The 72,089-nt window shown below is 38.7% G+C and overlaps 2 protein-coding genes and 1 long non-coding RNA gene across 3 annotated transcripts in view; 1 reads left to right on the top strand and 2 right to left on the bottom strand.

The window, feature by feature from the left end:
• LOC140321830 (uncharacterized) overlaps positions 1-11,518 on the bottom strand; it is a 20,295-nt gene extending 8,777 nt beyond the window's left edge. Inside the window, exons 1-2 of the long non-coding RNA XR_011919015.1 lie at positions 11,293-11,518; positions 4,472-4,557 (exon numbers count right to left, since the gene is read on the bottom strand). This is a non-coding gene — a long non-coding RNA (uncharacterized lncRNA). The remainder of the gene's footprint in view (positions 1-4,471; positions 4,558-11,292) is intronic.
• Positions 11,519-21,032: 9,514 nt separating this feature from the next.
• On the bottom strand, positions 21,033-28,865 carry ZIC5 (Zic family member 5). The gene is made up of 2 exons (XM_072411669.1): positions 27,749-28,865; positions 21,033-23,236 (listed from the first exon to the last, which is right to left on the bottom strand). Exons 1-2 carry the CDS (start codon positions 28,863-28,865, stop codon positions 22,800-22,802), a joined length of 1,554 nt encoding a protein of 517 aa, XP_072267770.1. The 3' UTR covers positions 21,033-22,799.
• A 6,524-nt stretch (positions 28,866-35,389) lies between these two features.
• On the top strand, positions 35,390-39,761 carry ZIC2 (Zic family member 2). Its single transcript, XM_072411656.1, has 3 exons — positions 35,390-37,121; positions 38,286-38,449; positions 38,603-39,761. Exons 1-3 carry the CDS (start codon positions 36,002-36,004, stop codon positions 38,810-38,812), a joined length of 1,494 nt encoding a protein of 497 aa, XP_072267757.1. The 5' UTR covers positions 35,390-36,001; the 3' UTR covers positions 38,813-39,761.
• The last annotated feature ends 32,328 nt before the right edge of the window (positions 39,762-72,089 follow it).

Genomic DNA, 72,089 nt, shown 5'->3' with positions numbered 1-72,089 from the left:
CATTGAATTTTGAGGATATGCAGTAACATGCATTTTACTGTAATGCATAAATAACGTAAAACGGGGCCTTATTGATATCTGGGGACAAGTTAGAGGAACTTTGTCCCAGGCTTCTCTTTTCATTTATTTTCTTTACTGGTTTACTGGTAAAAAGACAATGTTGAAATGTAAAGAATAAAATAATGCATATGACTTTCAAAAATTTGTAGCCAAAACTAATCCAAACGAAAGGAGATATGGTTTCCTAATAGAAAAACGTCCTGTCTGTCATTGATGAGAACTGTCCAATTCATAAAGTAGAGCATGATACACAGAACAACAGCTGTGGTTTCATTGTCCCAAGTTACCAGTGTTTCATTGTAAGGCAGCGGACCTTGAAATAGAGTCAGTGCAACACAACCGAAATGTTGGTGATTTGGGACAATAAAGGCAGACCATGCTGAATATTCCATGTGTGCTCTTCTTGGTCCTCTCCCAAAGCCAGACACCCCATGAACCCACATACCACTGTCCTACAGCTCCAATGACTTGCTTGAGTTTAATGCTCCCTCAACACAACCAAACAGCTAGTATGAGCCAAGGGCCAGCCTACAAGTCACTGAGTTTTCTTAAAGCTTATATATGAAAAGCTTTTATAGCACCTTGGAGAGTCTGCATTTTTTGTGGGATTTAAATATTCCCTAATTAGGTGTTGGCTTTCAGCAGAAAGAAAGTGAAGCCCCTGTTTCATTTAACGCTGCCTTTTTTAATTCACTTCTCTCTGTGTAAAAGAAGTAAGTAATGAAATGTTAAACAGCTGCTGTTTAAGATTAAATGGCTGGCTCATTGCTGTGGTGTATGATCTCACTATAGTTTTTCAGCTTCTCCAGGGTATATATATATATATATATATATATATATATATATATATATATATATATATATATATAAATAGCTGGTCATACACAGTGTAATCTAAATGTGCAATCTTCTTCAGTCAAACAGATCTACTGTATATATTGAATATATAGTTTTACCAGGTTAGACTGGCCCTCACTTTGTACAGTTGTTGGAAACTGGAAAATTAGGTTGTATGGAATATGCAGCTCTTAATACCCATTATATTATACTAGCATTATTTGAGAAGGTCCTCATTTTCTTTTGACTAATTGCAAACCAAGCTCTGGATAATTTGGCAGGGATAGTTACTGTGAAAATTCCCCTAGTTTAGACGGATTAGTTAGGTATTACACTGTTAGCATATTAATTAATGTGTGTTATCAGTAATTAGAAATTAGGATGATATTATTGCTAATAGCATTGAATTATTATTTGTTTCTTGTTATTATTCAGCACTAGACTGCAGCCAGGAATAAAAGCATTTATATCTATAGTGGGGAGTAGGGTTAGGACATCAATAAAACATATCATATTTTTTCCCTCTGGATTAAGTTAGTGTAACAAAGTGGCTGGTGTGCATTTTTCTATAAAAAAAAAGAAAATATCATTTTCTTCTTAATTATGGTCAGTAATTATCCTGTTTATGACTATCTTTATAAAAAGTGAAAATATCAGAGGAACAAGATAATCCGTGTCAGTGGGTGCTGCGGCAATATTTATTTCAATTACAAGTTGTTTGTTCTCATTGTTAATAAAGGCTGGCCAATTCCCCACTCAGACTCCGGAATACAATTTGCTTATATGGGACTCTTGAGTATATAAACTGTTAGTTCAATCATTTTTGGTGCTTTTTTTCTGCCAAACAAACTGGCAATAAAAAGTAATACGGAGTGTTAAACAAATCAGAGCTATTAAACTACTTGCTTCTGATGCTTTCATAAAATGTTAATGACACATGCTGGAACAACCTGTTTTACAGCCACAGTTTATTAAAGCATGAAAAGGGCCGGAGATAATCTGTCTCCTCCCCATGCCTCTGTCACCCCCTCCTGCTTCTGTCTTCTCAGCTCTGTCTCCATTTCCCTCTGTCAGTCTGTCTGCACCTCCTCCTCCAACCTTGCAGTCTTTTTCCTTCTTTAGTCCCTCTACTCTGCTCCCTCTTTCCCGCCTCCCATCCTTAGTACTCTCTTGCTGAGCTTAGTTTTCTTCACTGCTCATTTATATCACCATCCTTCTTTCTACATTTTTTTCTTCTCTCTTTCCTTTTTTCTCAAACGCCAATCTCATATTTGTTACCCTATTACCTTGCACTATTTTATTTTTGTATTTGTTGCTTTATTTTTAGAATTTTTGATATTTATTCAGAAGTAATTGGCTGTACTTCTTAAAAGATTACTTGATGTAAAATTCTGTGTATAGACATCCTTCCTTCTATCTCAGAAGTGTTATTATGGTGCTCCAAAGCAGGGAAATGAACAAGCCATTTGCAACCATTTACTAGTGTACTTTGGATTGTGTTACAGGATTTTATACCCTGTGACAAGTTTACAGGGGCAGATGTCTAGCAGTGAATAAGAATTGCAACACTTTGTGCCATTTAACGCTTTTAGGGCTGGAGTCAGGCAATTTTGACTGCTACATAAAGACTTTCAAAGGTATAACAAGGTAATGGCTTCTCAGCTATATTTAAGATATTACTGGCTGGCAAATCAATCTGTTGCATTGAGGACATATTTACCAAAATGTGATTCTGTTTTACTTGTTCCATCATCATTAGGCATTGATCAGTGCTAAAGCCAGATAATCCACAGGGCAACCTGGTCAGGAGCCTAAAGCCTGACCACAATGAACATGCTTGGACAGTAGCCCAGGCGGTAGAAAAGAGTGTGCCTATCTGTAACCTATCTGTTGGCTGCTGTTTAATGGGAAGGGCTGTGCCAATACAAAAATACATCTAGTTTTTTAAATCCAATGCAAAACTTGCCAATGTTATGGGGCATGTAAAAGGGAAAGCCAGAAATCTTATGATTGAAAATGGAAGGGGGTGGGCATGAAAAGGACACTGGTTCGGCACTGAAGAATGAGAGCCATAAATCTTTTCAGTTTCAGTACAATCTAGGTGTTAGGCGTGTTAAGGATTTAATTTGTGCTAATAATTTTTTTTTGCAAGGTCAGGCATAGGGGTGAATTTGTTTGTTTGTAAGGAAAACTTAAGTGTACAGGTGAGACAGTAAAAGATTTTTGTTTTATTAGGTAAATTTAACATTTAGAAAACATTCTCTGATAGTGAAATTTTCATGTGCATGTGTTTTTTAAATATCAGTAATAAATTTCCATTAGAGAATGTTTGCTAAAATCAGATTCATTGCTTTATAATATTATATATGTGTTTGGTGATTTGTGTGTAAGAAGTTGGAAATTTAGCATTGTCTATAGGTACAGAAAAAAACTACACACACAAATATCTGTTAACAAGTTTCAGGCACTGATAGGTTGATAGATAAGATAAGTACAACTTACAGTAAATAATGGGGCTTTTTGTAATTTAATTTATTGAGTACATGTAGTAAGCTATATGTCATTTAAGCCACTGTATGACACCTAATATTTCCCTCTGCTAAAATTGTATGTATGTCATTAAAATCATCAACCTGAACAATACTTTGCTGTACGTGAACATTTCTTTGTTGTTGTGAATAGTTAACTGGTAGAGCTTACAACAAACTGTCTGTTCAAATATTCTTTACATAGATTTTGACTTCTGTTTGACAGTTTAACAATAGTAAATTACTAAACAGCAAATTGTGAAATTCTTTACACCGCTATTATTAGTATATTGATGCTTTTTTACAATACCTTGAATAAAAAGTTTAAATGAATGCATGTAATCTGTGAGATGTAACAATATAAATTTTACATGAGCAGAATTATGCAAAGGAAAAAGATGTTAAGCTGTTGTTTTTTCCCTGAAAACAATTTACAGTTTCTACAAATGATTTTGAGCAAAATCTATGCATGTTTTTTTAGAATTGTCTTCACTATGTAAAATAATTCCTGTGACACAAAAGCATATGTACAGAAAAATAGGTGTAAATTTTAATTACAATTAAAAAGTCCTTTACAGGATATTACAATCTAATAATGAAATAATCTAATGAAATTAATAATGAATTATTATTCCTATCATTATCTTACTATTTCATGTGTTATATTCCATATATCTCATGCCATCAACACAGAAAATAATGTATTCTGTTCAATTAAATGTAATAAATACCACACTGTTCACTAATATTATATGTTTTCTCTAGATATGTTATCTAGAGATTTATGTATTGTAGGTCAGTGACCATTATTGCTGCCTTACACACTAGTTAGTAGCTGTTATAATCATTGAGGATGGCTATTCTATGGGGCATCTTTATAAAGTACCTAGGAAATATGGTATGTCATTTCAACAGACTGTCAGATTTTTGACATTTTGGCTGTTGATTTCTACCAGCCTATGAATTTGTGATATGGTAAGCAAGGAAAATAAAATACTGTTAAAGTGGTGAAATAAGAGTAAAAATTGGTGAAAACTGGCACATACCAAGTGAAAGATAGGAATCATGCCATACTGAGGAACGTTCCTTCTTCAACTTCCTTCTAATGTAAAATATTAAAAATGGATTACACCTGGTGGAAAATGGTAAAAAAAATGGATTACATTGTGGTAATGCAATATATAAAATTAAACTGATTAAATGGTATTGAAGAGACACTTATGCATAGACTTTTTCAACATCTTCTTTGGAAATTATTATTATTATTATTAATAATAATAAACTGTATTTATATATCACCAACATATTATGCAGTGCTGTACATTTAATGGGGGTTGCAAATGACACACAAACAGTGACACAGGAGGAGAAGAGGACTCAAGGATTGAGAATTGCCTTAAGGAGCTTACAATCTAAGAGATGGGAAAGCACAAGAAATACAAAAATATAAAATCATCATGGAGAAAAAAGCAAACTGCATAATTATTTCTGTGCAAGCATGACTATAAAGATGTAAATGCCATATTCTATAATAACAAAATATGTATTCCAATGCATTGCATTTGTCTTTTAACGGAATCACTGATGAATAGACGCATTTCAGTTAGCAGAATATTAGTCCTGTGCACAGCACTGTTTGACAGGACCAATGTATTTCAAATTTCTTATAATTGCACATTAGCCTTCACTGGTAAAGTATCCAGAACAGGAAGACGATCACCAAATCCTGACAATTACGCGGGACAGAAATATTAATTAGATTATTTTACCTATCAAGAATCCTTAGCATCGACGTATATATAAGGACGTATATAAAAAAAATCTATTGTCTTAACTGAATCTTTCTCTTTCAAGGTAACAGTGATGCTTGTGGTATATATGGGGTTTCATGTGTATCATATGTATCATATGGGGTTTGCATATGTGCAACAAAATGTGTATAGCTTTGTAAACATGCTGTATCATTTGCCTTAAGAATGAAATATTCTATCCAAACAGAAGCAATCCGCTTGTTCACTGTTGTCTACAGAGAACTGTGATGACTAAAGTTCCCCAACAGCTGACTTCCAGATAAGCTTGTAAGCTTTATGCATGATTGTTCACTGAACACCATCTCTGTACTGAAAAATTAGTAATAATTGCACAAACTAATTTAATTCTTCATTATTTTTTCTGGTTCTGAAATAGGCTCATTACAGTCAAGTCTTTATGGCCATTCGTTTGTTATATCAAGCAGGTTCCACGCTCCCTGGAAAAAAGCTCCTATGTACTCATGGGAAGAATGTGCTTTTTAAAAAGGTCAGTGATAAAGTATTAAGGGATTTTTTAAAGTTTTTAGTAGTAGTTTAATTATGTGTGTAAAAGAGATTCATTTATTATAAATTATGGTAACATTATATGTTAAAGTAAAGCTTAATATTTCATGGTAAAGTAAAGAGAGAAATATTGTGCTGTATTTGATGACCTTTCCTGAAAATGTTGGTTACCTAACTTTCATGCTGACCTGTTGACTTTTTTACCGAGTCATTGACTAACTCCTATGCAGAACAACCAGCAAGTCCATATTTGTATATTAGATATTGGTCTGCATTTCACACATTAAAGCAAAGGGGCCAGCTAATATTTTATATCAATGGTTGCTATATTAAAAGGTAGAATAAAGCTTAATCCATCACTGAGATCCCTCCAGTGGTAATCTACAAATCTCCACATTAAAAGCAAGACTTGTAAACATTAGCGTGCACCTCCCCATTGGCCACTAATTAAAGGGGGTACTATATCACAGGTCACTAACATAAGGAGTCACTTAACCCCTGACCACCAATGTAAAGCACTTTATCAATGCCCACAAACAGGTAACTACAATGAACACTAATGTGAGCGGGTACTTCTCTAGTCGCCAGGGTAAGGGTGCATTTGTGTACCACTAACATTTGTACAAGAAAATTGGACCAATGTCATAGACACTTTATTGGCAATCAAAGTAAAGGGGCCTTTCTGTACTGATCCACTGACCATTAACTGCTTCAACAATTGATGGCTGATCCTTTTTCTTGGTTCTTGAGTACAAGAATTGCCCTTGTGTGCAGTGAAGACAGCAAGTCAGTTCATGTGTTATTTACCATTCTTCCTTTAAACCACTCCCATTGCTTGGTGACATATACCAGCCGCTTTGTTTTCTCTTCAGTGTGCCTAAGAGTGCTCCAGATTTTATAATCCTAGCAATGTTCCTGTAATGCACATCTGTATGTATATTTTATATACCTATCACTATATTGAAATATTAGCCCCATGCACATGTCACTTTTACTAGCATTGCGCATTTTAATACACACTTATGTTAATCTGCACTACAAGCAGACCATGCAATTATTCGTTCCCAAGCCTACATGGTTCAGGCACACAAACAGTACATGTAGTCTACAGAAGGTTGCAACTCCTAATGAGGAGCTGCTTCAATGGTCTGGCTCAAAACTTTGGCCGCAGATTTTCTTGGCTAGGAGAAGTCATAAGAGAACAGCTGTGACTTCACCTATTAGCCCTGATGTCTTTCTGAGGAGACGGCTGGAGTTAAACATCCCACAATGTGCTCTCTGGGGCGTCTCCAGCCTGACCTATACTCGCCTTTAATAGTTTCATAGGAACTTCATTAAATCAATTACTTAGTGAGCACATCATGATTTATCTGTAATTAGCACTGAAGTGCCTGATTTAGGCATCACACAGGACTCAGTCCATAGGGATAGATCATGCACTTAGAGTATTTTGCATGTGTCCATATTGTTAAGGGTAGGTATAATGACAGCACTGTAGAAGTGTGGATATGGAGACAGAGACAGCCATCATCCTCAATGCCCCATAATACCAAACTGTGAGATAAGGTTCCCATAAGCCTTTGTGGTAAATGAAATTGTAATGGTAATTAGAAAGGCCAGAAGGGGACACAGAGAGTGTTATTTCAAGCTGGAATAGTAAAAGACCAGTTGTAGATTATTAAACACACAGAGGGTTCCTAGCTGTAAACTCTTCACAGTTGTAAAGTATAAGGCTTCCTGGGTGAATAAATGCAACCATACTGGGACTTGGTAAAAGCAGTTTGGGTCAGTGCTGGCTAAACGGCTATTGATGTTGAGGAGAGAATGAGAGAACAACATTACCGTTCATGCTACTGGTAATAAACTGCATTTTACTTGGCTCTGTCTGGGAAACCGTGTAAACCGTAGTAAACTATTCATGGACGGGCAGCAAGTGCAGCAGACCATGGAACCAAAATGACATGCGGGAAGAAGAGGAGTTTTGTAAGAAGCTGATATATATTAGAAATCCAAGGGTAGATTCAGATCCACTGTGAGCCACATGGTTCTTCTATGGGCTCAAGTGCAATCTTAACTTCTCCCATTCAAGTGAAGGGTAGGATTTTTTTCATGCATCTGTGGCAGATGATGGCGTGGTTCCCAAAAGTCGCTTATGAGCATACAGTTGTTGCTTGAAGATTTGCAGCAAATATGGTTACCTGCAGTTCAGTTTGCCAGTTCTGGATGTATAGCAACAGTTTGCTGTGCACCCAGGAGCTGCCAGCAGTGATGTTTCACTGTATGGGTCTGATTTATCAAAGCTCTCCAAGACTGGAGAAATCAGAAAATTATGTGTGAACCTGGGTGATTCAGTAAAAACCTGGAACAGATTTAGTCCAGGATTGAAAACATTTGACAAAAGCAAATGATTTTATGAAATCCATTCCAGGTTTGCTGGATCCACCCAGATTCTCCCATATGTCTATCTTCTCTATCCCTGGAAAATCAGAAAATTTTGGTAGACCGCAGCTCCCGCCAGTGAACCCCCGAGCGGGGTCAAGAGAAGGACCCCACTGGGGGGACACACCAACCAGAGCCACAGACCATGTCCCTTGTACGGATCGCAGGCTCTGGGAAGTTGGTAGGTTCTGACTCTGGACACAACCCGCCCACTCTCCCAGCGCAGGCTCAGACTTGCGATGGGAGAGTTGGCGGGTTCTGGCATCATGACTTCACTAAAGGGGAAGTTTCCTCCCACTTTGAGTGACACCAGGCTTCCCGCGTATGCACGGTCTGGAGCCGGTAAATTTAGTAGTATGTTGGTCGGAAAAGTTTGGCGACCCCTGGTCTAAACTATTGTCTGTGTTACTAAATGCAACAACTTTCCTACTTATATTCTGGTGTTTAGTTATACATGTAGTATACAGTAGAGACACTAATTTATTAAAGATATACAGAAACAGCTATTGTTGCAGTTGACTGGTGTAAATATACTGACTGGTGGTCAGTGAAAAAATCTCTCCTTACACTGGCTGACTCATTAACTTGGTAACTGGAAATGTTTCCCTGTTACATTTGTAGTCTGTGAAGATTTGTCTTACAAATATGGGTAATAAATTAACCCATTACAGTGAAATGATTAGTGAAGCGCTCACTTTGAAATGAGTAAAAAGTGCCACCTACATTGGGAATGGGTGGAGAAGTGCACCTTCTGGTGCTCAGTGTCCTCTTACATTGATAGTCAGTAAAAATGTGATCCCTAACATTGGAGGTCAGTAGAGATATTCCCCTTACCTTGGTGATAAGTGAAGAAAATTGATACGTTTTAAAGTACACAGTTATACTTGCTGTCAGTCTCTTTACATTGGTAGTCAATGTAATGCCGCCTTACCTTAATGTGGTGGTCAGTTAAAAGTGCACCCCTAACATTGGTGGTACAAGAACTCCTCTCTTCTATTGGTGGTCACTTGGAATCCTCATTACACTGGTAATGGGTAAAAATATATACCCTTTAATTTTTTAATGGGGTAAAAGTCTCCCACACAATAATGGTGAATAGAGAGGTAAAATCTCACATAGATAGTCAGTAATGACGTGCCCCCTACATTTTTGAACAATGTACTACCCCCTTGCATTTGTGTTCAGAACAGAATTGTCCCTTACATGGGTTATCAGTTTAGATCACCATGATATTTGTTGACAGTAATAAAGTGTCTCTTACATTATGGTCAGTATAAAGGGCCCTCTTACATATGGTCAGTATAAAGGGCCAGTATTAAGCCCCTCCTTTAGGGGAAAGTAATGACGTGTTTTCTTTTGTTGGTGTAAAATGATTATTATATCATCTTAGGATGACAGGACTGGTAGGACAAGGTCCTTTAACACTCAAAGCAAAAAGGCAAACATGTACATGCCCCCATGAGCTGTGAAGTACTTGGACAGCATAGGTTGCAGGTCCTGCTCTTTGTACGCCCCTAATCCTCTGAAGTGCTCACCTCATCCCTTAAGCTGCGTACACACCTGCAATTTTTCTCGTTGGAAAGGATCTTTCACGATCCTTTCCAACGAGAAAAGACTGCATGATGCATGAACGATGCTGTACATACAGCACCGTTCATGCTCTATGGAGAGGGGAGGGGGAGAGCGACAGAGCGGCACCCTGCTGCGCGCTCTCCCCTTCCCTTTCATTAGGATCGGTCGTCGTCCATCGTCCATGGATCCGCCAGGACGGTCGTCGGACGATGGACGACGACCGACTGTACACACGGCAGATTTTCGCCCGATAATTGGCCGATACCGATTATCGGGCGAGAAAAATTTGCCGTGTGTACGCAGCTTTAGTAAAGAAGATCGATCTACCCTAACAACCTACACATGTAAAATACACTCCCTAATTACCTGAATCCAAGGCATGACCACTACCTCCTCTCTATATTTGGTATATCACTGAATTCAGGTATCATTATCTTATCTTAGAGAACTGCAGGAAACAAAACCAAACCCACTATAAAATATGAAAGGAACATATGGTAAATAATAAGTGTAACATTATTAAACACTTTCTTTGACTAAATATCCAAAAAAATGTCAATTAGAGCAGGTAGTTACTTCAATACAACCACTTGGGTAATAATAGAATAGGCATTTTGATATAAACATTTTTTGTTTTCTTTTCAAAGGTTTTGACTTTGATGGTAAGCCTAATAGAATGCAGGCTAGCTGTTTCCCTGTTCCAAAGTAGAAATTAGCTATGGACCTGTGGGTAGATGTTTGCATATTGTGAGTGGTAGAAGTATCTTTAAAAAATTATATTTTCAATGGTTGGTAGAAATGGGTATAAGGAGAAGGTAAGTTGTACCTTTTTTTCTTTTTCCTTTTTTTTCATAAAGGATATTTATATTTAGTGAGAAATATGTAATGACCAAATGGTTGTTGAATGTAGAATATATTTGTTTGTATGGAGTTGGATTGATGACCTGCTCATCTCTAATTCCCTTTGTATAGGGGCTCATATTTTGGGAACAGAATCTTATGTACTATATTCTTTAAATGTCTCTAAATTTTCTTCTCTATGTACATCTTTAACTGCTATTCATGATAATAGTTCTGTAAATATTTACCACATTTTCTGACCTACTGCCAGATCTATTCCTCTGATATTTTTTACATAACATTGTAGGCTTTTGTATATTGTAACGGGATTTGCTGAAGTATATAGACTGAATATATAACTGATTTTTATATTAATAACCATATCCTTTATACCCAATCCAACAAAGAGGACATTTTCAATACAAACAAGGTAAGTATGTATAGATGTTTAAATGTACTGTAGTAAGGATGATGTACAACTGGAGGAAGTGACCTAGAAGAAAACTACATGCATGTAGCTGAGAGTATATAAAGCAGAATGTATTGCTATAAGGGAATAAAAAGATGTATTTTTTTCACAAAGGGATTAGAGACACACTGATAGTGAACAGAGAAGGGTGTTGGACAGCATGGAGGTAATGGAGAAAGTAATGAAGAAAGGTTAATTTCTATATATTGACTAAAACACCATGCTTGCTCACTCATCCATATGATGCAGTCCTACTGATCACTTCTTTCTCAAACTATATATCTCCTTCTCTGCAGGTCTTCTCCACAGTATGTACCCTGTAGGCAAGTCTCCGGTTTTGCACTAAGAAGTTGATGATGTACGCACTCAAACCTCAAGCCTTATTGCTCTGAATTGGGCATCTCTCCATACAAATCCTCAGGCTATAATTACATGCAAGTTCAGGACTCCTTTCTGCTCCTTCAAGCCGTCTGCATTTCCCACTTAGCCAAGGAAGTTAAGCTAGTGTGCAAGGTAGGGTGCTGAGCGGATTTTTGGCAACATGCCTAGAATTAGCATGTATCCACTCTGGATTCTGCAAAGAGCACATGTGCAATTTTCTTCTTAGAGCCCAATTACATGTAAAGAAAAGATTTAGTTACTGGGTCAATGTTTAAACTTACACATACAAACATGTATATGTTTTTTTTTATTTTTTATGATTATACACAGAAAAAGAAGTCACACCTGCATACCATTAGCATGCTTAGACAATCAAAATAATATTTATTTCTGCATTCTGCTTTTTGTGGCCGTGATATAATAAGGCAATATGGAATTGCTTGAATCAAGAGATTTCTGTAGAATAGCGTAAAGAAGGGCATGGTTGGAGATGCTGAAGAGTTAAACATACCACCAGTAAAATTACCCTTTTGCTTGATGAGAATGTCATAAAAGGTTGGATAGAAGGTCATTAGGACTACATGATGAAAATCACCTTTGGACACCTATTTATATGGGAGGTTTTATTTCATGGGTTCATTCACATATTTCTGTATATCCTTCCTTGGGAAACAATGTTGAAACATAGGGTTAGTGTGTGCATTCCAACCTTTTGTTGTAGAAGGCCGCAATCAAAATTTTCTTACTACCTTGTGTCAGAAAAACAACAATGCAAATTCTTTTCACTTGGATCGGAAATGTGCACATATGATCTCATAACACACTTCACAATGGTTTGTGCACATTAATAGGCACAAAACACACAAACGTTTTTTTATAATTTGGCATATAATGTTTTATATATATTATAATATTTTTTTTACATCAATATATATATATATATATATATATATGTAAAAATGTTTTGAAAATCGGATGCTGACCAGAACTCCAAATACAGCTAGGCAATAGGAAAAAGGATTTATACATTTCTGCATAAGTACTAATGTAGTAATGTCATAAAAAAAAAGATTATTTACAACAAATATAATGACAATCACAAAACTGTTGTGTAGCCCCTCTTTAATGTATAAGTCAATATTTCTCACTAGTGATTTTAAAGAGCTGTGGCACTAAACTTGAGTTAAGGAAAATATTTAAATATATATAGCACACATCATGTCCTTTGCATCTTCCCTTACATTAAAATGTTTTACTTTTTTGTGTTACATGAACCATACATATATGAAATTGTATCTGTGCAAAGGTTCATATAACACTTAGGAAATGCATTAGCACATATATAAGGCAATGAAAAAGTAGTATTTGTATTTTAAAATACACTTAGAATACCCAAGCACATGCTGTCAGCATGTGAGAATACACACAGATTGTAATAGGTAAGCCTGCTGAAATAATTGGCATAGTGTTATCAGGAGCCTTCCGTACCCCACTATAGAATGTTTATTTTAAATCTTTTGTTACTTACGGCAGATGCTATCCGGAGGGAGGTGACATTGTTTATTATATATCTTTGTGCATACATGTATTTTGCACTAAACAGAAAGCTGCTGTTAGATGTTTCTGCAGCATTGTGATGCCCAGTATGGTACTTTAGAATACTGTTGTTATCTTTCATATGTATTCCTTTTTTAATGCATGTATGATCACTACATGACTACTATATAGAATCACACAAGTATTTTATCTGCATAGCCACAATATTTATTTTCTATAGCATTACACTGCTGCCACTACATGGTGAAGACAGCACACCCTCACATGCAGTGTATATTTTATTTTATTATCTGCACCTTTGCATTGCTCTGATATACTGGAGATCAGAATTAGATCTGAATTTGGTGTGATACCAAAGGAAAACAATGTTTGGTATTAAATTACATTGAAGCTGGTGATACTAGACAATAGAGGAAGCTAGTGAAATCACAGACTGACTTCATTAACACTAACATTTCAACAAGCACTGCAGACAAGTTGAAGAAAGACTTTGAGGTTGAGTGCTCAGCAACAAGCTTCTTTTTATCTCCTGCATTCAATATTTAATGCACTCTTCTTGTATTGTTGCTGCTGGCCTCCTGTCTTCATCTGCATTATTTTTTTAACATTGTCCTCACCCAGGCAAAGCCCTTTAGGCAAAGAAAATCCAAATGTTTGTTGGAAGGAATGACATAAAATGTTTATTCAACCCATGTACTTTGAAACCTTGTCATAGAACATATGAGAAAATTACATCCCTTCAAAGGATACAGTGAATTTTTAAACCAGATTCTTAAATAGGATCATTTAGAAAGTTCCCTTGTTAATAATGAAAAAAGAAAGTTTTCATGTTTTCGTCTGTGTGTAGTTAGTAAATTGAAAATCATTTAGTCAGTAAATGTTAAAGTAAAAAAAAAACCTGTTTGTAGTGCTTAGAATTAAAACATATATTTGCCAGGATATCCATATTTGCTCATCGGTTATGCAGGCTCTATGTTATGCCTGTTGTTCTTTACACAGGTTATAAATGCAAGTCTGTCAGTCATGTATGATCATTCAATTACACATTTAAAAAGTATCCTAAATTTATTAGAACCCTTGCCAGGTATTTGCTGCTGCCTGTGATCCACATACTTAAGATTTACTGCTGTCACCAAGATTTAAAGTGAGAGATAAACTAAAATTTTAAGTTGTAAAAGGTGGGGGGCCCTCAGGAGAGATGTCTTCTCACTCTTGTGTCTACAAGACAGGAAGTAAAAGAAAATTTTGCCAGTTTGACACAATTGACAAAAAATATTATAATAATTTTAACCATTCCCTACCCATTCCATGAAAAAAAGATTTAGATTTAGATACCATGAAATAAAATGAATATAGAAAAAGTTTTGACACAACAACCATGGCACATCTACTCACACAAATACAATTACAACAAAAAAAAGTTTATTATAGAGTGAGTTTTTGTGTTGTCATTGTTTATGATATATTTAATAAAATATACAAACTTTTACATCTTTACAATATACAGTGATTAGTCCATTGCAGATCTATTTATAGCCTGCAACACAGAATACTTTGCATTGTTTAAAGACCTTTTTATATATCAGTCAATGCTTTTTATATGGCACACAAAACTGTTAATTAACTTTTCAATGGTTAATTCAACATGACATCCCTTAAGTAAAAATAACATCATTCTAAGGGTATTTTCATAGTGAATGCTTCTACAATAGAAGTATATTGAGTTGATCAAATGTAGGTCAAACAAACAGCTGATATATATCAAAAAAAGTGTTTGGTGTGTATATAAAACAATTGTTCGCAAATAGAAAGTCACTCTTACAGAGAAAAAAATAATATAATAATTATCTATATAAATCACTTGTTTATAATATGCATATACCTATGTCACATCTGCAACCAGGAAATGTATATCCAAAGCTATGCACTTCTGACCCAGGGGAGACTGAATGTCTATAAATAATGTTCTATGAGGTCTGGTGAGCGAACAAACTTCTCCACTGCTGCTGGAGGGGAGATCAAACATTTGTATTGATGATAATAGATAAACATAGATCTGTAATTACTACATGGTATGGCAATGTCACTCCAAAATATCCATCCCAGCTCAACATGAGTTAACCTACCCAGCAAAGATCCTCAAACAATGACCTTTTCAAGTCCACAAGTAAGTAGAATCCTTATTGTAGTGACTTCCAAAATCATTCAGCAAAAGTTGAAAAGTATTTGGAATGGCCCACACTAACAGTGATGGTAGTCAAACAGCCAGATAATTCTACTAAAATGGTATGAACTTACCTGTATCTGTGGTCTTCTCCCATGTGCCAAAGGTGCTGCTGTATGCTGTGGCCATTCGTCTGGGGAACAATGTCTAGACATGGTGGAAGAAGAAACGGGAATGGAAGGACCATGGCTAGGTGTTCCTCAAAGGGTAGACCCATGCATGTTTTTACGCATTTCACTTCAGCTTCATCAGAGCACTTTAGGGAAATAATGATGTATTTGTGACTGAATTGCTGATGGACTAACAGTATTGTGTGCCATATAAGGAGCACTAGCTGATCATTTATAAGGATTCATGACTAAACCTTTACAAAAATTCTGTGTTGAAGGCTATAAATAGATCTGCAAGGGGCCCTTTATTGTGTGTTTTGTAAAAGCTAATGTTTAAATTGTTTATTACTTTTATATCAATGTCTAGGGACACGTGAAACTCATTGATCGAACCATTTGTTTAGCTATTACAATACCAAACAGGAATATATATCATCAAAAATATGTCCCTTTCCAGGTACCAAGGATTTTGCTGTCCTTGGATAAGAATGTGCTTTATAAATGCCAAATATGGTATTAGCAAACATAGATGGCCATACATACATAGATGGCCATACATGCTAGCAAATTTAATATTAGGAAGCAAATGATCAGATGATCCTTCGTTCCCTCCGTAAATGCATAGCAGCTGTTCAGTAGTTCCAAGATGATCTTTCATTGCTTCCTGTGAAGCAGATGAAAAAAATGGACAAAAACGTTTTAGAGCACTCTGTCCCTATACACAGCACCACTGTTTGCAATGTATGATTGATGTTATTAGAAAATGCCAGCTTTATACCAGCAGACTGTTATAGCGGACAAAATCAGATATCCCAAAATACTGCACACACATACAAAATTCTGCCATTCCCATTGTTTTTCTCAAATAGAATAGGAACAAAAATCAGAATGGATTTGATAATTTCATTGTACATAAAACTTGATTTGTGTCATTTCAAAACCTATTTACAGTTTAACCAAAAACCCGTAATGATGGGTTGGCTGCTGATTCACTTTCAAGTTCATGTCATATTGAGTCGTTTGTTTGGAACAGCAATTGGAAGTGGAAATCTGCCTGTGTGTACTAGGCTTAAGGCAACAGCTGCTTCTTGCTTGTCCCTTCTTGCTTACATCATCATTTCTTCCTACTAGCATTCATTCAAAAAGCTCTGGTCTAAAGTTCAGGTAATTAAATCATTTTTTTTTTTACTTGGATTCCTGCTGCATCACCAGGAAAGGAAAATAAGAGAAATTTAATTACCAGGACAGAGACAGCAAAAAAAAAAACAGATAAGGGTTTTAGCTGTAATTCATCCAAAAATAAAAGAGCAAAAGAAAAAAGTTTTGCATTTGGGGGTCACAGTTAAAAATGTAGGGTATGCTTGGACATTTGATTATTTGCATTGTAATATTGTATCCCATGATAATTGTATTATGTTTTTTCAGTTCATAGCGATTGACACACTTTGTATGAATTTTATGAATTTAGAGTGGTCATTTACTTGCTCTGCAAAAGGCTTACAATGATGAGCTGCCTGTATTGCCCTGAATAGACCAAAAATCACACATTTATAATACTGATAGTTTTTTGTGATTTTTGTACCATCCTTTTGGATACCCTGCAAGATTTCAGCATTTTCTGAACTGTTTGTATTTGCTGAAAGCCTAACCATGGACAAATTAAGCACAGATCATAGAAAGGTCCATAAATGACAGAATATACCGGTTCTCAGGCAGACAGTGCTGTAGCAGGTGCAATTGTGTAAATTGATCATTTATATCTGGAGATAGAGGCAATGCCCAGATAGCTTTGTCTAAGCACCACTGAACAAGGGACTCAATAAGATTGTGAAAATGTATTTTCGTTAGTAAATCCCCCATGATGTCAGAAATATGATTACTTTTTAGGGTCAGCATAATATTTTTTTTTATTTTTTTATTTTTTTTTTGGCAATACACATAAAACCAACAAACCATAAATGCCCAGTGTAATATTTTGGCATGGGCAAAATCTTCATCTCTAAATACTGAGCGTACAAACATAAATCCTATAGTTAGATTATTAAAAGACCCAAAACATCAATGGGCTGATTTACTAAAGAATGAAATAATAAAGTGTGTGAATTTTCACTGTACTAATCATGTGCATATTTAATAAGTGATCATTAATTTGCTTTTTCCTAACTATTTAATTGAAGTTAACACATGCATTTTGTGAAGATTCTCAACTCCTTTAGTATATCAGCCAGCATGTATATGGATATGTATTGTGTCTCATTCTATTTCCTAGTGTTTGCAATACTGATGTGCAGGTGTGTGTGTGTGTGTGTGTGTGTGTGTGTGTGTATATATATATATATATACATATAAATAATATATACATTGCAACCATTTTTTGTGTTTTTTTTAGTTTGTTCTACTGTGTATAGATTTGTATTATCTGTTTCGCCACCATTGTTTGTGTAATCTATTGTACAGCGTAATGTAAAACGATGACACCATAATAATATTTTTTATTATTTGTATATATACTATTATTACTTATATTACAATTAATATTAATGAATGATAATAAATATAATGTTGAATTGGGTAAATAACATAGGTAAAGTATATGAAAGTAAACAAAACACATATTCATGTTCACAGAAAAAAAACCTTTGTAAAGTGTTCAGTCTTTGTCATATGTTTTTGGATAAACACATAAAATGAATTAGCTTGTCATAAAAAGATTCTTTTTAACATTTGTTAGTGGTTAAATAAAGTTTAAATACTTGGGATAATTTACTAAGGGAGTTGAGATTCTTTACACAATAAATTGCCTAAATATTTACTTCAATTATCTAATTATGTGAAAAGCAAATCACCTTTTTCTTTGAATACCCGATTTCCTTTTCACATGTTTTGGCTAATTGAGATTCATATTCAAACAATTCCCTATGTGAACATTCCCAGCTCCTTTAGTAAACTGGTCTTGCTGTATGTCCATGAGGAAAGCCATGTTTGTACAATAAATATGCAGGCCCTGCTTTCTTTTTAGGCCATGGATGTACTTTACAGCCCATCCTTACTATGAGGATGTGTAAGAGTCACTCCCTGTGTTAGTGTGATTTTATATCCGCAGTTATTAAAGCCCATCATCAGTTTTACTAACATCAGCATTGTGCCTAATACAAATATACAATATTTAATGAGAAATCATTTCCTTTGAACCCCAAGTGGGTAATTGGGAAAAGACTGGAAAAATGTTGCAATATATAGTTTTAGAAATGTAGGTAAGCCATTATGTTCGGAATTCTTAAGGTTTGTCCATTTCTTGTATTTTGGGGATTATTTTGTACCTCTGTTATATAGTTATAGTATAGTCATATAACCATAATCCTATCAGAGAATGATGACCAGACAGGCAGGAAAATGTTTAGTCCATTCATGAAATCCTTGCTGGTTATACATAAATAGAGTATTGTTGGTGCTGGATGGAGACATACTTGAGAATGTTTTTGGAGAGGGGGGGATATAGTGACTATCATAAATCTGATGTCAATTATCCCTCCAAACCTGCAGATATGTGTTTCCATGAATACAATGTATACCAATATGTTTCCTTTATCACCAGTTGTATACTTTGTATTCAGTGTAGGATGACCCACCATAAAATAGGGATGAGTATTACATGGCCTTCTCTATCCAGAGATGTATTGATGAATGTACTAAACTCATCAAATCTACATCTTTATTTCCAGGTTTAACCCTTTCCTCTTGAAGTGGCACCTTTCATGTATGTCAGCCCCCAATGATGATCAATATGGAAGAGAATAGGTGTGAATCAGGTGGATTTATGTGTAATAAATAAATAATAGGCCCTGTTAGGTGACCATACAATGCTTCTCCTGACACAATAGGTTGGGGCCCTGGGTGAAAGTGATGGTGGGGTCAGGTGTAAACCTTTACCAAGGGGTTATGGTGTGAGTGACAAGACTTAAGGGATACATGGGTCCAGCCCTGAGCTGCTTCTGTCCCCTGACTTGCTTTTTGTCCTGCAGACAGAGGCGTCTGTGAGTCTGGCCAGCCATGTCAGTCATTTGTGCGGCCATCCCAGCGAGAGGAGAACAAATCGCTGATAAAGGAAGGAGATTTCAATTCAGTGCCGTCGTTAGGGTAACCAGCAAGTATTCGTGCTGTAATAAGTTCCACTTCAAAAGCTTTCTCATTCACCGCTGACTGCCTCTCACTTTTATTAAGTCCGGCCTTTTCACTGGCAGGATTCATCTGTTTGCTTATTTTTCATGCTGTTTATTTTTCACCATTCACCCGGTCCTTGTATTAAATAAACAAAGGACAATCACCCTGCAAATAACCCGGGGGAGGGGGCAGCTGGCTTGTGGGGGACGTCGGGGTCCAAATGGGATGGGAGCCGGGCCAAACATTATGAGTGGTTCTGATGAAGAGAAAATTGAGTGCGCTAATATGGCGCTAATACGGCGCTAATACGGCATGAAAGCAAAGGTCAAGGCAACTGTATCCTAATAGAGTGTCTCGAATCGGGGTGCTCGGTGCAGATTGCAGCCTGTCTGTGCTGAGCTCATTGCCATAGCAATGCTTACGCTTCATATTGATGATAATAAAAGCAGGATTTTGAATTTCAAAGAAGCAGCCTTTCACCCTTTCCCTGCCTGATTACACACTTGTGTCGCGGAGTGAGCAGGAGCTGCGCATGTGCAATACGACCCGCCGCGCATGCTGCACCGTGCTCTGGGTCTCTGTATCCTACAGTACTTCGGTGTAACCCCCTGTGTGCCATTACAGATCGGCGGCTGTAACCCCCTGTGTGCCACTACAGATCGGCGGCTGTAACCCCCTGTGTTCCACTACAGATCGGCGGTGTAACCCCCTGTGTGCCACTGCAAATCGCCGGGTGTAACCCCGTGTGCCACTGCAGATCGCCGGGTGTAACCCCGTGTGCCACTGCAGATCGCCGGGTGTAACCCCTGTGCCACTTACTACAGATCGGCGGGTGTGTACCTGCATTGTACATTTACACAATTCAGCAGAAAAATCTGTACATATTGATCTTCTGATCAGCTGTACGATTTCCCTCCACTTTATGGATCCCCCTTTAGGACACTTTGATGAACACCTGGCACCTATTGAAGGGTCTGAGGCTAATCGGAGCCTTTATTTGCTGTGAAATTGCCATAGAGATCCCAAGGCACAGAGAAGACTGTCCAGGCGCCGAGCCTTCTTCCATTGACTTTGCTGTGGCCGTGGAGCTTCTATAGGCTGGGCAGATATCAGTGGGGGAAAGTTGTATTACTCTGCTCTATACATTCATCCTTTATATTCGCCCTGGATGGCTCATCCTTAGTCCAGGGCACTCAGCACACCCCAGACCTCTCATTCTCCCGGCGTTAAGTGCCGCCATAAATAACACTCTGCGGATTATTCGCTGAGTAAATATTACATTAGGCTGAGCTGGATTTACAAATATTTTTTTTAGCTCGTTCTAGCCTTTGCATGTGCAGCCAATTCATGGCCAGATCTGTTCTGTCTTTATTCCCAGAGCTGCTTCACATTACTTGCAGAACATGTAATATTTGTAATAAATCAGCGGCTATAATGTCATGGAAAAGTATTGAAATCTCATGTTTGTAGGGAATGAATTGCAGCAATCGGTCAGAATATAAAACCACGAATATGATAATAATGAAGGAATAACGCGCATGAAGACGTATCCGCTTTATTTAAACTGTAATAAAAAATGAAGAGTAAACACAATGCAATGATTGCAGAGATGTGGATTGTACAGGACACACAGACAAGTGACAGTAGCACTGCACCAGTACAGGACTATAGCCAGGGCACTCACATCAGGGTCAGTCTGCCCACCATGCATGCAGGAAGAGTACCTGTCACATCACATTGATTCAAGTAAAATGAAAATATATATAATATAGATTTCATAGATTCTCACCGTCATCACTTGTTTCTTTTTAAATGACATAGGTTCAAACACCAATATTTCACCATAAAGTAATATCATAAGTCTTTGGTGTGTGAGCGCTCTTCCAGAAAAAAAAACACAATAATAATTAAAAAAACGGAATCCAGAATAAAAAATAAATTAATTCAACTTGTACAAAAATCACATTATTCACATACACTTTATCAACAACGACAAGACTAGTACAATGGATCACATCATACACAACAGGCTCCTATACACCCTGGGGAAGGGCAATCTACCATCTAGAAGTCTCTGGGGGGGAATTAGTAGTCTTTAGTAGATTGTGGAAGGTGGACAGTGGCATCATAATATCAGAAGATTGACAGGTATGACGAGAGAACGCAGCTATCAAATCTCAACACTGATCGGTTCTAGATTATTAGCTCCATTTTCCTCATTACAATTCATCACATCACTAAACGAATTTCCAATCACTGACAATTCTAAAAATATTTAATCAAATGTGGAATAATTATTATATTGTGGTCAGAATAAAATGGAAAAGGATATCTACGTTTTTCGTTTTAAAACTATTTATGTTTTTAATTAGAAGTACACAAATAAATAAATATATATACACACACAGATATATATTTATGTGTGTGTATATAAGATATATATCTGTTCTTCGCCGTCTCCTTTCTGTGGTTTATAAGCATCATTAAATGCCATTTTCCGATGTAATTAGTGCCAATCCCTCTCATTACAGTCTTATAATTATAGTTGAAGCGGGGTTAAAATAAACTGGTATGAACTAATGGAAAACAAAGCATTTCCATCATTTCCATACGTATGCATCAGTGATTTGATTTCTATTAACATTTGGAAGGCATGCTAAGACGTTTGATTTAGGGGGTTTTAAATCTGATGTTGATTATTACATTTAATGTACACCAGATCAGTTTCAGCAATATATTGTGATGTCTAGGGAGAAATATGGAGAGGACAGAGGTGTCTTTTTACAATAATAAATAAGTTAGCAAAATGGAAACAAAAATATCTTTTCAAGTCTACAAAACAAAAGTCAGTGATTTCTTTAAGGACAGATACATTGTACAGTCCGAGTACGGTGGGACAGATAGCAGAGGGAATGAGGGTGGACATTGTAGTCCATGCCTGGTCCCTGTTCAGGACCCATCTCAAGCAATCAGAAGCCTCCAGAGTGAATGGGTGAATGTGTGAGGCACATGAGGGAGATAGAGAGTACTTCTACTGTACAGTCATTCTGTACAGTATCCAGCCTGCTAATAAAAATACATTGCATTGGCAGTATGATCATCTGTTTATCCTCCTGGCATCTGCCGGGCATCTATCCCAGGAATCAGGCAGTTTGCTGTGGAGGCCATACCGTTGCTTAACTCATCAAGCATAGTAACATTTTTCAAGTGTTGAAGGACCTTATGGTGTTCTAGAAAATAAATAGTGGGGCTCCCAAAAAGCGATCTCTGTGGTCCATCTGTCACACTTGGAGAAGCCAGCAGTGTCTAGCGTATAGTCCTCTCAGAGTTCCTATAAGTGTCTTCATCCTCAGAATCTGTGGAGTCAGCATTGCTGGAAGGGCTGTGCAGGTTGTTGGGGCCCCCACTGGCCTGGCACACATACCACTCATTGAGGTTAGTGACCTGAGGGGACAGATTGCTAGAACGACCCCTGACTTGTTCCTGAGCAGGAGACAGGGAGTCCTCCATTGGAGTGGTGACAGCAGGATAACCCAGAGCAGAGGGGGAGCCTGGAGGGGACTTGCAATGGATCTTCATGTGCTTCCTCAGGGAACTGGGATGTGTGTATGACTTGTCACAGCCTCTGACTTTACAGTAATAGGGTTTGTCGCTGGTGTGCACATGGGAGTGCTTCTTCCTGTCACTGCTGTTGGCGAACTTCCTGTCGCAACCATCAAATTCGCATTTAAAGGGTTTCTCTCCTACAGAAAGTGAAAGCAGTATATCAATAAAAAGGTAGAACATCACCTGCGAATAGTTCCCCCATCCCAGGTGTGTACATGCTGCACTGTGCCCACATCATCAGAAGGAAAGGAATAGTAGTCTGCTAGTAGCCTGAGCACCCGAGGCAACCCTACACCAAGAAATCTATAACAAATCTATTTTAATAGCTTTCCGCATTGCTTAACAGTTCAAGTGGCTGTGAAGAGCAGCCTCGGGGGTATGCTTATCTGCCATGCCTTGAACTTCTGTCTGTCCTGTAATTCAATCACTTTCTTCTAAATACCAGGCCACTTCACATGACAGGGCTAACAGAATGAAATACAACCATCCCAGTATTCCATAGGTCTGTACAACTGGTGTGTCAGGAAAGTGCTGGGTGACTTGTGTAGTAGGGCTACCAATGGCATGGTGTGACCTGCATGTGATACGAATTAGGATATATATATATATATATAGATATATATATATATATATATATATTGGTGGCCTAGTGGGGATAAGTGGTGTGCATGGCATATATATATATATATATATATATATTGATGTAGATATAGATATATATATACAGCATTAGTGGCCTAGTGGGGATAAGTGGTGTGCATGGTGTATATATATATATATATATATATATATATAGATATGTAGATGTAGATGTAGATATAGATATATATATATACATATATACAGCATTAGTGGCCTAGTGGGGATAAGTGGTGTGCATGGTTAGGCTGAGCTTTGTCTGCCCCCTACACGTGACACATCAGCACTTTTCCCATGAAGATTATTCCCTTTCGAGACACCACCATTAATAAATGTTTGGCTCAGATCTCCCCCAGGTGCTGGCAATGTCACCCATTTATATTCCAATATACAATGTATATTCCTTACCCCCACTTGCTTGCCACCTATACCACCTGCAATGATTGACTGGGCCAATAGGTTGGTTCTTGGTACTCCTGCCACATGCGATGTCACTTTTATACTGACTTATTCATTTTACCAATAACGCTGCTATATCGCTCTTTAACGACTTTATGTTGTTTCTATGCACCGTATTATGTGTGCCAAATGATCGAGTATTTGCTATATTTTTGGGGAATTGCCACCATTATAACCTTACAGCATGTCACAGATTGACTAAAGAAAACCAGTTACCCCAGCAAACTGCCGCTAATTTCAGGTCAGGTGTCCCCCGGTCCTGATGGCTTGGTTCTGTAGGAATTGTGTGTATAATGTGTGTAATGTTGTGTGTAAGGAAGGTACAGTGCTGAGTAATCAGCAGTAGAAAGCTAACCGATTTGATTGTATAACAAATCAAACAGGATCAGAAGCTCTGCACAATGCAGATAATTACCTAAAACACCAACAACCAGAGAGAATTGCAAGCCTTAGCTGGACATTGTTGGTGATCTCATAATTCACCTGTTTCATTTTCAAGGACTTTTTTTCCAAATTTTCGATTAACTGGAATTCATTAAAATAAATGTCACCTAAATCCTATCATTTTAAATAAATCCTTTTTTAAAACACACCTATTCTTGTGCAATCTATTTTCATTAAGTGTTTTGAATTTCACAAGTCAAACCAGCAGCTTTGTTTCTAACACAAACCATGTCAGCTTATTTATAAAAATACTAATCATCATAAATACCGCCAACTTTTACTGATGCCGAATTTTATCTCATACATAGACAATTCCTCCAATCTATTCATATAAATATCATTAAGTACAGTATCATGACTGGGTGTCTGTGTATGTATATATATATATATATATATATATATATATATATATATATATATATATATATATATATATATATATATATATATATATACACACACCGATCTGTCCCTAATACTCTGCAGTGTAAATTCCACTCAATGATTGTGCAGTCTCTCCTCCTCACACTTTAATATATTGCTTGGTTACAGTAATATTTCATATTACGATTATTTTGTTTTTATTCCCTTTAAATTTAGTTTAGTGAGATAATATTTATACGGGCACGATCAAACGTATTGTGATCCTTATAGTATTTTATGTCTGCATTAAATTCATATAACATGCAGGCATACAATGCATATTCATATATATATATATATATATATATATATATATATATATATCATATTATTCCATCGCTGTCACACATTAAATGGGAGGATGAAGATACAGACTTCAGTAATAAAATCAAGGTGTCATTTACCCTACAAATAAATCTGTTTGATAAATATTTCACACACGATTCATTACCCATCAATAAATTGAAATCTATTCAATTAGAAAGTAGAAGAATTATTGGCAAAAGTTTTACTCATATTTAACTGAATCCACTGTAAACATGACTTTTAGGTAAAATTTGGGTGAATCTTGTGAAATGCAGCATATACTATACACCTTATAGAAGGTGACAACGTATAAGTTGTGTGACCTTGTAGTCATTGATCTGTCATTGTTTATTAGCAATGACCTGCTGATAATATACAATTAATTAGTAAGTAATAATTGCATTCATCGCCTGCTATCAGGTTAGGATTTCATGAAATCCTGTTCTGTAGTCACATCTTCAGTGCAGCCAATCGTCATTGTACTTGTAAGAAGATGACGTCCTGGACAGTGTATGGCCAGCATGGGGATCGCTGCTCCATCTCACACCCTGCCATGGGTGCCGGCTATGAACTGATCCGATCTATGTTCTGCTAATACTACTCTATCACTTTAGAAAAATGCTCTTTGTTCCTATTAGATTATATTACAACGAAAAATGAATTACAATTTCGACAATAAAATTTGACATTGATGCAGATCTAAGTCATGGCCATCGATTCAGTTACCCAAATCTTTCCAGCCATTTCATCCAGACATCTTCTATTGTATAGCTCAGACATCTGCCGTCTGTCACCCAAATATCTCCAGGCCTTAATTCCAGACATGTCCAACCCCATGTAACATTATCAGCAGTGCTATGATCGCAGCATTTCCAGAGCTGTCCATCACCTGAGTATCTCCAGCTATATATACACTGTTTAACTATGTAACTAATTTCATCTCTAAATATACTAGACCCACATATGTCTATTTACACCAAATCACTCTCTATCTATCCATCCATCTATCGATATATATATATATATATATATATATATATATATATGTATTTGTACACCATGGAGTTCTGGGCCTGGGACCACAATAATGTGACATTTACATTGAAACGCATCACCCAGTCACCAATCGTTATCATATAATTCCAAGCTCCATCTACAACCAGGACCCAATTCAGTCCATAACCCTCCTCATATATAAATCCACAATCAGTCAGTCCAGTAACTTTGCCCAGATCTCTATTCCCTCACTAGATGAACATAAATTGCCGTCCAGTAAATCTAGAAATCTGTTCTACAATTCTAACAGTCCAAATGCTCACATTTTGTATGACATTACAAGGAATATATTTGTATAAATCATATTCGGACTATAAGTGCATTGTGGGACGAATTCTTTGAGTTTCAATGATGCGGCTAATTGGAACAAAATGAGAAAACCTCATTTAGATACAAAGAATTAAGGATCACATTTAAATTAGTGTCATTCATTTCTAGTATACAGCAGTTATTGCACGTTTGTGATATGTAAAAGTTGCTGCAATGTGCTAATGACTCCTGGTACAGTCATATCGTGCGCTATAACTACGCCTGTGTGTATTTTATCGTCATCGTACATCTCAGAGGAAGCCATGTCTGGCGTGTCATCAAAATGGGCTGTGTCTTCTGTACCCTGTGATAAGTAAGGCCTAGGATACAGACTCCTTCACACGATCATATCTGATAAATCACGTGCATCTGAATAAATTGTAATTTATCTGAAATCATTGATTGATGTATATACCTGAAAACATAGCCGCATTCATTGCCGCGGCATGTATTAAGTGATCTATAAGGGAGGGACTTGGTCTACTTTTAATACAATTTTCTAGATGCTGAGATTGGCTCTGCACCATTTAAAGTTACAGCAATCTGTTCAGACAAATCTCATCCATGTATTTCACTTTTTTGTCTGCTCAATATAGACCCGATAATGATTAGGAGATATTAGCTTATAGGTTCTTTTTACAAAACTTTAACACAAGGTCATGTGACTGAACTTTTCAAACCTAATTTAATTATTCTGAAAATAAAATATGACCATATTCCTGTTGTTAACATTTTCTAAGGGAATAAAACAAAGCTCTGCCTGGCCCATATCTAAGCAAGCAGAGGACCCTATAGAACCCCTGGATGAAATGCCCCCTCTTGCAGGTCATTCATACAGAAATGTTGGCAGCGGTCCTGGATGTGGGGAAATGAAACAACAAACATAACCATATCCATGATCGGATAGTTTAGTCCTGGGAGACTTCCTGCCACCAGTCAATGTGTGCAGCTAAATGACTTATTCATGAGCAGCAGTCACATGGTTGTGTGTACAAAAGACACAAAATACCCACCTGTATGAGTCCTTTTGTGGATTTTAAGGTTTTCTGATCGGGCAAAGACCTTGCCACATCCAGGGAAGGGGCATGGGAAAGGCTTCTCCCCTGTGTGAACTCTGATGTGGTTGACCAGTTTGTATTTGGCTTTGAATGGTTTTCCCTCCCTGGGACATTCCTCCCAGAAGCAGACGTGGTTGCTCTGCTCGGGTCCCCCCACATGCTCCACCGTGACATGGTTAACCAGTTCGTGCATGGTGCTGAAAGTTTTGGAGCAGGTCTTTTTGGAGCTCTGTTCCTGATCGATCCACTTGCAGATGAGCTCTTGTTTGATGGGCTGCCTCATGTACCTCAAGAACGCCCCTGCAGCGGCTGGGTGGGCGGCAGCAGCAGCTAGGTTGACATTTAAGTTCATAGAGTTGTAGCTGTGGATGGAGGAAGCTGCATAGTGCTCGGGTCTGAAGGGCTCCGCTCTCCCGTACAGGTCTCCGGCCAAGCCAAGTCTCATCTGCCCATTGAGGGGGTGGTGGACTCCTGGGGCTGCCTGCTCGTGGATGCCAGAGAAGAGAGGGTGGCTTCCTCCCTCCGAGTGCCCATAGGTACCAGTGGAGGAGATGAACATGCTATGGGGGTGGTGGTGATGGTGGTGATGGGGGGAGCCGGTGGCAGGATGCTGCTCCCCTAACATGGCAGAAGCAGACAGCTCCCTCCTGAGGAGAAAGTCCCTGCCGCTGGTGTAGCCAGGGTGGGAATGAGCCACGGGGTAGCTGACTGTAGCCGGTGAGGCGAATGCAGCAGCTGTCTGTGCTTCGGGATGAGCTGGCATGTGCTGGGAAGGACTAAGTTTCAGAGCACTAGCTTGTGCCATGTGCTCAGGTCCGAATGGAGTCAGGGCAACTCCAGGGTCACTCCCCAACTCCCCAGGGTGGATGTGGGCAGGGTGGGAGTGAGCTTGATGACTCCCCAACCCCGGGAAGCCTGTCATAGTCTGATGAGGATGGGCTTGAGCCGCTGCCAAATCCGCTAACCTCAGAGTCTGACTCCTCTTGCTCAAAGGGGGCTCCATCACTACACAATCAAGTCCATCCACACTTACTGTTGTTATTTTTCCCCCTCTACCATCCTTCAAAAACATGGGTAGATTAAGCGTTCTTTAACTTCTTTTGTCTGCCTCCCAACTCTGCCTATTCCTTTCCCTACTCTGTCCTCCAGCGATTGGCAGAAAGCGCAGCATTGGAGGCGCACAGTGGGGGCATATAGTTTAGCGATGGCACAGCCGGGATTGGACGGGTTGCCAGGATTGGCAGGAGGCCCGCGCAACCGATTGGCTGGCTGTCAGGCCGCCGCACAGCGGGGATCCGCCCCCATGCTCTCAGCCTGCATTCCACTTCTCAAAGTTGTAGTTGGAGAAAGTTTAGTGAGCCCGGAGCCTGACAGGAGGAGGAGGGGCGGGAGCCAGGCGGGAATACAGCTGCCATGGCATTGTTACTGCTCACCCCCGGGTCAGCGTGTCATCCACTTTTGCCGTGCACCTACCGCTCATTACTGCATACTGCGCTACTACGTCCTCTTATCTTGTGAATGGGAGAACACAAAGTGACCCCTGTAATCCATGTATGACCGGGGACACGCTGCCTGCACACCGACTCCCCACATTAATGGCAATACACACACATATATTCATAGAACGGCTCGGTATTTACTATAGATTGAGGTGATCGGAGGTCATCCGAGGTACCGAGCAATCACACACCGCCCAGATCTCACCACACATGGAACACTGAGACACGGAAAGTTTGGGTTAGGACCCCCTAATATTAGTAACTTCGTGTACACAAATGTCTCTATTTGTACCAATAACACATTAGGTATTACATCTATACCAGGTTGCTGGGAACAACAATGTTTTTTAGGTGTGATAGAACAGCTTATACCATAATACAATCACCATGTGGTACTTTGTGATGTAGTATGGGAATTATTGGAGTAGACAGAATCAAATTCTACAACGAAGCGATCTATGAAACGGCTTTTATAATTATTATATATCTATTAAACGAGCCCCGGAAAGAATTTGTTCTGGTTAGTTCTCCAATCATTTGTGTGAAAACCCCAAACTTCATAAATTCGTTATTTATCTCACTTCCATTCTATAAATTTTGTGTAGTAAATGTTTTATCCGGTCAGTGTAAAATCCCCGGCAATTCCACCCACACCCCCTGTCATGTTTTATTTGCGGGTGAGCCCGTGTCAGGAGAAACATTTGTGTATTTGTGTACTTTTATATCATCACTTTTACAGCTTCACGTGAGGGGGAAAACTTGTAAAATAAATAATTGTATGAGGCCGGCAACAAGCTGGGTATCTGTCATCGATTTAATGAATTCCAATACCGTGATAAATGTACTTTTATAGGCCATATAAAACATTTACAGACTGCTATAGCCATGCATTATATTCCATCAATATCATCTTTATCATTCCATACAATAAACGTATACTGTGATAGTAAGATCTGTCATATTTCTGATATATAACTGTAAATGTAAGAAAATGTCCTGAAAAGTTTGTGGGTCACCGATAAACAACTCAAATTCATGAACAAAATGTCAACTCGAGGGTGATACTTCGCAATACATTTCTCTTTCAGTAATTATAGATATATATATATATATATATATATATATATATATACACACAGAGACAGAGATGTATGAAAAGTAATACATTTCTCTTTCAGTAATTATAGATATATATATATATATATATATATATATATATATACACACAGAGACAGAGATGTATGAAAAGTAATGCTCATTCCTGGTATCCATGATATATATATATATATATATATATATATATATATATTTATTTATTTATTTAAGGAACGAGCACTGATTTTTTTGATTTTTTTTTTTTACTAAGTGGAACAAATCAGCTAAATCAACAAATTTAGCTGAGTTACTAAAGTTATGAATTGTACTTTATACAACATTCACAACATTCACTTCACCTGGATGCCCAAAATCTGCTGCTTTCTCCAAACTTCCCCTGGGTACCTGGTGTGCATATATTGTATTCCCAGTACTGCCAATGTACTTATAGCCAATAAAATGCCCCGATTAAGGGGCGATTAGGAATATACCTGAAGATCGAAGCAATAGGATCTACTTAACAAAATGCTTCCATGTGACTTTCCATCATGTGAGCAGACTAGCATATCATTTGTACATTTCACAGAACGATGACTGTTTAATTGGGAATTTTTGTCCAATCTAACCCATAATCTGTGCATTAACCTTATATGACAGAAGTTTTTGAATTTTCAAGACACGACTGAAGACAAATTAATCTGGCTTGCTGAAATAAAAATACTCAATGATCACTACATAAAATAACTTTGAAAAACTCCAATACTGTACAAACAATGTAATAATGAATGTGCTCAGCACATGAAATAGTGAATATGTATTTGCAATGCACCATGTATGTTCCTCTCACCATGCCTGGGTTCAACTTTATACTGTAGTATTACTATAGCATATCCATTTGCAGACGGGCATGCAGGCATCACACACAATGCTATGAGTCTAATATTTGTCATCCTCATCCCTCCATCAGCATCTTGCGTGCTATTCACAATCTGAAGGATAACCGGCCCGGTGTCAGGCCTTTGGAAGGTTGTAAAGATGTATCAAACAGCGACACGTTGACGGGTTTACGTGTAGCAGCAATATGGCTAACATATGTCCTGTTATTTATGAGTGGCAGAATAAATTGCCTCCTTAGCCCCCTGAAACTCATTTGTTACTCGTATCACCCTGCATACTGGACAGCAACAGCCATTAGCAGCAGACACACAGCTTTATCCAGGAGGATCCCAGAGATCCTTTATAATAAGCACATCCTTCCACTGGAAGCTCTGATACCATGACACATGATCCATTACATGACACCATTGCATGTCACTCATCACACCATTACATTTCGCTCTGTGAAGCATCACATGAATAAAAATGAACACTGATAAAGATAGATAAATAATAGGTAGATAGCAAATAGATAATGGGTAATAGATACATAAATAGAAATTTAATGGATAGATAACAAATAAATGATAGCTAGATTATGGAAAGTTAAAAAATAAAATATATAATTAATAGCCAGATAGATAATTAAAAGATAAGAAGAATGATGATGATGATAATAATATTAATAGATAGATAGATGGATGGATGGATGGATAGATAGATAACTATAAAGTTGGCTTGATAATAGAAAGATTAGTAGAAGATTGATTATTAATATGGATAATAATAGACAGAAAGATAGATAAATAGATTATAATAAATATGATAATGGATATATGATTGATTTAAAGATATGTAAATAATAAATAGATGATAGATAGAAAGCTGGATGATCCAGGTACGGCGGTGAAAGATGTGACTAATATTCTGAAGATTTGATCTTCTTCCCCATGGGACTGGAAAGCTCCGATGATAATAATGATAATAATAAATCTAGAATAAGACTCGGGAGGCGATGATAGTGGGACATTTTAATAAGTGGTATAAAGCATGTTAGCAGCAGGTGACAAGTTATCACGTTTTTCGTCTATTCCTTAGGGATTCGGTGAGAAGCAATAAATAAGGTAGGGGTGGCAGCTCAGCCTGTCTGCTGGCCATTAAAGCGTCTACAAACATGACAGGCTTGGCACAGAGTTGGTTGTTGCAGCCTGATGATCATATGTGGTCTGTGTGCGGTCACAGGTCGGATCCCTCGGAGTGACCCGAGGTCAGACAATGAAAGGGGAGCTGGAACCTAATATGCAGCTGATGACCATGCTGACATTATGAGGTCCTGTCACACAGACAACGGTGCGGCCTGCTCTTCTTTTCATCCCAATTTATTCCATATGGGGAAGACCATCGAAATTTGTTGATAATAAATACCATGCCAGGGAGATGAATGTAATGCAGGAACTTGCCATGATACTGATCAGCCAGCACAATGATTCACCTTCTTGTGCTTTTCATTTAGGAACGAATACTTTAGTAATACACAACACACGCACACTTTTATGATATCTAAAAATAAGAATCGTTTAGACGCCCAACTATTTCCTCTACACAACTCACAAAGAACACAGAGAGCTCCCAGGCGCCGGCCATGTTTAATATCAGCAAGGGAAAGGCAGAAAGCAGGCAATATGAAGGTAAAAAGCTGACAATCGTTACCCGTCATCTGCAGCTCTCATCTAACTTCAAGAAACTTCTAGGTGAACTTTAACGCTCCTTTCCTTCAAACAAAAACCAGCTCCAGCCTGTGGTATGGGCTGTCCAAAATGACTAGAGCCTGTGTTGTCTTCCCTTCTCACCCTGTGACATGGGGAAAGGGGGCTTGTGGTTTGAAGAGAAATAAAGCACTTCTTAGAGGGACGGCAGAAGTGACTTTGAACTTGGATCAGCTCCTCTGTATCCTGCAGAGAGAGTAGGACTGCAGCCCTGAAAGAATAGCAAATACCCACCAGCCTGCGGGGTCTCTGTGTGCAATTAAAGAATTCCCCCCTAAACTTTATCTGGGAAAGCTCCTGAAGCTGCACACACAGCACCACACAGAAAACTAGCAGGAGAAGCAGGAGAAAGGCTGAAGGAAGGTAAGGACTTTCCTGTGGGAGTATCACTCATGGCTTCTACAAGGCGGCTGATTTCACATGGCACTGGGCTGAGCTCTTTTTTTTTGGGGGGGATATGTGCAGTGTGGAACAGCAAGGTAGTGTCAGGAGACAAAATTCCTACTAGTCAGTACCAGGAGACCAGTAATTGGCATTCTCCAGTACCAGGAGACCAGTGACTACCCCATCCACATAGTATCATCCTGACAGTGCCAGGAAAACAGGCACTACCCCTTTCCAGTGTACTTTACAATATAGGACAGTGCCAGGAGACCATATATCACCTATCAGCTTATATAATATAACCGCACACTGCCAGTAGGCCAGGTACTATCCATTTCTATTCTACACCAGTTACTGCTATTCTCTAATATAATAAGGCAGGAGACCGGTTACTACTTACCCTTCTGTAATATAAATAGGTAGTGCCATAATAATCTGTGTTACCCCCTCTACAGAAAAGTTACTGCTCCTCGATAATTAAACCAGACAATGCCAGGAGACCAGTTACTATAATTGTGCAGTGCCAGGAGGCTAGTTACTATTACTCTATAACAAGGCAATGTTAATAACAACCAGAGCCAGGAGAGCCCTTTCTAACCCTGTATAATATACCCAGGCAGTGCCAGATGACCACCCTGTATGATAAAATCCTAAACACTGCTTTCTCCTCTGATCGCCTTGTGGGTAACATCTCAGTTGTGACACAGTTGTGATTGTTTTTGCGCCTCCAGCTTTCTAAACAATCAGTAATTAGTTAGAGAGTCTGACTACGCCTTTATTTAGAGATCAATGTCTTCCTATTATCTGGGACACCCATCTTTGTGTCTATTTGCTTGCTGGTTAACTCCATATCCCCCTCTTGGAGAATGATACCCAGCCATGGTTCGGTATGAATTCTCCGGGTCTCAGCCCACAGTGGGGTCCACGCATTTGTGAGAGTCGGGGAGCCTTGGTTTGGGGTATTTTCTACATGAGTGCTGTGAGCATTGCATTGTACTGCTCTGGGTGCGGCTTTGTTCCATTAGTGGTATCTCCATATTTGATCCATGTGAACTACAAATACCAGAAGAGCCGTGTACACACATGACATCACACACTGCTACGTCATTATTAGCAATTATTTATTGGATGGATGGGGAGAAGATTCTGCTACATCCAGTAACACTCACGTTACAAACGATGCAGATTTCCGAGAACATTTATTTGAATAACGAAATATTTAGCAACAAAAAAAAAAGAATCGCTAATCAGATGAATAGAAGCCAACAAATGTATAATATAATCCCCTGTTACTGATCACTATAATACATTCTGTATTTATTGTACTTTATTGTGTATGAGCATTGCTGCCATCTATTCGCTCCACATTCACCAGCAGGTATTATAGTGAATAATGGGCTAAACACCTACCTACACAGGTGTGCTATACATGTATTTATTTATGTATGATTATATACAGATTGTATAGAAAAACCATCTCAGTGCCGGCTGTAAGAAATGATTACATCCACATAATTTGCAATTCTCCCTTTGCTATGTATGTGAATAGAGGAAGGTATACGCTGTGACTTTATATGGAAATAAATGAGATGTCCTCATACATCGCGTTTTGTGGAACACAGATTCCAATTTTTATAAAAGTAGAAATATAATGTGACCCTGTGATCTGTGTCTGTGCACGACAATACATCATTGATCTGTGTGAGCTGCTAAAGTTACATGTCTAGGATGTAGGCAGGAAGATGATTTGTTGTCAGTTTTTAGGGGGACCCCTTTTTCCCTATGTCAGGGATATAGAAGCAGCACTGGGCCAGCACTGATCGGCGAGAGCATCAAGTGCCCAGCCAGAGGGGTGGGAGGGGCGGGGCTTGTGATTGGCAGCAGAGTCTCCAGTGTGTGCAGCCAATCAGAGCGCAGACAGAGCACGGCCGGGCAGCTGTTAAAGGGGGCGTAGGTGAGCGCACGCGGCAGTCCAGTCAGAGCGGAGAACAGAGGAGGGGTTCTGATCGGGGTGTCAGAAAACAACTAGAGGGAAAAACACACAAAACATAAACCCGCCACCACAACAAAAGCCCCACACTAACGAAATCCGCTGAATAGAAAAGCAAACAAAAGCAACGGGAAGGAGGAAAAGTGTTGTGCGGACAATGAGCGGCGGCGGCGGATCTCCCCGATCACCGAGCCGGCTGCTTTGCCTGTGTGCCGCGGCACGTTGTGCGATATGACTTGTCTTTTCTGCTTGTTTGTGTTTGTACCCCCTCCCCCAGCTTCCTAGGACCCCTCCTCCTCTCACTCCCCTCCTCCCACCACCCTGAGCAGCAACTTAAAGAAAGAAGAAGAGAAGACAGGAGCATCTGCCGCCCGAGCCTTCATCTGGGGGAATCTCAGCCCAGTGCCCGGGCACATCGGATCTCACTGCTCGCCATGGACAGGCTGGGACTATTCTTCTGATCGGCTTCTTTAATCGGTGCAGCGTGTATAGTAATTGCACCCGGATCTATAGGGAGCAGCGATCTATAGAAAGCATCCATCGTCTTCATCCAGCCAGGTGACTGACGATCTCCCTGCACACTTACACTCACCCGGGGATGCTGCTGGACGCTGGCCCCCAGTTCCCGGCCCTGGGCGTGGGCACATTTGCCCGGCATCACCACCATCATCACCACCATCACGCCGCAGTGGCAGCGGCAGCGGCTGCCGCGGCAGAGATGCAGGAGAGGGAGCTGAGCCTGGCGCAGAACAGCTTCGTGGAACCGGCGCACATGGGGGCTTTCAAGCTGAACCCTGCGGGGGGCTCTGGAGGAGGCGGCAGTGGCAGCACTGGAGGGGGATCGGCTGGGGGTGCAGGAAGCAATGGACCCCACGACTTGTCTCCTCCAGGACAAAGCTCAGCCTTCACTTCCCAGGCTGGGTACCCCACATCTGCCCTGACCCCGCACGCCGCATACACGGGCGCCGCGTTCAACACCCCCCGAGACTTCTTATTCCGTGGACGGGGCTTTGCGGAGGGTGCTGCGGCTGCAGGCGGGGGCCAACATGGCTTATTTGGGCCCCCAGCAGGCAGCCTGCACCATCACCCCCACCATCACCAGCTACCACATGGGGAGCACCCACAGAGCCACCTGCTGTTCCCCGGGATCCACGAGCAGCACGCCGCGGCATCCCAAAACGCTCTGGGTGGGCAGATGAGACTGGGTCTACCCGGGGAGGTGTTCGGCAGGACTGATCAGTACCGCCAGGTGTCCAGTCCCAGAGGGGACCCCTACACTGCTGCGCAACTGCACAACCAATATGGGCCAATGAACATGGGCATGAACATGGCTGCACACCACCATCACCATCACCACCACCCGGGGGCCTTCTTCAGGTACATGAGACAGCAATGCATTAAGCAGGAGCTCATCTGCAAGTGGATCGACCCCGAACAACTCAGTAACCCCAAGAAAAGCTGCAATAAGACTTTCAGCACCATGCATGAGCTGGTCACCCATGTGTCGGTGGAGCATGTGGGGGGACCCGAGCAGAGCAATCATATCTGTTTCTGGGAGGAGTGTGCCAGGGAGGGAAAACCATTCAAAGCCAAATACAAACTGGTCAACCACATCAGAGTTCACACAGGGGAGAAGCCTTTCCCATGCCCCTTCCCTGGATGTGGCAAGGTCTTTGCCCGATCAGAAAACCTTAAAATCCACAAAAGGACTCATACAGGTAGGTTCCCCGTAATCCACCTCTTACCCGATAAATGTCATCCTTTTTATATTATATATATCTGGGCGATCTGACAATCCTAGCCGACCATCGTGTGTCTGCAATAAAAGTCAGGGTTACTCCCTGAGCCTACTTGTAGCATATTAACAAGATAATTAATGTGTGTCTGCTGGGCCATTATATTTCATTCTTACCATAAATTCCAGCACATTACATTTATTCTACAATATTGTAAAGCCGATATTTCTTGTGTGAGCCCAGGCGAATTAATAACTGCAATTATTGTTTTATTATCATTTTACATGGAATTAACTTATGTTCAGCCACGCTAATTAAAATCGCTAATTTATAATACATACCGCTAATTAGTAGCTGGGAATTCTAATGTTCTAAATTAAGAAAAATATATATATATTAGGTATGTAAAGTGCATTTTCTATTTTCTATTGAATGCGATTTTTGTTCTTGGTGTTTTTTTTTTCTTTATATCGGTATTTTTAGGAATTCTCTAACAAGCTTACTTTGCATTTAATTTTTAAATAACACCTTTTTTTCCGGGTAGTAAACATTTACTAAAAGACATGTGAGGCCAAGATGTAGGGATGTATTGTAGGTGTGAGACGATATTCAACAAGGTTTAAAATAAAGGCCATTTCTTTATATTTTAAATTGGTTTTATTTGAACAGATGTCGCTTAAAACAATTTAGGTGCTAATGGAATTTAATGCTAAGTGGATTCCCTCCAAATGGAGGATATTTGAGTTATCACACCTCTAAATTGCCCCAAACAACATAACATTTGGATATGTAGCGAATGGGGGAAGGGTCTGGCTGTGAAAATCAAATAAAGGCTTTTTAAATATCTTTAGCCCTTTACAAGGCGCTTGTTTACCCCACCTGGGAGCATCAGCAGAACAATCTCCTGCTAAACTGTTTGCAAATGAATAAACAATTAGCATCTATTTCCAAAGTGTCAGGAGGGGAATCCGACCTTGATTTCAACTTGTAGCGTTTAGTAAAGTGCTGGAGGAAATGAGCTGCAGTGTTTCTTCCATCTGTGTGCTTTCTAGGTGCATTGTTGGATCAGCCGCCTGATATGAGTGTAACCTTCGGCTATGACAGTGGTGTGGATGGCTTTATAATGCTTGTATTGTCTGTTTACAGGGGAGAAGCCTTTCCAGTGTGAATTTGAAGGATGTGACAGGAGATTCGCCAATAGCAGTGACAGAAAGAAACACATGCACGTTCACACTTCGGACAAGCCATACCTGTGCAAGATGTGTGATAAATCCTACACTCACCCCAGCTCTCTGCGGAAACACATGAAGGTAATGATCAGCCCTGTGTACAGATTTTATTTCAGCTCCAATTCTTAGATACAATCCTTCTACTAATATAGATGTATTATCACCTGTACCTCCTAACATGCAGCACTGCATTGATCCATCTAATATCCACACTGACTGTATTCTGTCTTCTAGGTGCACGAGTCTTCCCCTCAAGGTTCAGAGTCGTCCCCAGCTGCCAGTTCTGGCTATGAGTCCTCTACCCCTCCAGGTCTGGTGTCACCCAACACTGAGACACAAAGTACCAACCTGTCCCCTGCGGCTGCCGCAGTGTCTGCAGTGCACAGTGTGAGCAGCGGCGCTGCGGGGCCCCTCTCGTCAAACTTCAATGAATGGTACGTGTAGGGGCCCAAGCTGGCTCTAATGGACGCTTTGGAGGCCACCAGAGACAATGCAGCACTCCACAATCACCAGCTACCGCCCTTCTAACACGGCTAAGTGGACTTTCCTGGCAAGGATTAAATACTGCACAATCCTAAAAAAGGAGGCATGGAACAGAGTACCCGATAGAATCTATTTATTGTCCCATCCTTTTACCCCAAAGAAGAGCAACGTGGTTTTACTCTGTCCTGCCCTCTAATATTGTCTATACTATCTCGTGTACATAGCTCACCTCTCTTGACTGAGGCGAAGTGGACATTTTATCCGATTCTTGTTGTAAAAAGGTTTTATCCGGTTGTATATACGGCTTCACATACCAAGTGCAGACTTTTATTTCGACTCATCATTCTAAAAATACAGCGAAGGAGGGATTAACCCCTGTTTTTTATTTTTGTATTTTCCTTTGCGTATTGTGCTAATGGTATTGTCTTTTTATTTCTAGAGGAAACATGATTGTAATTTTTCATGCAATTGGGCTGGGAAATAATAAAACTCCGTGCCAAAGTCTCTCCTCTTTCTTCAAAGTCCAGCAGGCAGATTTTACACAAGCTTGTGAATGTCATTTTATGTTTCACGTGATGTTTTTTTGTGCTTTCTCAAGTTCACTTTGTTGGTGACTGTTTGAGAGACATTGGGGAAGGGGGGATTCAACGTTGTGCAGTCCATAATTGGCTGCCTTCCTTCTGTAAATACTCCTTACCATATTTATCCATTTGTAATTAAATTATGGTATTAACTTGCTACAGAGGAAACACTATTTATAAAGAATGTTTCTTAATTATAAATATGTACAATTGTGAGCATAAATTGTTTTCAGATTGTTTTTTTTTCTTATTTAAAGTGGTTTCATCCTTTCTGTGATTTGTTTTGAGAGTAAATGCATACAGACCTATAATAAATTGTGTTGAAACTGCATGTATGTTTGTCTGTGTTCGGGTTCCAAAATGCAAGCTAACAAAAATTGCCATCATCTGGTATATTCCAACAAATCGGAGGGTTGGAGAGACCTGTGGGTTATTAAACGAATATTAGCAGAAAATATTGTCACCATCATTGGTCGACTCAAATCTCTCCATGGTGTTAAGTCATTGTATACCTTTCTATTATCTTGGGCTGAAGGCAATTCACAATAAAAATACAACGACTAAATCAAGGAAGGCAGAATACTGTCATAGTCTGTGAGTTAGGAAATGTGTAAAATATCCTTGTAGATGTCGGGGATTTAAATAAACTTTGTTCTACCTATACCATTGTCAGAGAAGATAATCTGCGTTCTGTGCAGCAATACAAGACACGGGCTATGAGCTCGGACTAGTGTGGCACACACATTCACCACACAATGTCAGACATCGACCAATGTGTAAGAGTAAACCGATGTCATTATTATATAGAAGAAATCAAATGAATAGAATGTGCAACATGTCTAATAACAAGATTCAGGGGATAACATTTATGGGAAGTCTACAGATAATAATGTCTCTAGAATGATGCAATAAGTAGAAATAATTCGGATGCATCCTATTCCCTTAATTGTGTGTTTTTTTGTTTTGTAATAGAGGCGTAACATTTAGTAATTTTACCTTTTAATGTGCTTTCATATTACATAAATACACTTTCTTGGTATTTAGGATTTCTTTTCGAATCATTTACATTTTTTTAAGAAAACGTCAAACTGTGTTGTTATACAACTAAATCGACTACCCAACCTAAAGCTGCATTTTTAAACCTAACAAAAACTGCTAGCACTTGAGATAGTCCTGTGCATAGATTACATACATGGAGGCGATATATTACAACTTGACTTTCAGCAGGAGCCTATATCACACAGCAGACTGACCGTGACCTTGAACTTGACATTTTATGACATTTTATGCTCCTTCTAAATCCGAATGCGGCTTTCACACAAATGGAAGGATTGAAAGGGTTTCGGAGATACATGGTACAGGGACTGTCCAGAAAATGCTCTTCTGTGATTAACCACTGAATGCTGAATGATTTCTGATTAGTAGATAAATATTCCGTTTGATTTCAATACAAAGTCTATATTGCATTAAACAGTGTCTAAAGCATCCTTACCTTGCACAAAGACATCAATGCTTCAAAGCCGCTTCCAACAAAAAAATAATAAAAAACATATATACTTGTGACGTTCATATCTCAGGATTTAGGCAAATTCAGTGGATTTTATACAAATAAATCTAGTTAATTAAAATCACCTATCTCATCACTAATTATGGATGCTGTAAGATGCCTAAAGCCTTAGCTGTTTTCTTACAGTTCGGGTATTTATATATATAAACATGTATATATATATATATATATATATATATATATATATATATATATACATACATACATATATATATGACAGTGATCATTGTCGCCTCACCCTCTGTCCTATTTACAAACCAACTGCAGTATAACACATTAAATGACAAGTATTCATTTCTCATGCTGTAACAAAATGATATTTCGCTTAGTGTATAGACTGTGAGAGTCCGACAACCACAGGGCTGTGTATTAGTGTACTCGGTCTGCATACCTCCCCGTCCCCACTCTTGTTATTTTAATATTACTGGAATATCAGATGTATCAACAGCTATCACCCTTCTCTTCTATTAATAATTGAAACACCTACACATTGCAGGGGCCTGCTGAGAGTGGTCAGTAACCTGCAGCTCCTGCAGAGCCAGGTTTAGAGACTAGTACCATGTATATTTTACAAGAACAACAAGATCTGAAGTGTTATGTTTTATATATGGCTCTAAATTATATATACATGGCTGCATATAACACCTAAAGCTGTAAATAAATCAAGACATACGCACACAGTGCAATTAATGGCTTTACACATACGGTGTGTTAAAAGCAAGATCTACTCTCCATAATTTTTGTGTGTGTGTGTGTGTGTACAATTATTTATTTGTATCTTGAGACAAGCGTAGCCGGTGCCTATTTTATAATTATAATACAGGTTAGGCCAATGTAAAACATAATACTACATAAGGTAATAAAAGAAGTAGAGTATTAACCCGTTCAGTGCAAAGCCACAGATGTAGCAGTGTGATCCCTGCCAACTCCCCATAGAGACAGTGAGCTATGTTTCTCTCCCTCCCAGATATTGTTCTATGGTAAAGTAATTATGTTAGGTGATATTCTACACCACACGTGCAGATTTCAGGATTTTTGCTAACTCTGCCATACTGTCAAGATGAATAAATCCGACTGAAGACTTATTATGACATTCAATAAAACGTGTCCTTAAGGACACCACATATCCATGTACATATGGCTCTTAGGAAGTTGAGATGGGTCACTCTGAGTTACCTAGTTCACAATAAATCTTCTTAAATGAATGTTCCTACTTGGCTTGGTGACAAGCTCCATTGGCGGACGTTGTGCTGTTGTACTGATGGCTTGGTGCAGAGTGGGTGACCTGTAGGGAGAGAGTAGGGAAAGGTCAGCCCCATGCAGTGTCCACACTCCACAGCTCATTGCTACAGCATGCTGATCTGATATTGATCCGCCAAGCAAGAGAAACACCAGAGCGCTATTCTATGTCATGAATACTAATGAACGCTGCTTCAAGCTATTAATTGTCACAAGAAACTTTTACTACAATCATCTACATGCCAGTCGCCAAGTATGAGACCGGCTATTGCATCGCCTGCCCCCTACTAAAATACAGATCTGCAGCACTGCTATCATGCTACTAGCTATGAATATAATAAAACACACGGACATCTCTCTACCTGGGTGTGTAATACCTTCTTTGTAGAATCAAAAGCAGCAGAATATAGAAGACATTTCTTATAGATCTGCGTAGAACAAAATCCGAGCTTTACAATAATACCCAATTATCCTTATTATGTCCACCCTAGCCTGAAAAGAAGCATCACTTTTGTAAAATAAATAACACTTAATTTAGCTCATATAGGAAACGGAGACTACGATGTGTATGTATAATGATTGGTATATTTAATTACTGGACATTTTATGATTATATATATATTCATTTTCTGTATTATCTATATCATACACAGTTTTAGTTATCCCCCCCAAAATAACTTCCTGAAGGTTTTAGTTAATTACCTATTCATTAAAATGAATTGCATTGTTTTATTTTGTTGGTTGCTAATATTAAGGAACAGTTCGGTTGAGGGAAAAGCACATTGGACCCAGTGATCAGAATCGTAGAAATATGAATATGCGGTGCAGCAGAGGACACCAATGTGCAAACCAATATAATAAACTGGGGCAATGCTGTTTAACGAATACAGCGTAACAGAATGGAAGAAAGATTGCCATGCGGCGCTATGGAAGTGAATGCAATGCTACACAATGTAAAAAAGTCGAGATTGTAGAGATGGGTAAAGATCAGTATACAGTTCTATAGTACCAGTGTACAAAATATGGAAGTGATACACAATGTAATAGGAGAGACTGATTGAAGGTGCTATTGATATGCAGTGGCATAGAAGAGGCCATTGTGCACTGCAATAGAAGGTACTGATGTGCAAGTCAGTGGTACAAGTACAGATGTGCAACACTAAAAGAGAGTCAAGCAGAAGTCAACATAACACAGCATATGACATAAAAAGATAGGAATAGGAATGCACTACTAGAACATACAATATGCAGTGCAATAAAAAGACTGACATGCAGTGAGATATGATACCATGTGTATGTCAGCAGAAAGACTGCCATGTAGTGAGATTGGAGTTTATTATCACTACAGTACAGTGTTCTGACACTTTATATATGGGCGTTACAAAAGAGTAGGTCGCCACTGCACAGCTGAGAGCGGAGATGCAGTATATATGGTCCATGGTTACCACAATACACAGTTCATGGTTACCACAATACACAGATATATGAGTTGGTCACTACAATTGAAAATTTGACATCCAGTGCTCATCAGTTATCACTACAATAGAGATCCGGCATGCAGTGCAGTCCAAAATCACTGCAATAGGGAGCCTGGTATGCACTGCCATATAAAAGGGTCCAAAGTCTGGCATGCGGTGTTAAAAAATAGACCATGTGCATTGCAGTAAGGAGAGGGATAGAGAGGTGTGGAAAGCCATAACATGCAGAACAGATTAATCTTCCATACAGTGGTGAAGACGGTTTTCATTGCAGTAGGAAGTAATACATTGTACAGTAATAGGGACTAGCTGACCAGCAGTATGAATATTATGTGTCTTCCGACATAACAAGCAGTTACATTAATTTGCAATACAGTGGAATAGTGATATTACTTGCATTGCAGATATATACGCAGTACATAGGTATGTACAGGTATATAAGAAGAAGCAGAAACATTTGATTTGGAGTCGAAATTTATATGTATTATTACGGAAGAGTAATTTGACATACACTAGATATTTATAAGCAACACTAAAAAATAAATTGTACTTGCAGAAGAGACTTATATGTAGTATTCTAGAAGCCTGCAGCGGAGATTAAATGTATTTTAGAAAATAAATGAGTTATCCTAAGCTAAAGATTGAAAAGCAGTACAGTAGAATAGACGGATTTTACTTGCAGCACAGGTTTATAAAAAGTACAGTGAAAGATTGATTTGATTTATGGTATAGAATTATTAGTAGTGCATTAGAAGAATCTGAATTGACTTAAAGCAGAAATTTACCATTTTTAGGCAAAACAGTAGGAGAATTTGAATTGACTTGCGATAGAGATTTTTTTTTAATCAGTAAATAGAACAATCTGAAGCAATAGAGATTTAACATTTTTAACCGGTGCACTAGATGAGTCTGATCTGACTTGCAGTACAATAGAAGAGTCTGAATTGACTTGCAGCAGAGATTTCTAAGCAGTGCAGTAGAAGAATCCGACTTGCATGATATATTAGGGACAGATTGGCACATTGGTGGCATTGCACACCTCTGGGTGACATTTGTAGAGTCAGAGTGCAGCTGGTATGACGACTTGAAGCGCCTGTCCACCTTGAGCGGCCAAACATTCCCATACAATGTATGTTTCCTTCTAGCAGAGATCAAACGTGGCTGTGCTCAGAAAACACAGGAAGCCCCGGCAACTTAAACAAAAGCATCGCATCTCTGCAAAAACAAAGACAAAATCAAGCACACATGCCCTCAATCCTTTCAACCCAATCCCAACCACGAAGGAAAAAAGAAGAAAAAACGGAAAACAGGTTTACTACTACTGATCCTTTTATGTATGTCAGACATAACAAGAAGTTATCACTGAATATAATAAACATGTAATAAGCACCAGACAGGATATAGTAAATCTATATAAAATATAGGCAGATATGCAGTTATTGAAGTACATGGTGTAAATCTAGGCGGAAAGCTACAATAATGGTTATTCATTCAGAACATGAGAAAAACAATTCTCATATATACTCAGTATAGACGTGACTCTATGTTAGAAATTACATATGTGATAAAACATGGGAAATATTTAATTACCTCAAGCCCTAAATACCCCAAATATTCATATATTCTAAATGTGCTACATTTTACATAATTATTTATTGGGAAGACATACTAGACATATTGCTGAGTTGTAAAAATACTGAATTTTCTATATTATTTTTATTTTTAATTATTTTAGCTATATATATGTGTAAAAGTAACAATACACCTTTGTTCTTGATTCATAATTCAGGTATATTAAAGATGTTATATTTATCTTAAAAAGACTTACAAATTCTGATAAACGTATAAAATGTCCAATTGTATTTCGTTTTTTTAAGCTGTATTTGGTAAATTCCCAGCAGGGTACACGTGTACTGTAATCATATATCACATACCATAGGAAAACCTAACAGGTGTACACTTTTGCAGTAAATGGTCAATTTCGATGGGTATTTTCCATCTGCTACCCATATTTTAGGGAGTAGTCATTTTTTTTCGTTAAAACTGATATAACAATAGATTCTAATTGTGTCATTAGTTACAGAAGGATAGAGAGCAGACAATAGGGAATTTCAAACGGAATACAGCTGCAGACAGTATATTAGGAACTTGCATTGTTGGCTTATTCGTAATCCACTATTGTAGAGAATAGAAAAGTCAAACGAAATTCCATTGTACCGATGAGGTAATGGCGACTAGCAGTATAATAATTTCGTTTTAATAAATCGGATCTCACGCAGCTTGATGGGTACTATAATGTATATACAGACAGGTCAACAGCAAAGTATGGAATTCTCTGAATGGTATAGACAAAAGGAACTTCTGCAGCAATCGCCAGCATTCACTATGAATAAACGAAGGAAAGATGAACACGGTGTATATTCGGTGTTCTGACCATTATCGGCATATTGTCTGGGATTTCCCCTTTCCTGTATACATGGGGCTGTTATATAATGACAATGTCTGCTCATTGTACCGATAAGCATGTACAAAACAAACGCGTTTTGTTAAACCTGATGGATCTTATTTTCTCTGTAATAGTTTTGAAGCAAAGCAGGACAAAAGCAGAATGTAGTCCTTTTCAAGGTGCATTGTTCGCACAGGTCTATTAGGGCTTCGTATGCGATTCCTCATTCCCATTACTCAAGCACAAGAGGCAACAAGCGCCAGCTGCCTGCACCAAAATAGAAATGTAACCCTTTTATCCTGGGGCTCACAGAAAGAGGAGCGCTGCTCAATTAAAATCATTGATGTCTCACTGAAACAAAGAAGACTCAAGTTCAAGTTGGACTCCTCCTGATTTAGGACGGTTTCATTAGCACTGGCAATAACCCCTGTCTACATCTTGTGCTATGATTGTGCTGTGTTGACGTCATATAGGTGAATGGGATAGACAGCCATCATGCTTGTCTCCCAGCCAGGAGGGTCATCATCCAAATCTCATCTTGGTTCCTTCACACCTGAGCAGTTTAGATCAGCAGTAAACCACATAAACTATCTGGAGAAATGGACTCCCAAGGCTCAGCTCACCTCCCCTGCACCCAGACCACCAAAACAGGGGCACTTTAGGCTGGATTTATAACTTCAGTTGCATTGTATTTTACTGTTCACATTAACGCAAATGACATCAATACATGCGGTAACATGTATTAAACAATATCTTTTGTTTTGAGGCCAATGCAAAATAAGTAGGCAGCGGTAACAAGGCTCATGAAGTTCTACAGAGCCTGTTGGTAGGAATAGGCCCTCAATCTAATACAAAAGCAACTGTGCTACAGTTAATTGATCCAACAATAGTATAAATATAGTATATAAATGTTAGCCTTGGCCAAATCAAAGTGACATATTAAGTTTTGCATTTGTGGCAATATAGGAAAAATAAGTAAAAAAGAAGCCCTTCCTTATATTTTTATATATGTATATGTTAATTTTTAACATTGTCTAATTTATTGCACACATTGTATACAGAAAATACAATCGTTCCTAGCTTGCATTTAAAAATAAAAGAAACAACCTATCTGAAACTGCAAATGCAATGGTTTTGATACATTTCTCCCTAAGTTTGTCAGTGTGCTTCACTGATAAAAAAACAGAAAGGTACATTATTTTGTTATGGATCCTGAAAGTGATTAAGGGTGTGGAAATAATCATGTGTTACACTATGGAAAGGTGTATATGTGTACCTAAGAAGTCTTTCCTGAAAAGAAAAACATTAAAGCTCACATTGCTGACTTTTCATTCTGTAAATGCTAGCAGACTGGTTGTCATGCTGATCTTCTGTCTTCAGTACTTGAAGAACTATACAAAACATTTATGCAGATAAGGCCTTTTGACTTGCATACTTCTTTGGCAAAAGTGATTTTAAGGGATCAGAGCAACTGACAGGAAACTGGCATTTTCAAAACGAGCAATGGATTTCTACTGTGAATATTTCACTAGTAAAGTAATCCTGTGGTTTGTATTCATTAAAATGTGGCCTCCCATACTGCTACTACTTACTTTCCATTCACTCCTTTATCAGTTTGTTCAGTCTTTGGGAGAAATGGAAAATACTCAGTCCATCCTGGTGGGTACACACTTGTGCTTGTCTGATCAAATATTAGGTAAAGAGAAAGTCTTTAAATTTGTAAAAAGTTGGAAAAAATGTGGAACTCACACAAGGCTTCATTTTTAACATCATAAGAGCTAAACTGTGTATGGTAATAATCAAGGTATTCACCCCCTTCTGCTTCCCCACCCCTTAGATTGTAAGTTCCCCTGGACAGGGTCCCCTCCTTCTCCTGTGACACTCTCTGTATCTGTCTTTATTTTTCACTCCCTTTTAATGTACAGTGATGCATTATATAAATACTGTTTATTATTATTATTATTAATCACAAAAATAATAATAATAATAATAATAATAATAATAATAATATGCAGCTGTTGAGCAAATCATTGATTATTTTTTAAATGTAATAACTCAAATAGTAAATAAGCAGACCAACACTAAATATGCAGTCTGCAGTTTGTGTAATAAAGCAACATCACAATGCTCCAACATCACAAGGTGAATCAGCATATCTAGTATTATAGTCCCAGAGAGATAGATTGAAGCAACTGAGCAAATAAGGTAGCAAAATGCTTAATATTTCTGGTCAGGTAAAGATTTGTAAACAAGAATAAGCATGTGTATAAATATAGAAAGGGAAGAAGACAGGTTTACAATGAAAAAGGAAATATTTAATACAATACCACTTCCCCAAAAGAGATCTTTGGGTGTTTGTAAATAATTACCGTATAAATATTTTTTATGTCCAGTTTTTTAGGTAAATTTGTTACTCTACAGGATTTGAACCTGAACTGTCTACAATAGAATAGATGACAAAGTTACTTTAATAATTTTATGTACTAAATATGTACCTTACTGTTGAAAAACAGACAAATATGAATGGATTCTGACTGTTTACATTGGATTTTCAAATGCAGGGAAATGCATGACCAAGACAAAATAGTTTATTCTTGTTCACACTAATCTGTTGCAGTGAATTGTGTTGAGACATACAATAAAGCAAACAATGTTGGTGTGAACCTAGCCTACAAAAGTAGGAGTTTTTGACTTGTGAGTTGTACTGATTGGTTTACCTAACTGATCTGCACTGAAATAGAAAGGCAGAAAACATAAGGTCATGCATTGTCTAGTTAGGGCATGCTTACAATACTAATAGCACACATATTGCATGTACATTTTGGCTTACATTTGGTACCTCTGTGGAAGGTGTAGTTCCTTTAACTGCTGCTAAATTGCAGCAAGTTGTATTATTTACATTTCATCCCAGGAAATGCATTCTCTTTGATAGTATTGACTGAGGGAAGCTTATGGACTAATTTATATTTTTTGCAACTGTTTTATGTTCATGTGTTGTAAAATTATAAAGTAAAAATTTTCAGATCATATAAATCCTGCCTGTAACAAATAAAAGATAATTATAATAAATCAGGTAGGAAAAATTATTAAATATTATTTTAGCATAAATTTCTGTAAGTTAAAAATGTGGAATATGCCATATTGCAGCATAAACTGCTGCCATGCATAGCCATGTGATAAAGAAAGTACACCCCCTTTTAATTATATGTTTTTTACGTATCAGAACATAACAAATCATCTGGTCCTTGGCATGTTCCACAATTATTTAAACCCAACCCCAAATGGTAAAAAATACACAACATATTCTACCACATCATGTTTTTTTTAAGAAAAATTAAGTACAAATGAGGATGTTATGTGTAAACAACTAAGTACACCCCATGATTCAATAGCTTATAGAGCCAACTTTAAATTTGAGGTAATAATTTTCTGTATTGTTTCAATCCCTCAAATCATTGTGAAAAATGTTGGGAAACTCTTCTTTACAACATTGCTTCAGTTTATTGAGGTATGTGGGCATTTGTTTATGCACAGCTACTGTCCTGCCACAGCATTTCATTTAGGTTGGGGACTTAACTTTGACTGAGCTATTGCAACACATTGATCCTCTTTTTTTCCAACCATTCTGTTGTAGATTTGGTGATGTGCTTGGCACCACTGTCCTGTTATATGCCCTGGTTTCATTCAAGCTTTAGCTGTTGCACAAGTGGCCTTGAATCTGACCCCAGAACAGGTACTATACAGAGGAGTTCATGGTCAACTCAATGGCTGTAAGTTGCCCAGGCCCTGTGGCTGCTAAACAAGCCCAAATCATCACCCTTCTATCACAGGGCTTGACAGATAGTATAAGATGTGCTGATATGCTGTGTGGGGTTTTCATCAAACGTGAGGCTGTGTGTTAGGACAAACTTATTTGGTCATCGATTTTGTGCTGCGCTCTATTGCTTTATCGCACCTCATTTAAATTGTTCAGCGATGTCACTTGCAGCAGCAAGGAAAATAGGGAAATAAGAGCATCTCCTGCCTCCATTTAGGCGTGCAGCCTGAGATGTATTTTCTCTGCATCCCCAGCACACACTCTGAGGCTGTACACATCTGAAGGAGATTTTAGGAGCAGATGGCTCAATCCTGTGCTGCCATTGGCTGCAGGGACATTATAGCCCCACTTCTCCCATTACCAGTGCCTATTGTAGCGTTAATCTGGGCTGACTTGCTGCTGTTGTGTTATTTTGTGAGATTTACTGTTGCTGACTTTGCCTGTTCCTGACCTTGTGGCTGTATACTCTCTGACTCACCTCTTGACTTTGGATATCTTGTCTGGTGGATGGATTACTCATGTATGACCTGGTACTGCACTGGGGTGGGCTCCTGGTCCTTTGCCAGACCCCATTCCTTGCGCACAGATGTCCTGGGGCCAACCCTGTGCTGGGACGGCACAACTAGCCTCCTGAGGCCAAGTGGGGCCTTGCTATAGGCAAAAAGTGTGGTGTTAGATTGGGGGACTGGCATATGGTGAGCATTGGTTCTGGACCAAGACCCTACATAGTGCATTAAAGTCAAATATTTCCTCTTTGGTCTTATTTGTCCAAAGGATATGGTTTCAGAAATCTTGTTCAGATACAAGTTTGCAAACCTAAGCCATGTTGCTAGGTTCTTTTTAGAGAGAAGAGGCTTTTCTGAAAACCCTTTAAAACGTGCCATACTTGTTCAGTCTTTTTATAACTGTACTTTTACTGTAAACTTTGACATTTAACATGCTATCTGATAACTGTAAAGTCTGAGATGTAGCTCTTGGATTTCTGACCTTGGGGTGAATTTGCTGGGACGTCCACTCCTGGGAAGATCAGCAATTGTCTTGAATGTTTTCTACTTGTGAATCTTATTCAGCGTAAAATTCCTTTTCCCAGTTTGTTAGACAACAACAATTGCTTCTCTAAGATAATTGCTGAAGTCTTTCTTACTTGGCATTGTGTTAAAACCAAAATGCACCCGACCAACTGACAACATTTCTGCCTTTTTAGAGGAAAAAGTAAGAGGTAGACAACTCCATTTCTTAGAAAAGAAAGAAATAAAGCAGTGATCACCAGACTGAAGTTCTAACAACGTAGGACCATAACTGTGTACTTTTTATCTCCTTTACAGCCTCATTTTCATAGAAAACCCTTGATTGGGCACACTGGTCAGGCTAAATCGTCAGCCTAAATTTTTTATCTTTAGTCTTGATAGTTGGTATGTTTAACTGCTTAGCATTACATAAAAAAACAAACAGTCTAATGCTTTTAAGTTTATATTGGACTTATGGTAAAAAAACGGATTCTTGTGTGCTCGATTGATTTGCCTTATCATGTTTATTGATTAAAAGGGATTCTTCAAAGAACTGGTCAATCCCTGTTGCCCAGAAAAAGCTTGGGGTAGAGTGGGTATCTTGTTCCTATCACCAGTAGTCCAAACTTTATTCAAAATAAATACACATTTAATTATAATGTCATTCAGACACATTCAGCATGTGTTGAAAGGACTTGCAGAAGTTTTTATTGTAGCCATTGAACTGGCTGCCCCTTTATCCAACCTATTTTCAAAAGCGGTCTTCCATGCAGCTAAGCTGAGGAATGCAAGGGTATTTAGTTGGACAAGGCAGAATTTCCAACCCAATAAAAAAAATGTGTGAACAAGTAACAATTGGTGACTGCAGTCCAAAGCACTTACTCACTAACAAAGAGAAAATCAAAAAGAAGCACAGACACGTAAAAGAGTAAACCGATTCATTAGGTTTAAATGTCCTGTAAACTGTTTCTGTATTTGTATATAAAAATTCTTAGCCAGTTTTGTCAAATTATTTTTTATTTGGCTGTAAGAAAAAAAATCTTCCAAACTCTAGAACACTCTATCTTTAGTTGAGAAGTTGGAGAAGGCAAGAACCTTCATAAAGCACAGTCCAGATATTGAGGCAATTTTAAAGAGAAAGGCAACAACCCTAGAAATCAAGCTAAACATGCTGGATGCTGGCATAGTCTATAGTGCCTCATTCTTGGGTTAAAATGCTGGGCCTTGGTAGACCCAAAGTACGACAGATTTGTTGTCTGAGGTGTGGAAATTTTATCAGAGATTTACACTGCCATGCTCATCAAGTTGGAACAGAAGCAAAGAAGATTTCACTAAAAAGTAGTACAACAGAAAAGGAGAACTAAGTTACTATCGGACACACTTTTGTTTTAAGGTTTATATACACTTTAAGGGTAACTTATTAATATAACATCTGTTCAGCCAATAAAGAAAAGGATCTGTTCTTCTAAAATGCAATTTATACTCTACATGGGCAGCACGGTGGCTCAGGGGTTAGCACTCCAGCCTTTGCAGCGCTAGGTCCCAGGTTCTCCCCGTGTCTGTGTGGGTTTCCTCTGGGTACTCCAGTTTCCTCCCACATCCCAAAAACATGCAGTTAGGTTAATTGGCTTCTCCCTAACAATTGACCTTAGACTACATTAATCACATATGACTATGGTAGGGACATTAGATTGTGAGCTCCTTTGAGGGACAGTTAGTGACACGACTATGGACTTTGTACAGCGCTGCGTAATATGATGGCGCTATATAAATACTGTATAATAATAATACATCTTTTTGTTTTTGATTTGCTACAGCTGATTTTGCTCCTCAGTTACCTGACAACAAGTTTCGTGCTTTCCTCACAGAAGAAGGATGTTAGGCCATGCCCCCTGACAGGTGGCATGGGATTACCGAGAACATAGAGTCTAAGTGGCGCATTGGTTTTCACCAGACCACCCCATGAGGGATGATGAGCTGGTAACCCTAGTGGTTACCAGGCTACTTTGCTACAGGAACATCACCAGGTTGCGGAAAATGAGCAGGATCAGATAGTTTTGGTGTAGGTCAAGTTTTGAGACGTCAGCTTGCATTAATTGAGCTCAAAATAGTCTTTGGTCAGGGCAGGCAGCAGACAATAATCAGGGTCAGGAAAATACAAGGTCAGAGCAGGCAGCAGATAGTAATCAAGGTCAGGACAATTCAAGGTTAGGGCAGGCAGAAAACAGACGGTTGAGGTAAAGCCTGGGTCAATGTCTGAGAAGTTCATCAAGGCAGAATAATGCTGAGTAATGTAGTAGAGAGCATGCCAATAATCAACCTGCACTTAAAACTGGGGAGTAATAAAAAAATAAGACTAGTAGCCAATAGCAAAACAGAATCATGACCAGGAACTAATCTAATAATTAGCTACAGCACTACTCTCTAATACCCTCCAACTGCAGACATTGTGCCTGGGATGTTGAGCTGGTCAAAGTGCATATGACTAAAGGGAGGCTGGGGATGCTGCAAGTTGCTAAACAGAGGACCTGTAAAGGCTGCAGGATCACACAAGAAATCCAGTGTGAAGTTTTCCACCTGTGTGGCTGCATATCTCCATGAGCAACAGCTGAAAGAATGGTAGCAGAGCAGCAGTTTGTTGCCCGTATCAGATTTCCTCCTATTTTGAACTGAATGAATTAAAGGTAAAGTCTGAAACGCACACATGTTGACCATCATGACTAATTTCTGAAAACCTAAGTCAAATTGGTCCAGTTGCCTTTACATTTAATCGGATTCATGATTTCATTTTCCAGGACACATAAAATGAAGCCTGATTGGTTGTTATGAACTTTACTTTACAAAGTTTATTAACTCAGTTAAAGGAAAAATATTAGTAATTTAGGAACATGTGGAAAGTGTTGGTATAGCCAAAACCCTTGCAATGCTTGTTGGGTAGTAGTTACTGGAATTTTACCCACTCTATTTAAATCTATAAAAAATAGTTGTCCAAAAAGGCACTTTAATACCACTAAACCCTAAATGTATGACATTTAAATTGCTAATAAATGGGCTCAGACAATTTAGTATCTGATTCAAGGCCTATGTTAGATTTGTCAGTGTTAAAAAATATTTATACATGAACCGCATGAAATGCATTTTAAGTTGCATACTACTTTTCACAATATTAAATGAGCACCTACATAATGATTTTCTTGCTGTTTACCATATGTATCATTACATATTCAAATTAGTTAGTTATTGTCTTTATACCTTTATACATTCTGAAAGGAATCCTAGGATTTCTGTGTAAATCACTGCCTGGAGGCTGATGTTGGGTAATTAATAAGGGTTTGAATATGACACTGAATGCACTGCCTAATGGGAAGACTTTTACTCCATCTTAACAGGAACCCTGATGCTTTGCAGGAATAGGAGAGAAAGGGTGACTGGTACAAAGACAGAAATGGAAACAACATGCATATAAAAGTAGATAGATCTTTTGTGCAGTTCACAAATGTGTAAATATATCTTCATCCATTCATAGATTTTGCACTTTTTCCATGTGCAGATCAGGCCATCTTAAAAACATTTTTTAGGTAAATATAAAGTATATGCATATGAATTTTCTGTGTTTTCATATGCACACAGCAGGTGGAAGATTCATATAGAATAACTTTTCAAATGTTTATAGAGTACAGTAGCTCAAACTCAAATCAGTGGCTGATGTGTTACACACAAATGAATGTGCTAAAGCAGTATCAGGGAGGCAAACATATTCTTCTTTCATTATCTCTTAGGCTCTTTACACACTTAGGTGTTTTGTCACTGTAAACAATCTTTCACGATCTTTTCCAGTCACAGATGGTGACAGATGAACAAGCGAGGTACTCACAGCACCTGTTCTGTTCTATGGAGAGGGGAGGACAAGCAAGTGACACCCCACCTGGCTCTTCTGCATTTACATGCATACTTGTTGTTCCCAATTGTTGTTTATTGATCTGCTGTGGCAAAATGATGAACAACGTTGGGTGATGTCAGAACTCGCTCAAGATGAAAGGACATGCTTGTCTTGGGGAGAATTTGACATGTACGATTATCTGATGTGTGTATGCAGCCTCACAGTGCACTGGATAGTCTTTGTCATGGGGTACCTTGTGTTAAATATTTGCTTGTTAAATAAACATATAAAAAGTATAGGATGGTTTTAGAACATCAGTTTAAAATGCAATGCAAAACATTTAGGCTGAACTCCAGCTTTGTAGGGTGTCATCTCGATTCATGTAAAGTAATAGGCCACAAGAAGCATTTGAAGACTTCCGGTTCCAGCACCTTATGAGGTAGACGTGCAGGACAGAGCTCCGTCTTGATCTACACAACCTACCACAGCATCCCAAAATGGTTCCAGCAGACACCAACATGCCAAAGAACTAAAAGAATGGTAAGCTAGATAAATATTTGTGGCTGGCCTGCAATCAATGGTGACTGTGAAAGAAAACCTGCAAACCACCATCCAAGAGTGCTGCTGTGAAAGACCAGGCACACACAACAACGGCCAAAACTGAGAAGGAATCAAGATATCCAACAATTGATTACAATCAGTTAGCTAAGGCAGTGGCCTCTCACCTAAAAGAAGATGTTTCCCAGATTATATCACAAGTGCTCCAACAACATCTACACAGGATCCAACTAAAGCTGAGACACAGGCGTGCAGCATAAGGAAGCTGGAGCAGCACATGGATAGTGTGGAGCAGATATCACTCAGGATGAAAAACAGATTACCACCATGTCCACTCAGCTGGTAGCACTTGCAGAAAAGGTTGGCGACATGAAGAACAAATTGCGGTAAAATACGAGGAACAAGTCTGCAGATAGTGGGAATCCCTGAACATGTGAGTAACAAATATCCCTTAAGCTTACGCACAATAGTGAAACCATAAGCCCTGAATCTACCATCTCTCTGTAGAGTAAAAAGGGTGCACTGAGTAGGCCCAATCCGCAAGTAAAATACGAGGGCTTGCACAGTCATTGTCAATTACTTTCAATGGTAAGCTTTTTTTTCAGGCCTAACAATAATAAATCAAAAAGCAAACTTATATTCTTAAAACCTGCCATTCCAAGAGAAAACTGGCGGTGGGCTGCTTTCTGTGGTTTCGCAGTTAAAAAAATCACACATTATATATTTAGGGATCAAATTGTCCAGAGACCCACAGAATTTATATGCAATCAATTACACTCCCCTGATAAGGTAATATCAGAATTGGGAGGATGGATGGAATTGCCACTGTCCATGATAGGAGGCTGTCACCTTATAGAAAAAATCAGCTCTGCAAGATTTCTCTATCCACTGTAGATGCTACCACTACCCTGTCATAGGGATATTAAAAGACTCGAGCAGGGCTTTGTATAATTTATATGGAAAAGGGGAAGGCCTACAAAAGCACTTGCAAAATTTAAGGAGCCGGAGAACCACTTGGGGGTGGATGATCAATAACCTGGCAAGTTTGAGCAGGTATTTAAGAAATTGGGTGGACTCCACTTCTTATTATCTCTTTCGAAGCTAAAAACACAACTAACAGCCCCTTGGTCCTTGCCGGGACTGGTACAGGTTCCCATACGAGACCTCCCCTTTTTTATCAAACAAAACCTAGTGCTCAGGGATACTATTTTAGCATGGAGAGAAAATATTAGGTTAGGTGGATTTCCGGGCCCACTCTGACCAAAGATACCTTAACTCATCCTCCAATCTCTAAAAAAATGGTAACTAAATGGGCATCAGTTCTGGTCCTTCCCACTGGCATCTTCTGCAAAAGAGGTTGGCTGCAACAATTGAAGCCATGAAGAGTGAACCATGGAGGAAATCCAATTTAAGTGGGGCTTACCAAGCTTTCAATATGCGTATTACTAGTTTCCTCACAAACTGGATAACATGCTGTGCCAAGTGCAATGTAGATCGGCCAAACCTTTTTCACTTATTCTGGGACTGTCCCACAGTATTAGATTTTTGGAAGAATGTACTGAGCTAGATGTCTGTGGTAATGGGGCAAAATAAACCGGTCTGCCCACAAATCTCGCTCCTACACATTAGCTTAGTACAATTAGTACCCGGCTGTCAGGCCATTAAGCAATAGAAAATTTATTGGCGGCATATAGACAATAGGCTGAAGTTTTGGTTATTGGCTGCAATACTCACAACCCACAATAGGGGATCTATAATTATTAATGCATAAATTGCTGTTGATAGACAAACTTAATACAATGATAGACATGGATAAAAGAACTCCCCACTTCTTCCAAAACTGGTCCCCATTTATAGTACAAGAACTGAATCCTGACCAACTGAAAGATTTGACGAACATACTTAGAGGTAACTAACTGGTATGTGACGGAACAGTTGGCAGGTACCCTAGGCACCTTAGATGTACTACTATCAAAAGAGTCCACATAGAAGGTAGCATACCTCCACACATGCCAATAGTTCCAAGGGTGAACAATGTCCTTGTAGGGGTCTGGTCCCCTGTGCACCATAGGGAACAAGGGACAAGATAATACTTCTTGAGTACCAATGTTTGATATGATGCTATGTTCGAGAGATAGTCTCTGTTTTATATTTTTAGGTTTAATGTATCCTTCCTATGTCTTTTTATTTTATATGTATTGTTTTGAATATACATTGTTTTGGTATGTTACCCATGCTTCATCAGAAAATTTCAATAAAGAATATATGCTGTCTTAAACCTAATCAACTGTGTGATTAATCATTTGTGCTTAGGGATGGAAAAGATTTAGTGAAAAGGTCTTCATCCTACAGCTTTAAATAAAATTAAACCAAAATTCTTTATAATATTACTCAGAATATGAGGCTCCAGTGTATTTGCCCTCCCTCACCACTGCCTGATTATATCTTCAGCATGGCGCAGGTTCCTACTGGATTTTTGTTGCTTCTGATTGGCACTTGCTCAGCTATGTCAAGCATTTAGTGAATTCTTCTTGAAAGTACACAACTCAGGTTGGTCACTCCACAAACATGTTATGGTCTGTTTTTTGCTAGTAATACCTACTAAAAGTTGCACCACCTACAGCTTTTAATGGGGTAGGAACAGTTAGTCTATGCAGATTTTGGCAATGGTGGGAGCAAATAGGGGCATAAAATATTAAATGTTACTTCTTTACTTAGAGCATAAGCTTTTATTTTAATATGAACAAAAAAAGCATAGGAATATACAGTAACACATATCCAAAAAAACAAGCTCTGAGTACTCATAATTGAAAAAGATAATATAAATACTTTTAAATAAGTCTTAAAAGGTAGCTGGAAAGGCTAAATGGTTCAATGTGACATGTAACGGTATGTTGTCAATGTTATCTTTTTTATTCATAAATTACTTTTTTTATTTGTATTATGTGTAGTTATATGACTAGAAAGCCTTTGTTTCAAATGCTTTTCTGGCAACAAGCATGGTGTAGGGACCAACTCATACTTGGTACTGTAGGAGTGAGGGTAAATACACCTAATACAAACTATTTATCACACTATTCAAACTAAGCTAAACTAAGTTACAAACTGGATGACAAAATTTAGAGCTATCTTTCTACACAGCCTGAAAAATGCAGTTATTTCATTAGACATGTCCTAGGTAGATTTTTCACAGAACAAAACCCACACTAACAAACCCATTACCTGGCCCCAAAGCCAACTAATCATGGCAGGCAATGATCAGTCAGGTATGTGTATGACAAACCATAGACAAAGCAAGAGTTTTATTGAATAAACAAGAACCGGACAAAAAATAAAAACAACAATTAGAACAAAATAGATTTAAGTTGCTTTCATACTAGTGAAAATGTCATTATGGATCCAGCATTTGTGGAATAACTGTACCAAATCAGGTGTAATTTTGTACATTACATCTATTTACTAAGTATTTATCAAAGTTATATTATAAGCTATTCCATAACCTTTTTAGAATATAATTGTAGAATCAAGGTTACCAAAGTGCTCTAAGATTACATTACAGACAACATAAATGCCCAATCAAACTCTACCATGCCACATTACAGAAACATAGTAACAAAAATGCAAAAAAAAGCAAGATTGTATGGGATTTTTGAGGCATACAACATCCACAGTAGTAAGTTAAAAATGTTACAGTTATGAGTTAAAAACATCTTTGAACATTTACAAGTAGATGTATACCTCCCATGCCTTACAATAGAGAATAGAAAAGACAATATAAAGACTTTACTCAAGATCAATGAGAGAACTTCTTGTTCAAGCTTCATATTCATTTGCCACAATACAGTTATCTCTACGCGTTTTGCAGATAACTCTACCACTTCATCAGGAGTGTGTTTTTTATAACAAGGATATATAACGCCAACAAATCCAAAAACAGCCCTCTGACCAAAAACCACAATCAAATGAAGGTGTACAAATGTTCCTAGTTATCACAAAATCAGGACACAATGTACCCCTATGTAACTGCGTGGATAAGCAAACTAAAAACAACAAAACTGCTAGTAAAAGTAATGGATGCCTCAACAATATTGGCAATGCAATTTAATACATGTATACACAAGGCAAGACTGAATACAGGCCTGATGGAGTTAAAACCTCTAAGACATGTTCCCAGTATGGATGTGCACTGTATTTTTCAAAAGGCACACACATTGGGATGTGTTGCTTTAGGAAGTTTGTTCATTTGAATGGGCTGCCAATTCTTACACTGTTGTGTAAGAAGATTTCATATGTGCTTAAAAAGTTTAATAAGCAGTTTTACCACTTATGCATAATTTTGGTTTATTTCACTTTACTGCTAATAATGCTCAGATCATTGGTGAATGTAACTAATTTAATATCATTACCTTGAACCCAAGATTTTACAAAGGACACCAGGGTTATTATTGCTCATCTATTATCAATACACTATCAATTTATTAGTAGTAAAATATGCGTGCTGAAACTTTGAGCCAGTGATCTGAAACATGTATACAGGTCAGGAAATATAACTTCTTGCTCTACCAGGTAAGTGATTTAGAAGCTACCGATCTTAGAGAATTAGAATAGTAAAGAAGAAGGGGAGGTGAACTCCTGTGGGTTTGAAGTACAAACATCTCAATTTGCATATGTTCAGCCTCTAAAATCTACCTAATCAATATGCATGCTGGGCTATTCTCATGGGCATAAACCTGCAAATTCTGGGTAGTATATAAAATTAGTAGATTATTTAAGATTTTGACTGTGTCAGAACTGTGCAATGTGTTTTAATTTATCAGCCAGTATTTTCTAAAGATAAAGGGAAAACAAGGGGTCTAATTATAAAGCAATGAATTTGGCAATTAATGAACCATTCCCAGGTGGAGAATCAATTACTGCCATTGAAGGATTCTCCACCATGGAAAGTTTCATTGAATGTCAGATTCACTGTTTATAAATAAACCCCTGGAATAAAAACTGTACTTTTAGCTATTAAATAGATCCCTGCCAGGAAGTCTGTGAAATAGGTTAAAAAGTGGCTCATGGGGGCCGTGGCCGGCTGATGGAGGACCGTGGCCAGCACAGCTGTGGCCGGCTGATGGAGGACATGCGCCAGCACAGCTGTGTCCTGCAAGGGGGAAAAATACACTATTTCAGCACATCCGTGCCTACTAACATCACCCCATGGGTCACAAAATAAAAGAGAGTCAGAAGGGACGCTCTGGTGGGGAAGCATGTGTGTCCAGAAGCATCCCAGGGCTCTTCTCGCCCGGGAACCAGGCCGTGTGTGACAAGGCCGCAAAGCCGCAGCCTCAATTTTCGGCCGGGTCCGCATTGCCAGCGTCTGCGGATCCACTTAATACAAAGATATCAGTCCCATCATCTACACCAGATCCCTTGGTTACAGAGGACCAGGCTCCATCATCCACATCCAACATCAGCACAGGTACCAAGCTCTTCTATTTCACCTATAATCAGCCCCAGCATACCTTTCAGCACAGAGGACTCCCCCAGGCCTGGCCATAGTCAGGAGATGGGAGAGGATTCTTGGGACATGAAGGCCCATCTTAGGGCACTTCCAACCCGGTCTGATTTGAACCACAGTAAAGGGCGCCTGGAAGCCAGTTGCAAGGCAGAATTCTATCATATACAGCAATCCCTGCAACAGGTAACCAGTATCACCACAGCCCTTCAAAATACCTGCGCAGAACTTTTTTCCTAACTAGCTTCCCATACTACTATATTGGAACGCCAAGCTGCACAAATCAACATGCTTTACCTACTTCAGGATGATGCTGAGAACCATAACAGGAGGAACAACATTCTCATTCCCAGACTACCTGAAACCGTGCTAAATTTGCTAAATTCTAAGTTTGCGATCCCACCTGATATGGACATTGAAATAGAGTGCACAGAACCCTAGGCCCATGGTGAAAAGATCTTCAACCCCAGGGTCAGAATTTGCTGTATTAATTTCTACAGAACCAATAAGGATATGAAAAGGCCAGGGTTGCCACGGCCATTAAATACGCTGGGGCCCAATTAAAACTTTTGCCAGAACTATCCAAACACATACTGGATCTCTGCAAAGCTGTCAAACCATTGCTGAATGCACTCCGCGATCCAAATGTCCCTTATTGCTGGGGATACCCATTCCACCTCATCATAGGGGCTGACGGCAAAAATTATTTTTTCAGAGATCCATTAGACCTAGCACAACTTCTAAGGGACCTTCAGCTCATTGACATGAGGCTTCCGGACTGGCCTGCAATCCCATTGTTCCTCCACCTTGGTGCTTCCAAACCACAAGCTCCACCTCAACTTTCCCCGGGGAGATCACCTAGCCGATCGCCAAGTTCTAGACAAGAGTCTAGAGTGGACCCCACCAGCAACCCATTCTTCACGCTCATAATCCAATTTTCATACTTCAGATGACACCCAGATGCTGACCCTGTGGTTGACCCAGCCCAACTACATCAAGCTTGCAGTGCGAATGATTGCAAGGAAAATTCTCCTTTTTATTTACTACCCTAACCCAGGGGCGAGATGCGAGTGATCCATGTCCCACCCGTAATAAATCTGTCTATCTTGCTGATGAACTATTGCGCACCATAGGCGTGATAAACAATCCTGACATGTTCCTGCATGCACAGTCTTTCATCACCGGAGAAGGTCAGCCGCAGTGACTTTCACATGCGAACTCTATCACCTACAGGATAATTGCTCTAGCCCTGCTCGCCCATGCCGCTGTGTTTGGATCAAAGATCTTAACCGGATCTCGGCGGTGGAGGGTTTCCAGTATGGATCCATGCCGTCTTCTCATTAGTCCCTCCAGAGAGCTTTCATCGTTGGCAGACCTCTTCTTACCTGGTCGTATAAAGACTGGTTTGTAGAAGGGTTAAAGGGGCGGGACATAACAAATTGGAACAGGCAGACTTCTTTGATAGCCACTACTGTGGCTCTACCAGTGCAAGACCATACCTCTCACTTCTATTAGGACACTTAGAACCATGGGTGGTATTCTAATCTTTATCACTTATTACCTGAGGTTATTTGCTTACACATATGTAGGAATGACCCCCTCTTGGTATTGTATTGTGATGATTTTTAAAAGCTCAACCCCACAGTAGTAAGGAGCTAACCTTGTTCTTTGAATGTTTTTACTAAATACTCACATACCTCAGTACTATAGAATGTTAAATTTTATGTCTGGGATGGGGAAACATGCGGAGGTCAGCAGGGGGTGTCTATGGAACTGTTGTATAATTGCCTCATTTTGTTGTTCATACAATTTATGTTATACTGCTAACACTTTTGTTGTTCACTACCTCACATGAGTCCCAGAAGCTTGGGTGCACCATTAGTTTTTCCTCCGAGCAGGCACACCCCTAATGACTTACATACACTCCACCTCATTCTGCCACACACCACCGGTAAAGGCGGCAAATAAGGTTAAACCTTATACTTTCTATTCCCCCATAGACGACTAGGAATTAGTTCCTCCCAGCCGACTATCACACGGAATCCCCCCTGTTACTCACCCTTATCCAACCCCCAAATTTCTGATTAGTTCACCTTTGATCTTGTCCACCCCTTACATACTGAAGAGGATTTAGTCTCTTCCCCTTTCTTCTTTGTTCAGCTATACAAATTGAAGAATATAGACATCGGAGTCATGCCTCACCAATTGCACCCTACACCAGGGTTAAGGGTCCGCACCCTCAACGCTAAGTCACCTAATAGTCCAACCAAGCACACTCAAATTCTGTATGCCCAGCATAAAGGTAGAGTACATGTTTTATTGCTTCAGGAAACACATTTCTATTCCCAAAAGATCCCTCCTATACGTAAACCTGGATACACAGCACCAACCCCGAAGGCAAAACAAAAGGGCTGTCCATAACCCTCCATAAATCACTTCCCATTCAGATATTGGACACTTGCCTGGACCCGATGGGTAGATACGCATTTGCCAAGATTTCCTTATTGGGAAAGGCGTTTACAGTGGCTTACATATATTCTCCTAATCAAAAGCCAACATTAATGACTGCAATATTTGAATAGCCTGCATACATTTGCGGAAGGCACCCTGATAATCGGTGGTGATTTCAATTTTTCCTTGGACCCCTGTGTAGACACATCTTCAGAAAAGAACTTGATACCCTATTCAAAATTTAACACTTTCAAAGCCATGCTGTATGATCTTCAACTCTTGGATGTATGGCATACCTTGCATCCCAACGACAAAGACTACACATTTTGCTCCAACCCTGACCAAACGTACTCGAACATAGACAATACACTAGTTAGTCACAAGAACCTAGACTGGCACCCAGAAGCGACTATTGACAACTGCCCATGGTCTGACCATGCCTCGGTATCACTAACTTTACAGATTCCTCATGGAGTGGACCTGGAAGTGCAAAGACTCTTTCTTTAAAGACTCAGTTTGTGCGGGAGCAGTGCTTGACGCTATTAAACATTTTTTGAAAGACCATGAGTCGGATCCCACTTTTCTCCCTTTTCAATGGGAAGCCCTTAAGGCAGTTCTACGAGGGGTGCTGATCAAACAGGGGCCAAGACTAAAAAAAAAATCAATATAATCAACAGAATTCAGACGCTAGAACGACTGCATAAACGAAATATGTTCTCGGACATGTTTGCTGAACTGACAATAGCCAGGAGACGCCTAATTCAACTCTACGATATAGCCCACCAAAAAAATAGAGACAAATATTGTAAATTATATTACCAATACGTGGACAAAATGCCGCCGTCTATTAGCAAGGGGGCTTCACCCAAGAACTGCAACTACTTATATCCCATCCATACAAAATACAAAGGGAGAAAACACTTCTAGTCGCTGAGCAATACTGAAAGTGTTCCAATAATACTACTCTGACCTGTATAATATCCAATCCACATCGAAATCTACCCTATCCCTTAATTATATAGCCTCCACTGCATTACCAGAACTAGATCCAGCAGTGTCTATCAGTCTAGAATCTCCTTTCACAGAGGAGGAAGTGTCTTCGGCCATTAAAACTACACCTGCAGGCAAAAGCCCAGGCCCCGATGGATTCACCCCTAACATGCAGACGCCCTTGTACCATTATGACAAGGGTGTTCTCCTCCATAACAGATGACACTTTCCTTCCCTTCTCAAAGTCTTGAAGCACATGTAACAGTCCTCCCCAAACCTGGTAAAGCCCATTCACTATGTTCAAATTATAGGCAAATTTCACCAATTATTGTGGACGCAAAACTTCTTTCTAAATTGATAGCCAACCTTCTATCCCCGTACTTGCCTTCTCTGATCCATCCCGATCAGGTTGGATTTATCAGTGGAAGAGAGGTGAGAGACAATATGATTAAAACACCACTAATTACCCATGTTGCCAAGACTTTGCAAATTCCCATGTGTTTGGTGTCAGTGGATGCAGAAAAAAGGTTTTCGACAGGGTGAATTGGGCCTTTATGTATCAGGCGTTAAGCCAAATAGGACTGGGCCCACTTATGATAGCCAGAATCTCTGTAATATACTCAGCATCCAGAGCTTGTGTACTAGTTATTGGATCCCTGACGGAACCTTTTCCTATTTTTAACGCTACTAGGCAGGGGTTTCCACTGTCCCCCTTATGGTACGCCATAGTAATGGAACATCTGGCTGTGGCCCTGCGGAAAAACCTGGATATTCAGGGACTTCAGATTGGAAAACGTCAGTAAAAGCTGTCTCTATTTTCTGATGATCTGCTTATGTATATTTTGTCACCTCAGATATCTATTCCATCAATTTTGGGTGAGTTTGAAAAATTTGGGGAAGTGAGCAATTTTAAAGTAAATTTCAACAAATCTGAAATACTTAACATCTCACTCCCACAAACTCAGCTCCAAGCACACGTCCTTTAGAGAATGTAATGAAGAGAACAAATATCTCAGAATTTTACTTTCAGCAGACCCTGTCAAATTGTTCCATTATAAATTTAAACCAGAGTAAGTTACAGGCGGACCTTAGGAGAAACGATTCATTACTTTCCTGGTTCGCTAGAATAAATACTCTCAGAATGGACATTCTGCCCAGGCTGCTATATATTTTCCAGAGAGTCCCAATATACTTACCACCATTGTTTCTCTGTAAAATGCAACAATTATGCAAAGACTTCCTGTGGAAAATTAAACATCCCAGAATAGCTTTACGCTATCTCACCAGACCTAATCCATGGGGGGCGCAGGAGTCCCAGATGTCGGATCCTATTACAGAGGGGCAGTATTAACCCGCATAGTGGACTGGTTCCACAGCGGAGATAGGAAAAGCTGTGTCCTATTGGAAAATTCCCTCTTTCCTGTAGACCTTTGTTTCTTACCATGGGTAGACAGATCTATCCTCCGTCTTCAGCATCCACTACCGAATATAACCTCAGATCTTTTGAAAGTTTGGGATAGTCTCACTAGGGCAGGACATGTTTCAACTAAATTGGAACCCATGACCCCCATATATGATAATCCGGCGCTCCCCCCTGCAATGGGCGTTAACAATTTTATATCTTGGACGGCCCAGGACAATAGATATAGAACACATATAGTATACTACAGAATGGGAGATGGCCTCCCTTATCATCCCTTGATGCCAGGATGCAGAGGAAACCAAACACCTGGCTATCTTATAACCAATTGTCATCTTTTGCATTAACACACCTAAACTTACATACCATACACGGGAGCCATACAGCGCTCAAGGTATTGCTGATTTCTACAGATAGGCCAACACATGTCATCTCCCAGTTGTACCAAATTTTGGTTAGAGTCTCTTCTAATAATGTTCCCTCTAACACAAAATACTAGAAAGCTGAAATAGGAACACCTATTTCCCCACTAGAGTGGGAAAAAGCATTTATACTAACTCACCAAATGGCACTCTCATGCAAGGCCCAGGAGACTAATTACAAATATATCCCCAGATGGTATTTATGCCCAGCAGATATCCACCATATGTCTTCATCCTCCCCTGACAGCTGTTGGCGCTGCCACATTCAACGGGGTACTATGCTTCACATTTGTTGGGAGTTCCCAGAAATTCATAGTTTCTTTGCTATCCATGATTCCTGGGTCTATAAAGTCTACTAAAAGAGATGTTCTTTGGCATTTCTCCACGGCAGCTAGGACCGTTATCCCAAGAATGTGGAAACAAACCACAGTACCATACATGAGAGACTCGCAGGTTATTGTTTATTGATCATATGCCGGTAAGGTTAAATTGAATCTTCAGTTTTTACTTAGTGTTGCTACCAATTTTATTGGCATTCTTTCATTTCCCCTGTCCTCACCTATGTTCTCCCATACCCCTCCGATTCCCTTCCCTATAGTCTTTCCCTGCGCCAATTTGCAACAGTATTTGTCTAGAAAGTTGACACTTATGTGTTAATATTTTTGTTGAAACATAAAAACGATTGAAACAAAAAAAAAAGTGGCTCATGTTTAGTGACAACCTAAAAATCATTTGGTGAATAGCACTTTACTTTTCAGCGCTAAGGTCCAAGGTTTAAATTTTAAGTTTAGGACATTATCTGAAGAGTTTGCACGTTCTCCCCAAGTTTGTAAAGGTTTCCTCCAAAATGCGGTTAGGTTTATTTCTTCCCCCAGAAATTGTCTATGCTATGTGGGAAAAATAAGCAGCAACCACATCACAACATGCACATTGCATGCTGCCATGTTGCTGAACATGATATGGAAATTCAACAATAGGAACAATAAAAACTTAAAAGAAAATAATTATTGTGTTAAAAAACAACTTGAAGTGACTTTAATTACAGAACACTCATTAAAACAGGGTAACAAATATTATGCCTTATTTACAACTGGATGAAAGATAGGTTAATATCTAAATTTTATTTATTTGATTATGTACCCAGAAAAAACAAGAATCAGTGCAAATAAAAGTAGGGTCTTGGCTTTTTGTTAGATGTAAAGTGTATTGCTATTCATACACTAAATCCACATATAGTGAAGTCACACAAAGTGGTCTATTATGGTGCATTTAAGAACAAGGACCAATTACAGCTTTAAAACTTAACAAAAGACACTTAGCAATACACTAGTAGTTCTCAGCATTATAAAAGGAAGGAAAGAAGGTCACAGTGAACATAAATTATCTAAAGAAATACATTTTTATAAAATAGATGTTTACTTAAGACACACGTAAGGAATTTAATTTCTTGCTACTATTTTGCTATCAAAAATGTCCTATGGATTTCCTAACAGTGTTAAAGATCATTATATTTTTAAAGTCAAATTCCAGACATTTTTTGTTTTGCTGTGAATAGAGGAGCTGTGAATTTATTTTTTTGTTGGGGAGATTATACTTCACTTCCTGATCCATGGATGTCAATGGCACATGTCATTTTTCCATCATACAGGAGAAGAGGCTGATATACATGGAAGACAGTGGATAGTCTGTTTGGTTGTGCTGTGAACATTTAGGTTGGTGCTTCCTTCAAGTTAAATTGTTTACAAATTTTGTTTGGTGTCTGTCTCATACTCTCTATCTATTAAAGTCTAACTATTCTCAAAGTATAATAGAAAAATGGTGGATAGAATATATGTTTAAAAGGCAAAAATACTTGCTCACTTCATTACAGCAAATGTCCTCTCATCTCTTATTTCAGAAGGAAGGAAGGAAACAGTATCTTCCAGACTACATTTCCCACCATCCTTGCATTCTAGTAAAAAACGTGGACCTGATTTATTAAAGCTCTTCAAAGCTGTAGAGGATACACTTTTATAAATGAACCTGGGTGATACAGCAACCTGGAATGAATCGGGTCTAGGAATAAAAACATTTGCTAACAAATAGCTAACAAATAGCAAATGACTTTTCGGAAATCAGTTCCAGGTTTGCTGGATAACCCAGGTTCACTGATGAAAGTGTATCCTCTCCATCCTCGGAGTGCTGTAATAAATCATGCCCCATGTGTCTTTGAGAGGTTGTGGAATTTGTAGCCACAGGAAGTAGGTGGTAAGCAAATGTAAGAAGTCAATTTATTAACAGGAAACTAAAAGGTATGAGATATACAGGTTGAGGGGAGAGGTGCACCGCTACATAATGTGTTTTTTAATTTAAAAAATATTTTCCAAAGGTAACATTTAAAAGTTTACACTAAAAATGAAACATTACCATGCATTGAAATTTTGTATTGATTTTGGGTTTAGAGAAGCATTAAGTAAGTTTGTTTCTTCTGTGCTGATAATGCAGAAAATTGAATATAAGAACCTGTAGATCAAACTGTATACAAATCTCCCTGTACACAGTCTGTATTCAAAGCTGAATCCACCATAGGTGAACATGATAATGTCACTTTCTCCTACTGGAAAACTATATGCACCTTCCATACAACATGTGCCCACACATGCTATACATTATCCGTGTGTGCCTACTCACATGCCACACACTGTTCACACAACATGTGCCCATCTGCAAGTCGAACACTGTCCACACAACATGTGCCCACCTGTATGCCATACACTATTTATAAAACACGTTCCCGCAACCATGCTATCAACGTGACATGTGCACATAAACATGCCATACACAACGTTCTCCAAGATGCCATATACTAGCATAAAGCATGTGTGCGCGAAGATGTCATTTTCTTTTCTGCCTCCTTTTCTTTTATATACCATCCTCCCTTGTTGCTATGTATTACCACTGCCCACACATCCCTAATTTGTTCTTCAAGACTCAATATATAAATGCTCCTTCACACTTTATTGAGACTTATATTTTCTGCACTTGTGCCACCATCTCACTCCTTAGGACTATAATCTGTAAAATAAGTTTAGTCATCCTACATGACAACAATGGTAACATAGCAAAAGCTGATTTATGACAAGCAGTTGAGCACTGGGCCATTCAGAAAAGATCTTGTTACCTAATGATTTCTTCTGGCTGTGGAGAACACCTATAGCACCAGGGGAAAACTTGTTGAATCTCTGCACAGATGCCAATGAATACCTAAACAAAAAAAACATGACCCTGATTTAATAAAGTTCTCCAAGGCTGGAGAGGATACACTTTCATCAGTAAAGCTTGGTGATCCAACAAACCTGGAATGGATCTGGTCCTGGATTGAAAACATTTGCTAACATATAGGAAATTACTTTTAGGAAATCAATTCCAGGTTTGCTGGATCACCCAGCTTCACTGATGAAAATGTATCCTTTCCAGCCTTGGAGAACTTTAATAAATCTGACCCCATGTGTCTACCTAACAAAATCAAGGACTGTCAGACATGCCTCATTCTCCTAAGTGAGATTTCTGTCTATGTGTCGCAACCTATAAGTATATTATTGTAAGACACACTTTGAAAAGATGTCTTTATGTTTACTGAAAATAAAAAAAAGATCACATTTACCAGTAAGTTGTTTAATGAAGTTTATAAAAGGAAAATAAGTAGAAAAAAGAAAAGGGGAGCTGTAAAATGAACATGAAAGCTTTTAAGGTTTCTTTCAAAGAGTTTTGTTGAGATTCAGGAATTCCCTTGTAAATTTTATTGGGATAAGGCTTTGATGCTCCCCAAGGCAACAAAAAGCTTGACAATTTGTACCAACTATTACAGGAAGTGATTACACAATACTTTGTAAAAAAAAAAAAAAAAAAAGCTCACTATTCAACTGAAGATATTTCATTAGTTGACACCATAGTTTCAGGTCTGTATTCTGATGCTGACAGTAACTGTCAAAGGCCATCAATATAGAATGTAAAGTCATAATGTTAGAAACACATACTCAATATATGTTATTCCAACACAATTTTCATGTAGGTAGTGACTATCTATATAAAGATTTCTTTATGCTGTGCTCACTATCAACAATCCAAAAAACAGTTTACCAGGAGTATATTACTATGTGTACATGCAGCAGCCAGTGGAAAGATAACTGAGTTAACCGTAAAAAAAATACCTCAATATCTTCACTATATTTATTTATCTTTATTTCCTAAATTTAATACATTTTAAAGTACATGTACATTTTAACTACATGACATTTAGTTTTATAGAAGCTGTATACAGTACCATAAACAAATGTAACGATTTACTTTAAATATGATAATTGTTTTTCACATTTTTTCAGCTCTTGTTACATGTCAGTGCTGAAATTGCCTGGAGCCTGCTTGCAGTCATGTCCTGCCTTTATGTATGCACTCCAGCAATGGTTGCATTTCTTAGGGCACCCTTACTGATGGTGACAGCAATGGACTCTGCCTGCGTATATGCCTGTAAAAAAAGCCTATCTTTCTTTTAAGAAGCCCTTGTTACAGGTCGACAACTCAGGAGCACAGTGGGGAGAAAGGGGAATATAGTTGTCACCATATAACAGGAAGTGCCTAAACAAGAACCTTTATCATTTTATTAATATTATTATTATTACACAGTATTTATATAGCGCCATCATATTACGCAGCGCTGTACAAAGTCCATAGTCATGTCACTAACTGTCCCTCAAAGGAGCTCACAATCTAATGTCCCTACTATAGTCATATGTTATTAATGTAGTCTAAGATCAATTTAGGGGGGAAGCTAATTAACCTAACTGCATGTTTTTGGGATGTGGGAGGAAACCGGAGTACCCGGAGGAAACCCACGCAGACACAGGGAGAACCTGCAAACTCCATGCAGATAGTGTCCTGGCTGGGATTCGAACCTAGGACCTAGCGCTGCAAAGGCCAGAGTGCTAACCCCTGAGCCACCGTATAGGGGATAATTTTAAGAAAAGCTGCAGATTTAAAAATGTTGAAAATTTCTGAACTTTCTGAAATTACACTAATGTGAACCCCAGAGGAACCCTAATTATCAAATCTTGGTGATCCCTAAATTAAATCCATTTTTTTGATGGCTCCATGGGAAAAAGTTTCTTAAATTGATGGCCAGTGGAAAGAATGCCCCCTACAGTGATGGCTAAAATACCCTCTTTGTAGACGCCTAGCACATCATCAGAGGCATGTTGCTGGTTCTATCAAATGGTTTTTGCCCCAGACCTATCCCCACATCATCAAATAGGAGGTCAATCACAATAATCCCTGTTTATTTCTCATCTGTGATCTTCACTGCTTGTGCCCTTTCTTCTTTTTGAACACTTTTTTTTTTTACTATGTCCTCTTTGTGTCTTTCTTTTCTTTTTTCCACCATCACCTTCAAAAAAGTAAAACTCTATGACTGTTCCCTAATGGGACATAGTTAGTCTCAATATGTCTAAACCCAATTTCAACATATTTTAAAAGATCATTTTTATCAGGTGACCCCAAAACCTTACAATTTCCAATACCGCCTATATCAACACCTGTTTCACAATTTCTTGCTCTGATAACTATTTACTAATTAGTGCATGATGAATCAGACAACGTGCTTCTTCTTTTTACCTTAAAATAGCTGGTTCTGTCAGAAAAATGCAGGGCAAGGTGGCTTCATGTGACAGGTATAGGTGGTCCCTACTCCACCTACCCACTAGCTATCTAGTAGCTAGCTTGGGCTTGAAAGCATTCATAGAGAAGTTTTGTGATTTTTTTTTGCTTTTTTCTAGAAGGAATTGCTTTCATCTAGGACTATACACTTTCCGTGTCCCAGTAGGGACTGTGATGTACACCAGAACCATTCT

The sequence above is a fragment of the Pyxicephalus adspersus genome, chromosome 1 (genome assembly GCF_032062135.1).
Source record: "Pyxicephalus adspersus chromosome 1, UCB_Pads_2.0, whole genome shotgun sequence".
Classification (NCBI taxonomy): domain Eukaryota; kingdom Metazoa; phylum Chordata; class Amphibia; order Anura; family Pyxicephalidae; genus Pyxicephalus; species Pyxicephalus adspersus.
This window is presented reverse-complemented; position numbering and strand designations above follow the sequence as displayed.

Excerpts from the sequence above, each read along its gene's own strand:
- ZIC5 (XM_072411669.1), bottom strand. The coding sequence starts at position 28,865 with ATGTTTTTGAAGGATGGTAGAGGGGGAAAAATAACAACAGTAAGTGTG. Across the intron at positions 23,237-27,748 it reads CCACAAAAGGACTCATACAG|GAGAGAAACCCTTTAAATGC; the intron begins GTGGGTATTTTG and ends CACTTTCTGTAG.
- ZIC2 (XM_072411656.1), top strand. The coding sequence starts at position 36,002 with ATGCTGCTGGACGCTGGCCCCCAGTTCCCGGCCCTGGGCGTGGGCACA. Across the intron at positions 37,122-38,285 it reads CCACAAAAGGACTCATACAG|GGGAGAAGCCTTTCCAGTGT; the intron begins GTAGGTTCCCCG and ends GTCTGTTTACAG. Across the intron at positions 38,450-38,602 it reads CTCTGCGGAAACACATGAAG|GTGCACGAGTCTTCCCCTCA; the intron begins GTAATGATCAGC and ends TCTGTCTTCTAG.